The sequence below is a fragment of the Gymnoscopelus braueri genome, assembly GCF_963280865.1.
Source record: "Gymnoscopelus braueri genome assembly, chromosome: 5".
In the NCBI taxonomy this organism is placed as follows: domain Eukaryota; kingdom Metazoa; phylum Chordata; class Actinopteri; order Myctophiformes; family Myctophidae; genus Gymnoscopelus; species Gymnoscopelus braueri.
Window position 1 is genome coordinate 53,896,099 of NC_137606.1, and position 72,089 is coordinate 53,968,187.

Here is a 72,089-nt window from a genome sequence, read left to right on the forward strand (position 1 = left end):
CATGGTGTGACAAAATGTAATGTCAATAACAGGGGGCTCTTGATATCCTGAACAAATACAACTTAGAATTATTGATACATTAAATAAAAAAATGATTGCTACATCAGTGTTTCAGTTGCATTTGGCTGGTAGTGATTTCAGGAATCATTCCCAAACATTAGCGCACTAAGCTAGCACTCTAGCATTAGCGCTATGAGTGCTAACTGATGCTAACTGACGCCTCTTAAGCAGTGGTTCTCAAATTGGGGTCCAGGCAGGGACCCTTTCCAAATTGACCCAGGCAGGTCTGTAACTCTGAGAGTTATGGGGGGTCCTTGGAATAACAAAAACTTGAGAACCCCGGTTAAGTCTAGTATTACTGCTCCATGGTAGCCAGCAAGAATACACTTCAGTGTGATTCTGTAAATAATAAGGGCATGCAAAGACATTTCTGTTCTTTTTTGAATTTTTAGATGAAAGTAATTCATTGACATATCAACAAAGGTGAAAAAAGGAAGAAAAAAAAAATGTCACCACGTTTTTTTAACTGTGTCGTGTACCGTACCGATATGTACAAAAACTGTGTTAATGCGCTGAATATGAAAGTGACCATTCCTATTGAAATGTGCTAATTCAACAATATAATAACGATTAACGTGAATTATGATTATTATTGTGCCAAAGGGGTTAGGGCTTCGTTGGGAGGGTGTAACTAGGTAGCTTGTGGGTAGATAATAGGTTTTCGTATAAGGGAAAAAAAGGAAAATGTTATATGTTGAACCGTTTTTATAGTTTTTTTGGATATTTTATATATAAATATTCCAGATTTAAGATTTTCCAGATGTAAAAGCAATACTGTCCATAAGCATCCACGGTGAATCTGAGTGGAGTTTGTCGGATCATCTGTGTTTTAGGTTTTGTTCAGAATGCAGGAATCAGATGTAATACCAATGTGGACAGTCAGTCCTTAAGATCAGATTTAATAACAGGGTGGACAGTCAGTCCTAAAGATCACATGTAATAACAGGGTCCTAAAGATCACATTCAATAACAGTGTGGACAGTCGGTCCTAAATATCAGATTTGAGAGAATATGGGATTTGCCTGCATTCTGAACAAAGCCCTAGCCTCTTGTTCATCACCATACTTCCATCATTATTGCTAGTGAGGCAGCTTGTTTTACTTTAAGCAGTGCAACGGTGAGCAGAATGAGTGCCAATTTGACCCCCATTTTCTCTAAAGGCAATTTTGTCTAGAGCGGGAGTAGAGTAATAGTTCCTGTTAACATACAGGACCTTATTCTTCAACCTTTTTGATTATATCGTCTCGGATTGTCCCCTTAGATCACTTTCCTACTTTTAGTCTCTGAAATCATCGCCCCATTTAACAAGAGAACAACCCCCTTAACATTTAGCAGCAATGAGACTGACTCAAAGATTGGATAGTTACTTAGCTTTGTTATCTGCTGTGGGTGTTATCTATTGTTGAGGTACTATAGCAGTGGTTCCCAACCTGAATGTATTACTCATGAGGCATGAGGACTTTCCTGTTTGGAGGTAGTACAACATTTTAAACGTGTTGCACATAATAATAACTTGCATTTTTGGGTCATTGTATTGTCAACAATAGTAAAACAAATAAAACAAACACAAATAAAGAAAAGAAAAGAAATGAAAAGTCTACAAGATTTATAAAAAAGGTTAACGTTTTTCGAAAATAGCGGATCTACAAGCTCACAACCATTCGCAATCTGATTTCAGCTATTTGTTGTAGAAGAAGTACACGTTTATATATAATAAAATAAAAGGTTGGGAACCACTGCTAGCACCGCTTCCGTACAAGGATGGTTCTTTAGATGTTCTATGCTGCTTCTTCAACTTAGTTTAAGTTTCGTCTTCAAGGGCTCAATCCTGTGAAATCGTCACATTTAGATATTCCAATATCTAGCCTTTAACAAAGACATATTGGGTTTTAAGAGTTCAGCCATCTTCTTTTGGGGAGATTTTTATAAATGTAAGATGAGTTTAAAAAGTGAAACAGGTTGCATCATGTTCTCTTTTACATCAGGCATGGAAATTGCAATGCTGCTAACCGGTGGATAAGCCAAATCTACACATAAGTGTAAACTTGTCCAATGCTATTACAAAGTTATCAATAGTACTATTGTGGTGTTATATTAGCCAGTCTTGTAGTATTACGATTCCAGTTAGGATGTGGTTCATTTACATGCATTTAAACGCATTTTTTATCTAAACGCAATCTTTCAGCATTAGGGCATAGAAGTGGTGGCCATTTTGTGGTGCCACTGATAGAAACCCCATTCAGTTTTTTCCCATAGATATTTCCGAAAATATTTATATAAATTATTAGCCTGGAACCAAGCCATCCAGGCTCCTGGTGAATCATGACCATAAAACATTTACTTTGTGTCAAAACATATTTGAATATTTAATTATATTATAAACTACATGTAATAAAAAGGTTTTTAAATTGTTTTTCAAATATTTTTTGACTTAATCAATTGTTTTATGGTCATGATTCACCAGGAGCCTGGAGGCCTTGGTTCCAGGCTTAATATCATTTATTTAAAAAAAAATCCGGAATTCTCTATGGGGGAAAATGAACGGGGTTTCTATATGTGGCACCACAAAATAGCCTCCAATTCTATGCCCTGTACCCTTACAGTCCACTATTATTTCATAGCAAAGGCAACAGAATGAAAGGCCAACTAAGAAGACATGTCATGCTGTCAAATCAAGCTGCACAAATGCCATTGTTACCCTCCAGTACACCTCAAAGATGACATGATGCAATTTGTCATATTAATCACAGGGTGATTTATTATGCATTTTGAATCCAAGAATTATCATAAATGTTTAGGGCAATAACCATTCAATTGGCTATAAAAAATTCCTATTGTCCACACGATTTCAACCCCCTAGTTGATGCTATCAATGGTCAATGCTCAATGGTGTTGTGTGCCAAAGAAATAAGCCCCAACTGCTCCCCGAGCGCCGTACTAATGGCTGCTCATTGCTCCTAGCAGTAATACAAATTTCACATGCGCGCAAATGTGACAAAAAACACCCCAAGGAGTGGGGACCAAATTATAATTATAAAGCTTCAAACTTGTGATTTCAGAGATTCACAACACTTTGCGACTGTAAGTGTTTAGATTTATTTCCAGCGCAATACATTGTACATTACAAAGTATAAATCGTGGTTTAAAGTCATACTGTGTGACATTCATTTTAGTAGTATTGTAGGCAACACCTCTGGTAGCTCCGATTGTCTGTGGTCTGGTGGAACTCAGATTCCCAGAATTCAGTTTGAAACAAAAGTTTGAACTAGAGTGCTGCTCCAAAACGAATGCTGCCTTGTCCTAGCAGCGATATTTTCGTTTAGAAAGACAACAACGTTGTTAGAAATAGTAAGTAACGATATAGAATATTAACGGTACATTGTTAACATGGTGCCTGCCTCATTTTGGCTTGAATGTTAGGCACAGACACTCGTTACAAAAATATTGTTTAGAGAAGTTTTCAAAAAACACATTTACGTGGAATGGTTATTGTAAAAAAATAAATATATATATATATAAAAGTTACATAGTATGACTTTAAAGCTATTAGCAAGGACCTAAGAGTTAGATTATTGCACGAGCCAGGGTCTTAGGGTGCAGCTACAGTACAGGGTGCAGCTTTAAAAAATATATCGTGTATTTTGGATTGATAATCAACGATCTGACTATCGAGTCAATCGTTTAGGCCTGAGAGAGTAACGTTTCCCCCTGTCCAGTCCAAAGTTAGTTTGCTCCTGTACATGCAGACAAATGGATCTCGTTTACTGTGTAAACAACACACAGGCTATGTGATGTCATACTCTGTCAGGACAGACTGAAAAGACACTCCAGGCCTTTCCACCTCTAGCCAGGGACACCTACTGTACTGTACACACTCTGCTTTGTTGTTAATCTAACCCCTCTTAGAAACGGTGCATGTTGAGCACATCTGTGTGCGCAACTTGGCATATTATTGTATTCATCTTACGTTGCTGTCGGGCAGAAACAACTCATCTTCATGTTTTAACGTTTTGTGTTTTTGACAAATGAACGCCCTACTTGATCATACTACAGTGTCACACAAAAGCCTCAAAAGTAGCAGATCTACAAGCTCGTTTTGGGCTTGTCGATCTGCTACTTTTGCTATTTTTGAATTTGAATCCTGAAAAGTAACAGTTTTGGACATAATGAGGTTTCCACCCGACAGAGGCGATATACTGTATCTTTAGTTGCTTTTCAGCACGTCAAGGGCCACATGTTTAGACCAATTATGTGTTGTGAGGTTGCATATTCCAAAAGTGCAGTATATTATCTGAGAGAGGTTTCCCCAACAACGCGGAAAAGTGGTTCAAACTGTCGAAAATGACGCGTCCTTTTTAAGAACGAATCGATACGCTGAATGAACAGAGCTTACTAACAGCCTGCAGTGTCTAGTGCGCTTGATTGTTTTGGGGAAATTGTTAGGATTTATAGGCTTAAACCAGAAGAAAACTGCAAACTGCACGGCATGTACGGAGCATAACAGGATATATGAGCTTGCACATTTTTGTATTTAGAATAAAGTTCTACTGAATGTTGACGGTACACATGGCCCACATGGAGAGAAAGCATTGGATAAAAGCGTCTGCTAAATGACTGTAATGTAATGTAATGTAGCATAGAAGGCATAAGGACGCCATGTCATATAAATCATACCGCATTATTTCTGTATGTTTTCCACAAACTGCTGATCTGAATGCTGCTTTCTGTTTTGGTGAGAAAACATCAGTTATGTTCCATTAGCAAGTATGGACAGTGGAGAACAGTGTTAGGCAGTAACTAGTTACCAATATACTGTATTACTGTATTTTACTGTTATTAATCCAAGTAACTTTGAGTTACTAAGTAACAATCAACGTGGTTTATTTTTGACCAAGACAGACTATCAAGCCTATAAATAATGCTCCATAGTAGGATGTAGTCACATACTTAAAAAGAACAGATCTACAAGCTGCCAACACGTTGCAATGTGACACAGTGTTAGCTTATAGATCTGTTCATTTCAAGCATGTGCGTTCTCGCAAAATGACGTCACCTGTACCTGCAAAAGTAATATACTAATCTAACGAGTTACTCTTCATATGAGTAATGTAATATTTCATATAGTAACTTATTACCGTTCCCGAGTAACTTGCCCAATACTGGTGGAGAAGTATTGATTACAAACAATCAACAGAGGCTATACTGAACAAACTAAATAATCATGGATGTTCTGTTATTGATCAGAGGTTGTATATAAGTTGGCTGACTTATTTACTTAGACAAGATAGTTTCAGAGTTTATCAGCGCTTATGTGCAAGTGGAAGCATTTCAATAGGTCATTCTCTGTTGATAGGGCTGCAGTAGTAGTATTTTATATAGAGAGCACAGGCTAAAGGCAACATTTCCTTAGTAAATATGACCTATATTAGGGGTTTGTGAAATGTGTGTCATAAATCCATTCCACGGTCGATGTTGATAAGAGAATAAAGCCACCACTGTGACATCACTGTGACATATCACTCTGGACCAGTGTTGATTTCGTCGACTAAAACTCGGACGAAAAATCTTCGTCGACTACCTTTTTTCACTGGCAAAATAATTAAATATATTGACAAATAAAAACTAGACTAAAATGTTAGGGAGTGACTAGGGAGGAGAGATCCAGTAAAACAAGTCATTTTATGATTGGTTGCGCTCAGCTGTTGCGCCCTGAAAAAATAGCAGATCTACAAGCTCACAACGCGTCGCGCTGCGACACGTTGTGAGCTTGTAGATCTGCTATTTTCAGCATGCAACCAAGTGTAAAATCAGCCATTACGACGTCATCCAGGCACCGCCAAAATCCATTATAGTCGACTAAATCAACTGTAAATTTAGTCGACTATAATTTTATGATATTTAGTCGACTAGACTAACAGTAAAACATTTCAGATGACTATAATATGACTAAAACTAAATGGAATTTAATTCAAAAGACTAAAATCAACACTGCTCTGGACCCACCGTAGAGAGACATGACGCCAGGCAGAACAACAGCGACATGTTTTGCTTTCTTTACCAAGTCATACATATGGATTTATATTGTATTCAGGGTGTGATTCGCTGGGGAGGAAAGGGGAGGATCCATGCCTCTGCTTTTGACATCCCCTCCTCTTGTCATTATTTTTTAGGGCCGGTGGGGACATGTTTTATCCCTGCTTCTGGTCAGATTGAAATATATACATGCGTTTGCTGTCTGATACTGTACGTTTGATAATATCACAGTTTTACAATGTAATTAAACATTAACCCTGGCATCCCTGGCAAATATGTCCAAATTTGTAAAAATAAATACAAATAAAATTCATTTTTTTAATATTCAAAAATAGCTAAAGGCATGGGCTTCAGTTAATAAGAAAATGTCCCCCCCTTCTGTATTTTTTAATAAACTGAACCCTAACTTATTGCATAGATTGCGTGTATTTCATAGATGTATGTATGGGTGTCTGACGACTACATAAACAGAAACAAAAACGTCTCCATTTGCCCCTAAATCGAAACGTAATGACACTCTATTTCCAGTGGATTGTTATGTAGATGTCAAGGAGGATTTGAATGTCGCCTATAATAGAAGTAATGTTTACATTCTTTCTGCCAACTTGAGATGATCAAGATTTATGTTGTTTTAATGGTTGAAGTCTGTTGTACTGACTAATTAACAAGCTTGTAAGCAAACATGCAATTATGTCGTGCTCTGTGTTTTGTTTTTTTCCATAAACGTCGAGGAGGTCGTGATGGGCCTTGAATGCAAATTTCACTCATTTTAGACAAAGGCGGTTCATCTGCATATAAATGAATGAACACACACGCACGCACACGCACACGCACACACACACACACACACACACACACACACACACACACACACACACACACACACACACACACACACACACACACACACACACGCTGTTCTGTTCAGATCTCAACACACCCCATTTAACAGCTGAATTCACTGGAGCAATGACTTTGGATTCACCAAATTGAAAAGAGAAAAACAAACTTGATTCAATAAGAACAATGCTACAAGCTGCAAAACTAATATTAAACCCAGAATAATTGTCAACCGCCACTTTATTTGCATTCTGACATTTTGTGGGGAAAATGCTCTAAACTAAGAAATATTACACGAGTCGCCCAAAATGTCCTGAGAATTTGCAGATATTCCAACGTTTACTGTACATCATTAGGTTTCAAGCCTCTTTTTGTTTGTTTGCTAGGCTGACTGTTGTTGAGGGAGGTCACAATGCAACCCTGCATTTTGACAGGGCTGTTCCTCTATACAGTTACATCCTCAGGGCCCTATTTTGCACGTCTTAATAACCAGGTCTTAATTTAAGATCTGGAGACGTGGCCAATACTGTTTCGCTATTTTGAGGACGGTAAAATGTGCCTTGCGCCAAGGCGCCATGCGGTAAACGGCCCTGAATTAGTCACACCGTGGCAACGTGACCAGTTCAGGCATTTTGCCATCCTTAATAGCGAAACAGCATTGGCCACGCCTCCAGGTGTTAAGTTAAGACATAAGACCTGGACAAAATAGGGCCCTCAGTGTTCATTTATCCATGTGTTACTTATTTCCATGAGTCAAGTCTAACTCTGAGAGTGTACACACGGATCAATGGCTTGATGGCTTCAATTTATTGTGCTGTCATTATACGCAACCTCTTTCACTCAGTGCCAACTTTATAGAGTGTCTCCTAATGGTTTCAAGTGCTAACGATATATTTATGAGTAGGGTTGGATGAACATACAAGATCTTTAGTAGTTACACGCATTTAAGCAGCCTCACAACTATTTGAATCTAATAGAAATAAACCATTTTATACTTTGTAGGTAACAAAAGGGGGGATGAAATAATTTTCCTGAGAAAAAACTCCATAACTTGTGTTTTGTTTACCTCTTTAAGCCATAAGCTGTTACCCATCTGAATAAGGTACTTTTTTTACCCTAAATATATTCTTGTAAGGCAGCCATCGCAGACTACTGATGGCTGCTTTTGCTGGTGTTATAAAAGAGCGACATCTAGTGGCTTAATGCTGTAAATGATTTATGATCCTGTAGTGTTCATCTGCCTTGGTGGTTGTTCCATAATTCTACATTATATCTGTTTTTTGTTTCGTTTTTCTCTGATGTGCAGAACTGTAGAATGTAATGATTTTGTATAGATGTGATAATGGAAGTTGGTTTACGTTGATATTCAATTATATATTTAATATTTCCATTCGGTTTTGTACAATGTGAGAATATATATAATGGTTAAAACTCTTTGGAAACAATGTTTGTATTGGTTTTCTAGCTGGGGTTCGGGGGGTAGGGGTGGGGGTGTGTAAGCGTATAGGCTAGAGCTTCCTTGTTGGGTCTGTGTCCGTGCTCATAAAGTTAGCTTAGACCAGCTCCAGGCAGACCTTAAATTGTGTACTATGTAACTCCTCTAGCTTTCTGATCGTAAACGAGGATTCAAACTTGGCCCTCCTCCCTCTCTCTCTATGTGAGACACGGGAGTTTGAAACAGAACCCTTTATGGACACACCTTTGCGCTGTTATTGGCTGGAAGCTCTCAAAAGGTACAGATACCTCCCCTTCTACCAAAACAACAGTGAAACAAACAAAATACAGCGAAAAGGCAATGAGTTTCTGCAGGTAAACACCACCACACTTCCAGTGGCTGATAACTGCTGGTAGATGGAAATGATGGGTAAAAATGTACAATATTGTTTTGTTATGAAAACACAGGGCAAAGTTACATAGTATGACTAGCGAGGTTCTACACACACGGGGTGTGACGACAAAGCCTGTAAATCTTTCACATCAATGATGATGCCTCATGCATACAAGCTGATGCTTATATTTGAGGTGAAAAATCAACCCTATATAGATCAAACATTACGTCACTTTAACGGCATGTAATATTGGCGTTCTGGGTGGATGTACTCATGACACAATCAGCTGTTTAAATCACATACTTAATCCCAATAAACAGTCCCGGTGTGGAAGGACCTTTAACCACTTAAACCCCTGTAGTATAGAACCAGACTTGAGTTACAACAAAGTACATATATTAAAGACCAGTTGGTATTAAGTTGGTGATTATTTTAGCTTGCCAAGATGGGCACAGAAACCGAATACATATATTTAACATGTGTTATTGATTACAGTTCTTTGGGAGGTCGTCAACACACAGATAAGCCCTCAAAAGGGATGGCTTGTTCTTTGTGTGTGATGTAAACACAATTCCCTCTGATCTCTGAACTCCCCACACAGCGGTGCTGTGCTTTTAGAAAGGAGATGGTGTTATTGAATGAAAAGAAAGTGTTGCATTTTGTTTCATTGCCATTGATAAAGCATTGTGTAAGTGTACGACAGAGTACATTGATTGGAGTCATTACTGAAATAATTATTATAAAAAAAAGAAACTGGGATTGACTTTGTTGTTGCATCTCTCTAACTGCCAGAGTTATACACAATCTACCCCCTTCCCTGCCAGAGACAATACATTGCAAAAATAGGTAAAATGTGAATTTTGTCTCCGTTTATTTTTTAACATTGAAGTGAATGGAGCAGAAAATCTTTGCATCGCGTTATCTCCTGCTTCCTTTGTGATAAACGAAAAATTAAAATGACCAAAAGCCAAGAACACAAAAATGCTCATTTTGTGGTATTGACCAAGAGTATATATTTTTAATAGACTGCTGAAACACTGTTCCCCAATATGTTATACTGTAGACATTCACCAAAAATAGACTATCTGCATGCTCACAATGCGTCGCATCGTAACAACGCGATGTGAGCTTGTAGATCTGATATTTTGTGTAGGTCGAAAAAGAACGCACCAAGTACAGTGCAACTCAGGACTGTTTTATTAAGTATAGAGGGCCAAGTAGTTAAAACTGAAGTGATATTGATAAATTCCAAATATTATCAAAGTATTCTGCGGTCACCCCTGGACTTGTGTCACGGCACCCTATGGTGCCACGGCACCCACTTTGAGAAACCCTGCCGTAGACTACATGATGCAAAGCCTGCGGTTAAAGCCATGTATTAAAACAGGGCTTACGGTTAATGTTTTCTAATAATCGACATCTGCACTGCAGTAACTAGTAGAGTAAAAAGTACAAAATGTGCCTTTGAGATGTATTGGAGTAGAAGTATGACGTATTGAAAAAAAAAGGACATACTTAAGTTACGTAAAAGTACCTCAAAATTGTACTTAATTTAAGCACAGTACTTGAGTAAATGTACTCAGTTTCTCGTTCACAGAGTGAAGACACTTACGACTGCAGAGGAGTCGGACAATAGATGGAAGAATGAAGAAAAAGGTGAGTGGAGCCTGGCAAGAAAACGTTAAAACCGCTGAAGCGGAAATGACTGGCAGGAAGAAGACACTTTTATATCAAAAGGAGCCTCGAGGGGCATGAACACACACGGGCGCAAACACACACTCACGCACACGCACACGCACACGCACACGCACACGCACACGCACACGCACACGCACACACTCTACATTACAAGCTAACAACGACGTGTTGTGAGCTTGTAGATAATAATAACCCTAACCTTAACCCTATATATCCATGAATTCAAGTCTCCATGGGGTGACTAATCGATCGAAAAACTGTATTTTAATTTAACTCTGAGAGTGTACACATTGACCCTTAGGGGTTGGATCTGACAGACCTGTAAAGGTTCCATTTGGACCCCTTGTAGTCCCCAAACCCCACATTGAGAACCAATGATCTATATGACATCGCCCACCCACTCTACAGTCACACCACGCCATACCTGTACCATACATACTGTATAAATAGGAACCTGTGTGAATCACATGTTGTCAGATGGGACTTATATAAAGTGTGTGTAGGTGAGGAGTGTCATGGCAACCCATTGACGGTGTGTGTGTGTGTGTGTGTGTGTGTGTGTGTGTGTGTGTGTGTGTGTGTGTGTGTGTGTGTGTGTGTGTGTGTGTGTGTGTGTGTGTGTGTGTGTGTGTGTGTGTGTGTGTGTGTGTGTAATTGTGTAATTGTGTAATTGTTTAATTGTGAAATTAAGTTCAGTGACCATGAAGCCACTCTGAAGGACTCTTATAATATTGTTGTTGTCGGGGAGAAACCTCATATATCCATGTTTCAACTTTGTATGTTTTTTCATAACTTAACCCACGCCTCCGGGGGACACCCGGCTCTCCAGGCGGTCCCGTGGACCCACTCTTAATGCCCTACTTCTTCATACAAGAGTGTTGCACTCACTGTTGTCAGTCTACAAGTTTGTAAAATAAATATAAAAGAGAGAACGGATTTGACCATACAAGGTCTCTCCACCCAACACCAACGACATGCAGGATGGAGGATGTGTGTGAGAGAGAGAGAGAGAGAGAGAGAGAGAGAGAGAGAGAGAGAGAGAGAGAGAGAGAGAGAGAGAGAGAGAGAGAGAGAGAGAGAGAGAGAGCATATAGTATGCATGTGTGTATGTGTGTATGTGTGTATGTGTGTATGTGCGCATGCCACAGGACAAAAAGGGACTGTGAGAGAGAGATGAGTGATGTTGTGAATGTTGCTGCAGATAGACAGATGCATGTAGATAGACAGACAGACAGACAGACAGACAGACAGACAGACAGACAGACAGACAGACAGACAGACAGACAGACAGACAGACAGACAGACAGACAGATCCACAGTTATGAAACACACAGATAAGAATAAAGTTGCAGAGAGCAGGTTATTTAGGTATACTACAGCTTGGCCCAAATTTGCATGTATGAGCACAATGGAAATAAGCTTTCAATTTGTTTTGTGTTTTATCTGACATATATGTGCCAATATATTTGCATGTATATGCTTTTTTGTCAATACAAACCTAAATATTAACAGGTTATCTATCTATACATTATTTCTGTCTGTCTGTCTGTCTGTCTGTCTGTCTGTCTGTCTGTCTGTCTGTCTGTATGTCTGTCTGTGGGGTGTCTTTTGCTGAGTGGGAATTCGGTCGGACCAGCGGTTGAACAGAGCTGAAAAAAACGATTGGTTGTTTATTAGTAGGTACTGCACTGGCTGCTGTGAAAACAAGTATAACAAGTACAACACGTACAACACATACAACACGTACAACAAGTACAACAAGTACAACAAGTACAACAAGTACAACGGGTATTGCATAAACGGGTGGGGCATGCATTCCCAACCTGCATTGCTCCTGAGTAGGCTGGTGCGGCCCAGTAAATATAAATGCATTCAAAGCGTTTGATGACGATATCTAATCAGCGGTGAAACACCCGCAGGTGTGACTTTGTTAGAGTGGGTTTTATTTCCATCACAGCCTGAGGCTATGCCGTCTGCAGTCCATTTCCATCAGCACTTGGTTCATTAGGAACATAAGTGGATCCATGGAGCTAAATGGCCGCGGTTCGGTGGCTGTACGTAAGTAAGGAGACGGATGATGAAAGGTTGCACTGTTACAGTACTTAATTAAACATTAGAACGGGTCAAATCCACTCCAGGTGAATGAGCTGTGTAATAATGTGCTGGGCATGGGCCAGCAATGATGTTCAGGAATTACTGTATTAGTCAGAAATGTAAACAGCACCTGGTACAGTAACACATTAAGGCTAAAAGGATAACACAAAAAGGTGGTACAAAAAAAAAAAATCGCCAACTTCTCAAATAAAGGACTTACAGTATGCTTGTAACAGAGTATGTCTACATTGTGATATTTTACTTAAAGGGCAAGACCACTTTGTTAGAGGTTTGGGTTGTGTAGTTACCTTGTCATAATGTAACTCCAAAAGTGGACAAGAAGTAAAAAAAAATGCTCCAGTGATTAGAAATTAATACAAAACTCAGACATGCAAAAGTGTCACTTTTCAGCTACAGTCACCTTTTTGAACTCAAATAGGGCAATTGTGTGACACCTGACCCGAAAGAAAACAACATGTTGTCACCTTTTTCACCTCGGGGCTGTTTGCATGCCTGAAAACTACACAACCCAAACCTCTAACAAAGTGGTGTTGCCCTTTAAGTAAAACATCTTTGTACTTCTTCCCAATGGCTGTCTTCCTCCCCAGTCCTATCCAGTCCTATCCAGTCCTATCCAGTCCTATCCAGTCCTATCCAGTCCTATCCAGGCAGCAGGTGCAGGTGCATCCGTGTCTATATTGGCTTTTTCTACATTCATTCATTGCCACTGACAGGCAGATTCTGACAAACGACCGAGTAAATGGAACTGCCACCATGAGAGGGAAGTGAATTTTTAATATGGTGGAGGAGTCATGCATAGAATACAGAGAACACACACAATCCAGAGAACACGCACGCACGCACGCACGCACGCACGCACGCACGCACGCACGCACGCACGCACGCACGCACGCACGCACGCACGCACGCACGCACACACACACACACACACACACACACACACACACACACACACACACACACACACACACAATTGTATTACTACAAATTCAACATTTTAACTGAGTTGTACTTCCCAGTACTGGTGTGCCCGTGTCGCACACCAAACATAGCCGATCGGCAAGCTCTCAACATGCTGCGCAGCCTGCGACAATATGGTGAGCTTGTAGATCTGCTATTTTTGGTGCACTAGCCTACTGTAGGCTACAAGCTAATCTACTGTACAAGCTCACAACGCGACGCGTTGTTGTGAGCTTGTAGATCTGCTATGTTCAAGCCTAGGTATAAAATAGGGCTGAAGTGGTTAATGTATGTTTTGTAATGTAATAATTTATATCTGCAAAGTAACTAGTAGGCCTAACTAAAGTTTTCAGATAATTGCAGTGGAGTAAAAGTACAATATTTGCCTCTGATATGTAGTGGAGTAGAAGTAAAAGTATTGAAGATTGGAAGTAAAAATACCTCAAACTGTTGTACAGTACTTGAGTAAATGTACTTAAGTTACTTTACACCACTGCCTAATTAACACCCTCAACCTTTGCTAATTATAAAGGTTGTTACACATCAGGAGCAGCGCGCATAAACAATGTGAAAAATCTACATTTTCTTTTGGTGATGCCTCCTTTTATACAGGTTGACGATTGCATTTGTGCTGAAAAATCGACCTTGTTTAAAAAAAAGAATAACCACGTCGCTTCATCGCCTTGTTATAATGACACACAGTGTGCATGTGCTCATAACACAAACAGCAGTTTAAATGTATGTGAATTAATTGCAAACTAGAAAATGTGCTCCTCGGAGCACAAGTCTCCGCCAGCAGACCCGTGCTATTTTAATCAAATGAAATCACTTAGGCTACCCTATCTTTAACCATAGTTCTCTAGGAATGTTCTAATTCTTACTTAAAATAGAACATGTATCTACTGTATCTAATGAGATACAGTAGGGTAAAAGATATATCTTTTAGTTAAACAAAAAGTTCTTTGTTAAAAGGTGAATGTTAAAGAAATATTTATTGTCAATACGCCGCTGTTCCGGTGAATGCTGTCAAAAGTACAACAAGCTTGTTTGGCTCAAAATAACGAGACAGTCGGTGGAGTAGGTGCATGGTTTCATAGTGGATCAGTTTGACGATGTGACTTTTACTGGAAGGTACTGTTCCAATCAAGACTGATTGATCCTGTCTTACCTCACTTCACAAAACATAAATGGCTTTTTTGAAGTGACCCACCTATTTATAGGATTTTATTTCGTCATGCGTCCCTCTAGCCAATCAAAAGCATTGGTGTCAACATATTGTCACGTGTCACGTGGAGCTTGACCAATGTTAGCTTGGCTAGGGGGGGGGGGGGGGACACACAGCGGGACGAAGCGAAAACATACTCTCTGCCTCCGGCGGAGACAAAAATGTATGCCCCTGGTGTGAATGGACCTTAACTCTTTAAGACCTGAGAACGCATCTGTGTGTAATTTTTTAGATTTCGTTGGGCTATTCAAAAATAGCAGATATACAAGCTCATAGCGCGGCACCGAGTGCCGCGCTATGAGATTGTAGATCTGCTATTTTTGAAAAATCGTGAAAAATGTTGTGCAAATCTTTGAATATATATATATTTAAAGCGAGCATTTCTAGCTAAAATGTTATTGCTTCTGGGGATTCTACAAATGTCTTCTAAATCAGTTTAAAACTGTTTTCTGAAACACTTATGTTGCTATAATATTAATGTCAGTGTCAAGGAGCCCCACAACGATATGTATTTGGCTGCGGACCCCCATCTCAAAAAAAAAAATTCCAGGGACCCCCAGAAGCAAAGATTTGAGTAAAAAACTATTGCTTTATAGATATATATTCAAAGATTTGCAAAAAAAAAAACACGATTTAAAAAAAAATAGCAGATCTACAAGCTCATAGCGCGGCACTCGGTGCCGCGCTATGAGCTTGTATATCTGCTATTTTTGAATAGCCAAAAGTATAAAATATGGATAAAGTGGTTACACAGATGCGTCCCCCGGTCTTAAAGGGTTAACCCGTTGAAACCGCGGGAAAGCATCTGTGTCATTTTTTATTTTAGCCATAATATGTATAGACCCCTTGAGACGACGTCACACTGGTTGAACATAGCAGATATACAAGCTCATAGCGCATCACTTTGTGCCACGCTGCGAGCTCGTACATCTGCTATTTTTGAACATTTTTGAAGAATCTTAAAAACTTTTCTTTTTTTTTAAACAAACCTTATCTTCTGGGGGGGGGGGGGTCCCTGGCACAAAACATTTTCAAGTACTTTCATGCAAGTACACACACACACACACACACACACACACGCGTGCGTGCGTGCGTGCGTGCGTGCGTGCGTGCGTGCGTGCGTGCGTGCGTGCGTGCGTGCGTGCGTGCGTGCGTGCGTGCGTGCGTGCGTGCGTGCGTGCGTGCGTGCGTGCGTGCGTGCGTGCGTGCGTGTGTGTGCGTGTGTGTGTGTGTGTGTGTGTGTGGTATAAGGACAGAGATAGAGAGTGAAGTGGAGAACAGGTGTGAGGGTGCAGCCGTTGCAGGAATGCGATGCGAGTGAGTTCTTTAATTTCCTGCCAGTAGAAGAAGTGGGAAACATTATGAAGACGGAAACGGGGGGATTCAATGAGTCACTGCTAGAGGAAGCATCGCTGGGCCCAAGCTGTTAACATTCATACCGTCATCCCTCATGTCTGAAACACACACGCACGCATATGTACGTGTATACGTAAATATGCGCACACACACATATTCTGTAGAACTAGGCTACTACACATATGCATACTGTATGCACACACATGCACACGCACACGCACGCACGCACGCACACACGCACGCACGCACGCACGCACGCACGCACGCACGCACGCACGCACGCACGCACGCACGCACGCACGCACGCACACACACACACACACACACACACACACACACACACACGCACACGCACACGCAGTAATGAAGCCACATGACTAATTCCTCTTCAGTCCCACATCTTCAGATGAGTGCTTATTATGGTCTGTCAAGCAGATGAGTCAGACTCTGCCACGGTAACTATGGTGATTATAGAGCTGCCGCTACTTCCCTAAAGTGTCCAGTGGCTAAAATAAGCCTTTTAAGTGCAGACCTCTCACCCTGGATACAATGTAACTCACACACACTCGCACACACACGCGCGCGCACACCATCTTATAGACCCGTCTTAAGGCAGGTCTCCACCGCGACGATTTAGTCGGGACTAAATCGTCGCGGCGGGAGGCGTTGGAAAGTGTCTGCTGCCGACAACTTGTTGTCGGTTAGCGTCGTTCCGTCGGGTCCGGACCTCTATCGACCCCACGATGACAAACCGAGCATGTTCAGTCTTTGGGCCGACTGGTAGAGCCGTGGGGGAAGTGAAGAGGGGGTAGAGAGGGGGGTAAAGGTTTGGTCCGAGCTGGCTTCGGTGTTGCCAGATTCTGTGAGTGAAACAATTGCGACCAGGTCTATGAAAACAAGCCCAAAAGAAGCGACCAGTTTCACCACTTGAGCCCTATTATATCAGCAATTTTCAAAAAGAATATTGAAAGCAAGCCCAAATAAGCAACTACACTTCAGAAACAAGCCCAAACAAAAGCAACCAGCAACTATGAATATTTACAAGTGACTTTACAGGAAAATAAGCCCAAAGTCGCCTATAATAAGGAGACCTGGCAACACTGGCAGGCCAGCCTGCCAGCTCTAATGCATTAGCACAACAATGTGCACATCGGCCGACTGCTTCTGCTGAACTAAATGCCAACTTTTGCCAACAGACTTTTGCCAGTCTTTTGCATCTGAAGTAGTCTGAAGTAGTCTGATCTGAAGTAGTCTGAAGTAGTCTGTTTGGTGGAGAGTCACCTTTAGACGCCCTGCTCAGAAAACTCACAGAATGGTTAAGTCTCGCCCTGAGTGCATGGCAGGTGGGCAGATAGTGGCTCTACTCTGTAGAGGGTACTGGACGGTGTCAGGGGAGCGGAACCTGTCAGCAGTGATCACCTTCATCGACTTCCAAAAAAGCTTTTGCCGCACCATACACCGGGGGAAACTCATGAACATTCCCCCCGGGCCTAAAGACCAGCGGTGGAAGATGTACACAGATATTTTACTTAAGTAAAAGTAGCAACAACGCGATATAAAAATACTCTGTTACAAGTAAAAGGCCCGTGTTCAAAATGTTACACGAGTAAACGTACACAAGTATTGGCATCAAAATGTACTTAAAGATGAGGTGCCGTGATTTTCAGTGATCCCCCCCCCCCCCTAAAACATAATCATCAGGTATTATGGTTATACTAGGAGGAAGATTTTTTTCTAAAAAGTGTACAGAAATTGTAAAAATTATGTTTTTAAGTGGACACGCCTCCAGTTCATTAAGTATACCTGGTTCTCACCTTAGCACCTCCTCCACCACCTTAGCACCACCCACCTGTCCTAGTCCCTCCTCCTCGTCATGCCCACACCTGTTGTGTTATGATAATGAGGGGGAGGGTATGTTTTTACTATGTCACTAAAGGGCTGTTTCTTTATTGGCACGTTTGACCCTCAAGGTTTCAGCCTCCAGGTATAGAAACTCAAAATAGTCAGAGAAGACATAAAACACCATAAAAACACCACCAGGGGGCTTAATGAAGTTCTATCAACCTCATAGACCAGGGGTCTTCAGCAGGGGGTCCGGGACCCCTAGGGGGTCCTCAGAGTTACTAAAGGGGGTACGCCAAATCTTTGTGTGATATGTTTTTTCTTTTTTTATATTAACCACTTGAACCCTAGCATCCCTTTTCTGAGGAGAACTTTAACCAAAAATAGCCGATCTACAAGGCGTTGTGAGCTTCGGCTATTTTTGGCAAAGAGGTATAGGTGTAGAGGGAAAAAAGAACAGTAAACTTAAACAAAAAAAATATTAATCCAAAACACAATTTTACACAATATAGAGGGGGTCCCTGCTTCATCTCTCTCTCAGCTAGGGGGTCCTTGGGCTGAAAACGTTGAAGACCCCTGTCATAGACACATGAAAAACAGAAAAAGTGCAAAACCATGGCACCACCTCTTTAAAGTACCAAAAGTAAAAGTACTAAAATGTTTGCAAAATAGCAGATCTGAGATGCCTCTGAGATGTAGTGGAGTAGAAGTAAAACTATTGCAAATTGGAAATACTCCAGTAAAGTAAATAGTAACTCAAAATTGTACTTAACTACATGTACTTAGTTCCTTTCCACCACTGCTAAAGACTTCCTGAGAAGATGGTTCAGATGACAGAGGCATGCTGTAGTCCGGCTCGAGCCGAGGTTCCAAACCACAATGATGAGACTAACAAGAGTTTATAATTTATATTTCATTTGTTAATTTGAGAAGGACAGCATATCGTCTGTCGGGTGGAAACCTCATACGTCCAAAACTGTTACTTTTCAGGATTGTAGCAAAAGTTGACAGCAAAAGTTGTAGATCTACAAAAAAGTTAGAATATGGAGATACAAGGTTTTTGTATCTCCATATTTTTCAAGTGAACCTGCAACCATGTGACAACTACCCTCGGATCAGGAGCATTACACCAAATTAATCACACCTGTGGGTGCGACGACACCCTATAAGTGCGTCACGCATCCACACACTCTCCCTCTTTCTTCCTCCTGGTCGGTAAGAGCTTAGACCAGCTTGTGATTTGATTTTACCTCACGGTGCTGGCTGCCTACTCTGGGCTGCCTTCTATGTGGCCCCCGATTGGCGTGCCGTGAGGTTATCGCATCATCTGTGTTGTTTGTTGCAGGTGACGATTGTGTTTGTTGCGTGCAATACACGTTCCAGTTTGGTAACGGTTGTGCGCTCGTTGCGCGTGAGGGATACTCACATTCCTATTTTGTAAGTGTGTTACGTTTTTCCCCCTGCAAGCATAGCCTACTGGCAGCACTCCACAGCACTGGAGCAGGCTTGTGTTAGCCTAGCTCTGCTGTTTACACCGTCGGCTGCGGCCGTTTTTCTGCGGTGGTATACTTGTTGGGCCTCCCGCATCTTGGACAGTGCGCTGTCGCCACCTATGCCTCAGGAGTGTTGTTGCAATCAGGCTGTGCATTGTTTGGAAGGTTGTTTTGATTTCATTGTTATAAAGCAGCAATTATGTCCGCCCTTAAATTGGGCTTGCATTATTTCATGTTACATTGCTGCATGTGTGTTTCTCCAGACTATTCGGTGAGAGACATATTGGTTTTCCCTGCCATATGGAGTATCAGGGAAGTGATGAGCGGGACAATGGCCCAGAGGATGGTGTGCCACCTGGCCAGGATCCGGTTGCTCCCGTTTTGGATGCTCCAGCCGTAGCAACGAAGGCCTGTAAGAAGCGGAAGCGGACCGAACAAGGCCGCACCTGTGACCCAAGAGTAGACCTCATGCAGAGGCACTTGGAGGATATGCGTAAGACCATTGAATGTATGGCTGCACAACAGCACCGCCCTATGGATCCGCCACGCCAGGCTCCTCCATCTACGCTTCCAGATCCTGATGCTGTTTCTATTACTGCCTCAGGTAACCTGGATATGACCGACAGCTTTGGCTGCGGCTCCTCTGGGCAGATAGATGACGATGAGGTTGAGGCTGGTTCCAACTTCCAGCAGGATCGGGGTCCTGTGCTGGGTGATATCTCCCTTGAGGCTATGCTTTCACGGGCAGCAGGGGCTGCTGGCATGTCTCCCCCACCTTCTCCACCAAGGGCCTCTGCTCTGGACCGGGACCCTAGGAGCCGGGGACAGGCCCCTCTCCCAGTGTATCCTGACTTGGTCAAGCACCTGCAAAGGTCTTGCAGGCACGGCCCAGGGAGGCTGATGCAACCGATTCTACACTCAGCACCATGCATGGTGCTGCAGAGCATGGGCTAGATGGCATAGCCAGAGTGGGCCCAACTTTTGCTCTGTTGGCTGGGGCTCCAGCCACAGGCAATAGGGCTCCCTGTCACCCAAATAAAAAATGCCGGTCCACTGATCGGTTGGTGGTGAAGGCTTATCAGTCTACAGCCATGGCCTCTAGACTGGCGAACACAAATACACTCTTGCTTGTATATTTGGAGGCTCTGATACGGGACCTGGGGTCCAAGGACCCAGGTTGTTCTCCTACCAGAAATGGAAAAGGTTGTTGACACCGTGATCCAGGGTGCTAGCACTCAAGCCACGGTTCTTGGGGGAAAAAAAACTGACCATGGCCCGGCGTCAGATTTGGCTGAGCCAGGCTGGACTGGCAGATGAAGACCAAGCTGCTGTTATGGAGGCCTCAATAACACCTGGGGAGGTGTTCGGGCCTGCAGCAGATGCTGCGCTGGATGAGGCCCAGAAGGTCAGGCAGCGCACCCAGGCCATGCGCCAGCCTGGGCAGTTCAGGCCAGTGGCTCTGGAGCCTCTGGAGAGGTGTGGGAGCTTCCAGCGGCCTCATGTTGCAGAGCACAGCTCCTCCCGGGGTTCTGGGACTGTGAGGCGGGGGTATCCCCCGCAGCAGGGGCAGGTCCCTCAACGTTCCCCACCTCGTCCTCAGGAGCGCACCAGGGGTGGATCTGCCAAGCCCCGCCAGCGCCCCTGACGGTGCGCCCCCCTCGCTTTTGAGGGGTTTTGGAGAAGAAAGTATCTCGTTCTGTCATTCTGGCCAAAAAGGTTTCTGCCTTGCTAGATTTAGGGGCTGCTTCCCCAGCTGTGCCATTGAATCAGTTGCACACATTACCGCTCCAATTTTGATTTTGATGCCAAACGTTCTGTCTGCCCAGGGACGGGCTGAAGACATGTACCCTGTCCCGCAGATGCCTCGGGGTCCTCTCTGCCACGGGGGAGGACACTCGCTTGCCTCTGACCTCAGCTGAGACTGTGTTTCCTGCACTTCCTCTACTACTGGCTCCTCTCAGGAGCGTGAAGTTGCTGTGCACCCAGGGGGTCATGGATAATAATAATAATGAAGGGCCGCCTGTGGCATCTTACAATCAGGCAGCTCACACTGGCCCCGGGTACAGGACAGGATGTGTCACCTGGAGCCCCAGATACTGACACTTCATGTGTGGCCCTTGAGAGGCAGCGTTTGCATTCACTTGGCCTAGAAAGGGAGGTGGTAAAGACCTTGCAAGCCTCACGGGCCCCCTCCACTCGGCTGCAATACATTTGCAAGTGGAGGGTGTCTAGAGACTGGTGTCGTGCTAAGGGGGAGGACCCCTTGGCCTGTCACATGTCTGTCATTCTGTCCTTCCTCCAGCATCTCTTTGCCCTGGGCCGGGCGGAGTCTACTATGAGGGGCTATCTTGCTGCAATCTCTACCGTTCATGAGAAGTGTGATGGTGTGTCCCCAGGAGCGTATCCCCAAGCGACACAATTTCTGAGAGGCGGAGTGAGACGGAGTCGTCCATCCCAGAAGCCTCTACTGCCCTCCTGGGACCTCCAGGTGGTTCTCAGGGCTCTTTGTGAGCACCCCTTTGAGCCGTTGACTTCGGCTTCTCAGTTTGAAGACTTCCTTTTGGCCCTTGCCTCTGCCAAACGAGTGAGCGAGTTGAGTGCTCTCTCTGTGGATCCAGCATGTCTCAGGTTTGGGGAAGAGGGCAGAGTGGTCCACCTCATGCCAAACCCAGCCTTCCAGCCTAAGGTCTTGCCTAGAAATTATGTTTCCAGACCTTTGGTGCTAGAGGCGTTCTGTCCTCCTCCACACCTCTCTGCAGAGACTGAAAAGCTTCATAACTTGTGTCCCATGTGAGGGCTCTCAAGTCCTATGTGGACCGCACTAAGTCCTTACGTTCTTCAGACAGGCTTTTTGTTTCCCATGGTGGAACCACATTGGGCAGACCTATTTCAAAGCAACGTTTGGCCCATTGTATAGTTGATCTGATCTCCCTGGCTTATGTGCATGCAGGGGCAGACCCCCCTGCTGTGGTGGCGCACTCTGTGAGGGGCATGGCCACTGTTTCGAGGTGCATCCTTGGAGGATGTGTGTAATGCGGCTGGCTGGGCATCCGCCTGTACTTTTGCCAGATTTTATCGTCTGAATCTGGCCTCATCTGCTCTCGCCACATCTGTACTAGGGGTCGCAGCAGATGCATAAGTTTATTTTTTATTACAAATACAGTCACACTTGGGCCACCTTGGCTTGTGCTCCAGGATATATTGTTACCTTGATTGGAACATTTAAGTTTATTGTTATTAACCTGGAGAATTTGTGTTCACATGTTTTTCAGTTACAATAAAATGAACTCAATTGGTTTGTGTTCTGCTGTATTACTGTGATGAAGTTTACTCCTCCTGTATGGCTTTTTGACCTGTAGGTTTGGCCACTTCACGCTCCTCGTGACTAATTTGGTATACTGTACTATGTCCCATGTTATCACATGGTTACAGGTTCACTTGAAATGAAAGAAAACGTATGTTCACGTATGTAAACACGGTTTTATGAATGAAAGTGAACCTGTAACCCTTCATTGTCACTCTGCGGTGAAGGCTGGCCCTGTCCTGGCTTCCCAGTCGGTAGAAAGAGGGAGAGTGTGTGGGTGCGTGACGCACTTACAGGGTGTCGATCGTCACACCCACAGGTGTGATTCATTTGGTATAATGCCCCTGATCCGAGGCTAGTTGTCACATGGCTACAGGTTCACTTTCATTCATAAAACCGTGTTTACATACGTAAACATACGTTCTGCCTGACAGCAACGATATATTAATGAACAGTGCACTCCAATACAGTGCAATAAAGTACAGGTGTAGGAAGCAATTGCAAATATATAGTTTGTGTTAGCGAGAAGGCTTACATCCTCAGTCCTTGACATACAACGTTAAAACTAAATACTACTGAACATATTACGATACAGTTAGAACAAGGATACAAAGCAGGGATACAAAATGAGTACAGTGGAAGACTAGGCACACTGGTACTAGTTTCCCAAACAGTGGGTCGAGACCCATCTTTGGGTCACCGACCAATTTCTATGGGTCGCGAGAGATATCCCCTATTTTTCAAAAGATTTAAAAAAGTTTTAACAGCAAAAATCACACCTTTTCATCAATAAAAAAATATTTCTATTAGATAGTATTCATTAAGTAAAATGAAAATATCTTATAATTTCCATAAATGAATAAAAAACAACCTTTAAGAAATAGTGAAAATAGCAGATCTAAAAATGCTCACAGCGCCACGTGAAGCGAAGCGTTGTGAGCTTGTAGATCTGCTATTTTCACTAGTTCGGGTCCCGGGCAAATGTCTATCTCTTATTGCCCTGGTCCCTCATGAGAGAAAGACTGGCAAAACTACTGGCAGTAGAAATGGAGTGCAGGAAGATCGGCCTCAAGCTCGATGCCAAGAAAACCAAAGTAATGGCATTTAACACAGAGTACATGTATAACAAAGCCATTGCTATACTACCTGCTCGAGATCGTCAAGGACTTCCAACATCTCGTATCCCATAGCAGAGTTAGGTCAGGAACAGCCCGTTTCTGAAGCGCTGTAGTAAATAGAAAATACATTTTCAGCTGGGACTCCAATTTCATTTTATAGTGCTCCGCTTCCAATTGTGCCTGCTCTTTTTCTTTTTCATCACTTCCAATTTCACTTGTTTATCTTGTATCCTCTATTGAGTTCTCTATCCTGATTGGATGAAATGGATATCCCAAACTGAAAATGTATATCCCAACCTGAAAATGTATTTCCCACAAAGAGCTGCAGTCTGCAGAGATGGGGAGACCTGTGTTACTGAACAAACACTCTAGCAATAATTTCTGTAAAGAATATAGAGCTACACTTACTTCGACAGAGAACTATCTTTTTACAGCACCGTTAATGCTCATTGTCTTGTTGCTTTGTGAACATGTGATGCTTTATGTAAGATGCCTTCTTGAAATGTGCTACACAAATAAACTTGCCTTGCCGTGCCTTGACTAGCACACATTAGGTTAGTTGTAAACCAGTCCAGCGAACGTCGCGCTTGCATTACACAGTAGCAGTGGTGGAAAAAGTACTCACATTTCTTACTTAAGTAAAAGTATCAATACTGCAATGTAGAAATAGGCCTACTCTGTTACAAGCAAAAGTCCAGAATTACAAATGTACTTGAGTAAAAGTACAAAAGTATTGGTATCAAAATGCATTTAATGTACCAAAAGTATTAAGTAATCATTATGCAGAATGTCCTATTTCACAAGTGTTCAAAATGTGTGTGTGTGTGTGTGTGTGTGTGTGCGCGCACGCGCGTGTGCGCGTGCAATGTGGGTTTTATTTGTATTAAAATGAAACAGTTAATGTAAGTTTTGTGAAAATGTATAAAAATCTGCAAAGTAACTAGTAACTCAAGTTTTCAAATAACAGTGGAGTAAAAGTATAATATTTGCCTCTGAGATGTAGTGGAGTTAGCCATGGTTCATGATATGAGACATGTTTTAGGGCTATTGGAGAAGTACTGAACATTTTAAATACTTCAGTAAGTAAAACAATACCTAAAAATTGTACTCAAGTACAGTACTTGAGTAAATGTAAGTAGTTACTTTCCACCACTGCTTATTGTGAGGCTAATGTGAGCTTGGAGCTTGTTTAGGGGCGCGCGACACCGCGGTACGTCGAAGTACAACTCGGTCCAAGTCAGGAGGAGAAGGAATCGCGCATGCGCCGAAGGAGCAGGCGACGACAGATCATTATGACCACAGAGCAGCGTTGCCATGTCTGCTTATTATAAGCGACGTTGGGCTTATTTTTCTGTAAAGTTGCTTGTAAATATTGGTTTGATTGATGTACTTTATTTAAGACATGAGAACAACAGTACATGGAAGTAGAGATTCACAATACGTAAAGGTCTACTAAACTGGAAGGCTCACAAAGCACTAAGCTTTTTTTTAAATGAGATCCCCACGCACACAAATCATGGTGGTTGCTGTTTGTTGGGCTTATTGTTTCTAGAGCGTAGTTGATTATTTGGGCTTGTTTCATAATGTTGTTTAAACCAGTAGTTCTCAAACATTTTCATGTCAAGGACCCCCAAATCAATATGTATTTGTCTGAGGACCCCCATCTGAAAATATGTTTGCCAGGAGGAACCCCCATATACAGGATTTGTGTTGTTAAAATGTTTCAAGAAATATTCCACATTTCACTGTTTTCATTTTTTGAAATATATAGGTTTAAGTGCCCTATAAAAGTTGCTTCTTTTGAGCTCGTTTTCCTAGACCTGGTTGCTTATTTCTCTCAGACAATCTGGCAACGCTGACGGCAGGACATGTGACCACAGAGGGGAAAGTTTCAGTTTGAAGCAGAAGCAGGTTCCGTTGTGTAAGAAAGAACACACACATAACTGTCTCAGTCTGTCTGTCTCTGTTCCTTTGTCTGTTTCTTTGATCCCTGTGTGTGTAGATAGAAGTTTTTTGTATTAATTTCTTAGCACCATGAGGGTGTGTGTAGCAGCCAGCAGTGTGTTGCTGTGTGTGTTATTGTTGTGTCCTGGTCGCTCTCTGGGCGACACACCTGCCAACTGCACCTACGAGGAGCTGCTGGGGTCCTGGCTGTTCCAGACGTCCCAGGGGGGTCGAGACAAGGACATCAACTGCTCTGATGAAGGTAATGGTAATGATACCAATGAATGATAACGATGTGATAATGAATTAGCTGTAGAATACAACTCTCGTAGACGTATTTATGATTCTGACGTTTTCAATCTACGTGAGTTGTAGGGTTCACCCCCCCATGGACACAGGGACTTTCAGCACTATACCCCGTAGATCTCCAAACATGTTCAAATTGAAAAAAAAATGGTGTTTACCTCAACTCCCCATATGTTAACTCTTTCTACGGGGTAGTAGTGCAATGTAATAATCCATATATTTCAATAAAGACGTGTTTTAATGCCGTCTGTGGCCGAACGCCATTTTTTCACCCTCGTTTACTCCCTGTTTACGTTGAGTGTAATTCCGGGTTTCACCGGATGCGCCCCGTCACTACCCGTCACTACCGCCTATTGGGAACTTCCGACAGAATCGGCCACAGACGGCATTAAAACACTTCTTTATTGAAATATATGGATTATTACATTAAACTACTACCGCGTAGAGACAGTTAACATTTGGGGCTTTGGGGTAAGCACCTTTTATTTCAATTTGTACATGTTTGGAGTGTCTACGGGGTATAGTGCTGAAAGTCCCTGTGTCCATGGGGGGTGAACCCTACAACTCTCGTAGATTGAAAACGTCAGAATCATAAATACGTCTACGAGAGTTGTATTCTACAGCTACTAATGAATGATATATAACGATGTGATAATGATCTGTATTTATATAATAGCACCTTTCATAGTTAGAATGCAACACAAAGTGCTCTACACACAAAAGAAAGATCATCACATTGTACAAGGTAAACAGCATAATCCATTTACAATATAGGTATTTTAACACTATAACAATATAGGTATTTTAACTAGACACTCTTATCCAGAGAGCATGTGTGAGATCAGAGTAAAGCAGAGTAAACATGAACTCTAGTCAGTAAACAACAAGGTCACACAAGTATAGTGCTGAGAGAACAATAGTAGTGACTCAGCAAATGATCGAGATTGACTTTTGCTTTTAAGCAAAAGTCACACTCAATAAAATGCATGGTCTTAATCCAAGGCTACTGTCTAAACCAGTGGTTTTCAACCTTTTTCATGCCAAGGACCCCCAAATTGACACTTATTAGCCCACGGACCCCCATTTCAAAAGATATGCCAGGGACCCCCATAAGAGAAGATTTTTTTACGGCTCTAGCAGTGATTCTCAACCATTTTAATTTCAAGGACCCCCAGTTTGGCTACAGACCCCCATTTAATGGGATTTCTATCACTTGGACCGCAATTTATATTGTGAAATCTATGTCAATTTAACTCTGAGAGTGTACAAATGGAACCAAATGGACCCGTTAGGGTCCATTTAGCCTCGGAAACCCAGGCTTTTTTTTAGGGTCCATTTGGTTCCATTTGTACACTCTCAGAGTTACAGACCCATAAGGGTCCATTTGGTGCCTAATCTATCATTTAGCTGGGGACCCCCTGGAACTCCCTCAAGGACCCCTGGGGGTCCCCGGACCCCACTTTGAGAACCAATGGTCCAAACAATATTGCTATAATCTACTGTGAATAACATTCTGTACATTTGTGGTTGAGAAAAACACAACTACCAGGCAAGAACGAGAATAAGTGACCAGGATTATATATAATAGTGAACTAGTATCAATCGAAATATAATGTGGCAAGAAGGGATGTGAGAGTTAACAAGGCTCAGTATTAACAATGGTCTTTAGTCTGCTATATGCTGTTTCCACACAAAAAAACTATCAATGTTTAGCAAACCATTAAGCTGATCTGTTCTCAGTGTATTCCCTTTAGTTCATAACGTTACTAATCCAACTAATCTGACAAGACTTTGTAAGAGAAGATTTGTCAACAACTCAAATAACATTAATTTAAACAGATGTACAAGCTCACAGTGCGTTGACATGTTGTCAGCTTGTAGATCTGCTATTTTCAAATAGTCAGAACATTAAATGGGGTTAAATAGTTTTAAGACAAATACATGAGGTCTCCATTTTACCGGGGACCCTTAGCACCCCTTCGAGGACCCCTAGACGTCCCCGGAACCAGTGGTTTAAAGAACATTAACATAGGAACAGATGCAAAACATATACCGGTAAAAGTCCCTTTTTCTTATGGTTGCTGTCGGGTGGAAACCTAGTATGTCCACAACAGTTGCTTTTTTTTTGTATAAAAAAAATAATAAAATAGTGAAAATAGCAGATCTACAAGCTCCCAACGTGTCTCATTGCAAGCTTGCAGATCTGCTATTCTCACTGCTTTTGTTTTGCGTGACACTCTTGCTTGTATGATGTGGAAATGGATTTTCTCACCACGTGAATCTGAGGTGAGACATGATTTATCAGCAGTCAGATGTCATCAGACATGTGATGTAAGATCATGTGAAGGTCACATGATGTGATATTAGTCTTTGAGGCTATGTGACCCTCTTCTTTGCGTTGATGACATTCACAATTCTAAGGCCTATTGAGGCCTGAAGTTCCGATTCTGCAAAATGTCTTCTAAATCCTAACAGTTTTCTGAAAAACGTATGTTTCTATATCAGTGGTTTTCAAACTTTTTCATGTCAAGGACCCCAAAAATGATATGTATTTGGCCGCGGACCCCCATCTCAAAATATTTCGTTCCAGGGACCCCCCAGAAGCAAAGATTTGAGTTCATGTTTTCTTTAAAATAATATATATATTCAAAGATTTGCACACATTTTCACGGTTTTTCAAAAATAGCAGATATACAAGCTCGTAGCGGCGCTACGAGCTTGTATATCTGCTATTTTTGAATAGCCAAAGTGTAAAATAATGCTTTTTAGCTCAAATCAAGAAGTGACATAGATGCGTTCCAGGTCTTAAAGGGTTAAATATATTAATCCGACATGGTAAATGTAATTACTGTGAAATGAGGACAACTTAGAACTGGGCTGATATGGTTGTATGAGACTAGATATGGTTGAATAGCGTAATATAACATTGTGAGATATGTCTTTTCCTGGTTTTAATCTCTTCAGCCCCATTACCAGAAATTGTTTTAAAGTTTTTGAGACTAGTGGGACTAGCCGATCTAGTTGAAGCTCAACGCATTGTGACATGTTTTGATCTTGTAGATATGCTACATTTGAAAGTGCTTGATGAATGATGAATTAAAAAGAAAATGATTATTATCGCAATACGATCACAATATCGATATGCCTGTAAGGCGATAAGTATATGACTGTGATGAATGCATGTATGTGACTATATGAGAGTGAGAAAATAGCCAGCACACAATAAATGTCCTTTTCACATGTCACGTTTATTTGTCTCTCCACACAGACGGAACAACCAGTGGAGCGGTAGGCAGCGGTTCCGGGAGGAGACACAAAGGAGACTCTTTGTGTCTCCTACCGGAACCACTGCCGGTCATCAAATTATGCGTAAAAAGTATTTTTGGGGGTGAACTATTCCTTTAAGACCTGTTAGGTTGAAACACGTCCACTGCTCTGTGCGTGGAGACTTTGTGAAAAGAACATTTACTATGTGCTGGCTATTATTTCACTCTGATATTGTTGAGCCGTGCACCTTGAGACCTTTGCTTAATCTGGAGTGTTGCTTGGGCATTCTGCATTGCAGTGCTCTCTCACATTTTAAGCATTTTTGTAGGCCTTGTTATCTGTGTTTTTGCACTGCAGCTTTCAAGTCCTCGACCCCAAGACACATTTCTCCTGTGTGAGACAAATAAAGTGAACCTCGTCGACCTTGATAAGTTATTTGGTCACAAAATATCAATATTAGATGTTGTCCATATAGCCCAGCCCTGGCTATTTATGAACTCATTCGTTTTATGCACTGTTGTTTGCAGTGTTGACTTAGACAGCACATTTTGATTTAGTTTTAGTCATAGTCTTTTGAATAAAATGTCATTGAGTTTTAGTCATATTTTAGTCATCTGAAATGTTTTAGTTTTTGACTAGTTTTAGTCGACTGAATATCATAAGATTTTAGTCGACTTAATCTACAGTTGATTTAGTCGACTAAAATGTATGTTGGCGGTGCCTTGATGGCGTCGTAATGGCAGATTTTACAGTTTGGTTGCATGCTGAAAATAGCCGATCTACAAGCTCACAACGCGTCGCAGCGCGACGCGTTGTGAGCTTGTAGATCTGCTATTGTCAGAGCACAACACCCGAGCACAACCAAACATAAAATGATCTCTTCTCCACTAGTCATTTTAGTCTAGTTTTTATATATTATATGTAGTCTTAGTTTTAGTCATCGTAGCTTCGTTTTATTTCCTTTTTATTTCGTTCTCGTCAGTGTAAAAAGGTAGTCGACGAACAATTTTTCGTCATAGTTTTTAGTCGACGAAATCAACGCTGTTTTTTTTTGTCCCTGCTGTTGCTGCAGCCACCGGTGTGAAGATGGTGACGGTGACGCTGGAGAAGCTGTCTGTGGCCACGGACGACCTGGGAAACACGGGCTTCTTCACACTCATCTACAACCAGGGGTTCGAGGTGGTCATCAACAACTACAAATGGTTCGGCTTCTTCAAGGTAAACCGCTATATAGGAGCGCTGCAAGGTTCAAGGCACATTAACCCATTAGCATCTTTCTGCCGGTCATCAAATTATTGGCTTAGGAATGAATTCAATGCTTCATGGGATGTGTAATTGATAGAAACTAAGTACTTTTTTGGGTGAACTACTCCTTTAACCACAAGGCCACTGAGTTGGCTGCATAAATGCTGTAAAAAGATGTAAGTAATAATGACTGATATGTCGGCCCTAAACGATACAGAAGTCGGGCTCTACTATAGCTATCATTGTGGATGGGGCCTTGAGTTTGGATGAGGGGTCATAGAATGAAGTTGTATGGATTGAACAGATGGAAGCCATTTCTGGCCTCCATCTGTTCACGCTGTGCGATTCCATTCTTGCGGTTGCTTGTTACATTCAGGGCTTTGTTCCTCCTGTTTGCCTTCTTTCGTTTCTTCCACCTCGACTCACATGACTCTTGCTCTGCAAGAGGAAGCGCCAAGTTCAGTCGAGTCCAAACAAAACAGCTGGATGAGTCAGTCTCAACTTCCACAGTTGAGACTGACTGAGTCATCAGTCAGCGCTGGAAGAGTCTTCCACGGCCGACTGGTTCCGTCTCTCAACTTCCACATTCTGTTCTTAGACGTCTCAAGTGACATTCATATTCTGTACAAAATTGTGTTTTCTTACTCATGAGCACGCAGTAGGCACAAACAATGTGTATCCTATTACTCCAGTGTTCATGCCCCCCCCACCCCACCCACACACATTTGGCACACACACACACACACACACACACACACACACACACACACACACACACACACACACACACACACACACACACACACACACACACACATACTCAAAGGACCACAAAGGAAATAAGCCTCGTTTTATTCTTGATAGATATTAAACAAATATTATACAGAAATATATGTTCATGCATTTTGCAAAGCTGTCAAGCAAGTTCATTAGATTCACATGATCTCATAGCGGTTTTAAACAGTACTTGGTTGGAGGAGGTCTAATGTCCCAACATGGAGTGCATCAGAATCAGCAACTGCAGGACATGTTCTACAAAGGAGGCATTGGATTCAGTCAGCCTTTCTCTGTGTGTCCAAACACTCTATAGAGATGTTTACTATCAGAATATACAGCTATGCTATTAAACACATATTTTTGTAACCAAAGAAATATCTTTTACACCACCTTTTAATAGACCTTTGCTTGGTATTCCATTGAAGAATCACATTAAATTAATCACATCAACTAAAGCCCAGGTCTTTCGTTTTGCTGCACAATTTGCTGCAGGGCTCAATTAACGTGAGGATTACAAGTCTAAACAAGTCTAAATCTATAGTAGTAGTACAAATAGTTATTTAGATAGTATATTGTTTTTGGACTAATGCTATAAGTTCTTATTTTACCTGGTAACCTTAGTTTCTCAAGGCACTACACAGTTTTCTCTGCATTCTATTATGTATGTGATTACCTTGCTTACTGTAAGTTGCTCTGGATAAGAGCGTCTGCTAAATGCCATAACCCATTCATACCGGAAAAGCATCTTTGTCATTTTTGATTTTAGCGTTGGCTATAAAAAAAATAAGCAGATACACAAGCTCACAGAAGGCATTTGTGGAAGGCCGCATCTGTGTCATTTTAGATTTATTTTCCTATTCAAACATAGCAGATACGCAAGCTCATAGCGCAGCACCGAGCGCTACGAGCTTGTAGATCTGCTATGTTTTTTAAATCGTGACATTCTTTGCAAATCTTTGAATATATATTTTTTTTACTCAAATATTCGCTTCTGGGGGGTCCCTGGAACAAAATATTTTGAGATGGGGCTCCGCGGTCAAATGCATGTAATTTTGGGTGGTCCTTGACATGAAAACATTTGAGCACCACTGATGTAGCAACATAATGTTTTTAAAAAAAAATGCTAGGATTTAGAAAACATTTTGATAGATTTTTTTCACTATATTTAGATTTTTCGAGTAAAAAATGTTTGCTTGGAAAAAAATATATATATTCAAAGATGTCATGCTTTTAAAAAAATAGCCAAATAAATCTAAAATGACAGATGCTTTCGCCGGCTTTAATGGGTTTATTGGGTTAACCCTTTAAGACCTGGAACGCATTTGTGTCACTTTTTTATTTGAGCTAAAAAGCATTATTTTACACTTTGGCTATTCAAAAATAGCAGATCTACAAGCTCATAGCGAGCTTGTAGATCTGCTATTTTTGAAAAATCCTGAAAATGTGTGCACATCTTTGAATATATTGTTTTAAAGCGAACATTTTTAACTCAAATCTTTGCTTCTGGGGCTCCCTGGAACAATTTTTTTTAGATGGGGGTCTGCAGCAAAATACATATCATTTTGGGGGTCCTTGACATGAAAAAGTTTGAGAACCACTGATTTCTTTTTTTTTTTCAGAATACTGTTGGGATTTAAAAGACATTTGTAGGCTTCAGGTCTTAATGGGTTAATAGTAATTGTGCCTCCTCATGTGTGTTGTGCTGCAGTATTCGGAGGACGGTTCGGAGGTGACCAGCTACTGTGACCAGACCATGCCAGGGTGGGTCCATGACGTACTGGGCAACAACTGGGCCTGCTTCGTAGCCAAGAAAGTGCAGCCGACACCTGCTCGAACCGAGCCCAAGACCCTGCTGCACCGCAAGGAGGCGCGCAGGTGAGTACCTGGCCTCACACTGATTACTGGGTTTCAAACTCAACTCAGACTTTATTTATAAAGTACATTTTACAATGACCTGGGGGTCAACCAAAGTGCTGTACAAGGTCAGATAAAAAAAAAAGCATACAGAACAGGAAGACGGATTAAATGGGCAAAAGATTAAGAAAATGAATAAAGACAATACACATGCATTACACAATAAACGGTTAGACCAGGGAATCTCTCCTGCGCATGTATTACTCTGGCCTGCAATTATGGGTGCAACAGTTAATCAAACTGTTCGATTTAATCGAAGAAATATTTTATTTTGATGAAATAATAAGATTTTCAAAAATAGCGGTCTACAATCTTTTTTCCCTAAATAGAGCACCGAAGTCTGACGTAATTTACACATCCTACCTGGGTCGTGGTTCCCCCCCCCCCCATTCTGAATCCCCATAGACATATTTAATATCGCGTCAAATAAGAACTGTGTTCCAAAAATAAACAAATGACCACGGCGTGTTGACTCTTATGGATATGAAGCATCAACTGACGGTGAGAAAACGATAATGTTACTTCCGACGAATTAGTTAAATTTTCGCCAGAAACAGACTGTTTCAAATATAAGTGACTGACTATCATAAACGATACAGAACCTCCTCCCTGACAATATCGCCAAGACAGTTTGTTTATTTTTGGACCACAATTCTTATACGAGACGATTCTATGATGACCCAATGTTATTCTCCATAGAGAAATGACTTTACGAACCAGGGGATGAACGAATGACGTCAGGACTTCTGTACTCTATACGGATCGATTATTTGATGCATTGAAAAGTAATGGATAGAATAACAAAATAATGCATCGCTGCAGCCCACATAACTGCTAATGCATAATGCTAGGAGATATTTAAGAGTACAATGGTTGTATCTCGTATAGACCAGTGGTGGAAAAAGTACTCAAATTCTTAAGTAAGTAAAAGTACCAATACTGCAATATAGAAATACTCTGTTACAAGTAAAAGTCCAGAATAAAAAAATGTACTTGAGTACAAATGTACTTGAGTACAAATGTATTGGCATCAAAATGTACCAAAAGTAAAAATACTAAAATGTTTGAAAATAGCCGATTTCCAAGCTCACAACGCGTCGCGAGCTTGTAGATCGGCTATTTTCAAATAGCCTATGTATAAAATAGGGCTAAAGTGGTTAATTTATGTTTCATAACATCATAATTTATATCTGCAAAGTAACTAGTAACTAAAGTTTTCAAATAATTGTAGTGGAGTAAAAGTACAATATTTGCCTCTGAGATGTAGTGGAGTAGAAGTAAAAGTATTGGAAATACTCAAGTAAAGTACAAATACCTCAAAGTTGTACTTAAGTACAGTACTAGGTACCCAGGTATCAGGTCTGTTTTGGTGGTTATGTACAAAAACAGTGATGTCATTTGTCCCTTTTTCCTCCAGGTTGCTCCAGAGGCCTTACAAACACAACCTGGACTTCATGGACGCCATCAACTCCGTCCAGAGCTCGTGGAAGGCGGTAGCCTACCCGGAGCATGAGCAGTACAGTCTGGAGGAGCTGCACTACAGAGCCGGAGGACCAGCCTCCCACATCCCCAGGTTGAACACCTTCCTGTGCCAAAAAAAAACCACAATTAACCCGTTCAATCCGGGAACTTAATCTGTGTCATTTCATATTTCTTTGGCTGTTCAAAAATAGCAGATCTACAAGCTCATAGCGCGGCACCGAGTGCCGCGCTATGAGCTTGTGGATCTGCAATTTTTTTTTAAATCGTGATTTTTATTTTTTGCAAATCTTTCAATATATATTTTTTTAAAGCGAACATTTGTAACTCGGTCAAACAAAGTGTGCTTCTGGGACCCCCCCGAAGCTACAAGCTCATAGCGCGGCACCGAGTTCCACGCTATGAGCTTGTGTATCTGCTATTTTTTGAATAGCCAAAGAAATGTTAAAATGACACAGATGCGTTCCCGGATTGAATCGTCAACCGCAATTATTTGTATCAGCTAAAATGTCATGATAGTGTCAATAGGCCTGTCACAATTGTTACATAATCGCCTAATCGCAATTTATTTTTTGCATAATCGTCATAATCATTTCCATGTTGAAAAAAAAAAATAATAATAGTGGAAATAGCAGATCTATAAGCTCAAAATGCGTGTTTGAGCTTGTAGATCAGCTATTTCCACTATTCATGTTTTGTTTTTGTATAAAGTTATGAAATTATGTACGTCATTTGTCATATCTAACCTGCGCACCTTTTGTTTACGAAGCCTAAAAGCCAAACAGAAATGTAATTCAATCGTTAATCGCAATTATCTGAGCGACAATTAACACATTCCATGCCAGTCGCGTAGATCTACGCAAACCTAAATAAAGCAGCAGCGCAGAGTCCTGCACAGGTCCAATTTTGAGAACCCGCTCCCGCCCCGCCCGTCAATACTCAGATCCGTAGACCAACCCGTCACCCGTGATTATTTCAAAATACGAACCAGACCCGCCCCGCCCGTCAAATAAACGACCGTTGTCCGCCCGTTTACCCGTGATGCAGAGTAAAATGTAAATCCTATTAAAAAGTGTGTTGAAAAAGATAGCAGCCTTCAACAACAGCGCTACATTCAGTGCTCAGGTTCGTACAGAAATCAAGTGAAGACGGAGGAGCGAGCTTAAGCCACGCGCGCGAACGCGCATCTACGCAGCACACATGTGTCGTTCTTTACGTCGACAGATAGTTTTAATTTGAAGGTTTAACAGGATGTTCAATGTGTTTTTGTGAGTTAAGATAACTGACCAGCGTGCTCCATGCAGTTGTGCTGTGTTAAGTTACACAAGTGACGTTGTTTGGGCGGAAACAGTGCTTTCTGATTTTCACAATAAAATGATAACCGCCCGCGATTAGTTCAGTACCGCCCGTCCCCGTACCCGTGATCTTATCAAAGTAAAACTTTCACCCGTCAAATGCGGGTACCCGTCGGGAATCCGCGGGTACCCGGCCCATTGCAGGACTCTGCCGCAGCGTGCCGATCGCGTAGATCTACGCGAAGTGGTCTTTTGGGGTTTAATAGACGATTGCGTTGTTTTCTGTACCATCCTTGATTTTTTTCTCTTCCCTTTTGACGCATTCCTTGAAGAAAATATCCATTACCCGTTTCCGGTTCCGGGTTTATCTTGAATTAACAGTTTTTTTTGGTTTTGGCCAGACATCATGGTTTTCACACGGTATAAAAAACGAATGGTAAGCTCCGCAGGGGGGGGGGTGAAAGCGTCATATCCACCAAACGGATATGACGTCTGGAGGCTATTAGGACTGTTGAAAAAACTGTCCAAATAGTCCTGTTTGTTTATAAACACCATCCGATCGCGGATTATAATGGATTTAAAATGTTTGTGACCGGTTGAAAAAGGGTTATAAAACACAAATTGCTGGCACTGGGTGAGTACATTATGTGGCATTACTCTGGCAGGGAATGTGTTAATCGTCAAGTAAAATGTCATAATCGTGACAGCCCTATAAGTGACAACTTCTACTTTCAGTAACTTAACTGTGTTTGTCCCCATGATGGCGTCAAGACGCGTTGGCCCCGCCCCTGTGACGGCTACTCTCAAGAAGATGGCGGCGGCGCTCCCTGAACGCTGGGACTGGAAAGACGTGGCCGGTGTCAACTACCTCAGCCCTGTTCGAAACCAAGGTGACCGTTTAGTTATTAGAATGATATAATGATTGACGTCATTTGTGTAGCAGTGGTTCTCAAACTTTGTCGTGTCAAGGACCCCCAAACTGATATTTGGCCACGGACCACCTTCTGAAAATGTTTTGTGCGAGGGACTCCCAGAAGTAAGACTGTACGATATTTTTCAAATGTTTAAAAATAATATCAGATCTACAACCTCGAGCTTGTAGATCTACTTTTTCTAGGGACCCCCTGGAACCCTCCCCAAGGAGCCCTGAGTGTCCCGGGACCCCACTTTGAGAATCACTGTTGTATAGGACTGTTCTTAACACATTCGGTGCCAGAATTTTATAATAACAGATTACGTTCGGTGCCAGAAATCTCACCGTTGAGCTGCGCGGCGCTGTTTAAGCTGTAGACTCCACAACGTGCATTCCATGTGAAACAAAGCAGGCGTGCATTTTGCACGATGGTCCTGGCTAACGCCTGGAACGATAACATCTCTCACACGGGTCACAATGGCGGAGCGATTGCGCATACAAAATGAGTCGTTTTCCCCCAACTTAAAAAGTTTCGGAGTTCTAGGGGTTTTAGAGAAGGAGATAGAACGGAAGCGGATGGGTAGCCATGTTTTTTGGCACGGTGATCTATAAGGCCCCTCCTTCTCAGAATCACAGTGGGTGATTCCAGAGCTGCTTCAGCCCCTCCCGTGTGGAAAGAAACGAGAAAAAAAAAAGACTGAAAACACAGTTCAGACCGTGTTCGGCACCAAAGCACTACTCTGTGAAAACACGGTTCAGAACGTGTTTGGCACCCGATGTGTTAACAGTGTTACAAAGTGCTTGTACTGTTCAAAACAGTGATCACACTAGACAATAATGCTATAACAATGAATTATGTCAGGGACAGAGCAGCATGGCAATGGCACAATGACATACATTGAGCAAGTGCAACGGATTAAAGTAATAATCTGAGGTACTTAGGGGGATGAAAAGGCCTTTTTTTTTTAAATGGGTTGTTAAAAGAGATTTAAAACTGGTTACTGAGCTAGTTAAGGCCAGTTAAGTTTAAACACCGGAGTGCCTCGGGGCTCTGTATAACTAAGTGACTTTTCATTTTCGCTCTACATTAAATATCTTTGCAGAAACAAATAGCCGATCTACAAGCTCCCAGCGTGTCGCAACGGGTTGAGCTTGTAGGTCTGCTATTTTCTGTGAGAGTTTTCCTCATGAATACGGATGCCAGGGTCTAAGTGGTTTAACCACATGAACCCTTGCGTTAGGCTAACATTCGGCGTGATTTACAACCTCGCTTGTAAATCGGCTATTTTCGGCAAAGTGATTTGGTGTTGATGGAGAGGTACAGAGTAAAAACCATTGGCATAAAAATAACACAAAACACAACTAGCAAAAACACAAGTTCATTGAAACTCAAACAACACAAAGGCATAGAGCCTAAGCACCAGCACAGCTAAGAAAATGCTTTGTTAAAGATGAAGGATTTTTGAGGGGTTTTTTTTGTAAGGAAAGCATACTTTTTGGATCATCTGTAAGCGTGCAGAAAATTGACAAGTAACAAAATCAAATGGAGATGATGTACATGCGTGCGCACGCAGAGTTCATGTTTATGTGTTTTTGTATGGAGTGCGAGTATTTGAGTAGTGCCCCCCCCCCCCCCCCACACACACACCAAGCCTGTGAGTGTATGTGTGTTGGAGTGTATCGCTGTTCTGTCGCCTCATGATCACGTGGAGAGGCTTTTACATGTCACTAAAACCTGTGGGCTTGAGACGGATCATGAGCCTGGCTCCAGCTTGTCCATTTACACTAGCAGCGACAAAGCAACAGGCTATTAATAATATATATATATATATTTTTTACCCCTCTTTCTCCGCAATTTAGTTTGTATGCCAATTGATTCCTCCCCACAAACATTTCTGTGGATTGTTCCAGCACATCACATGTTAAGTAGAGCTGGAACTATGTTTTCTTTTCTTAGTGATGATTCTGTTGATTACTTCTTTGTCATGCCATGGTGTTGTGCAAAATTTGAGAAAGAAAAGCCCATTTACAAGCTCACAATGCGTCACTACCCAGTAGATCTCAAACCTTTTCATCTCAAGGACGCACAAATTGATCAATTTGTCCACGGACCCCCATCTGGAAAGACTTTGTGTGAGAGACCCCATAAGAAAAGATTTGTGGTGTTAAAATTGTTTTAACAATTTCCAAGATGTTTCAAATGTCTTCGAAAATAGCCGATCTACAAGCTCAGGTGTCACGTTGAGACAAGTGCGCTTGTACATGTAGATCAGCTATTTTTGAATAGCCGAAGTATAAAGGGGGTTAAAGTGTTCATTTTGCTGGGGACACCCTGGAACCCCCCCCCCCCCAAGGACCCCTGGGGGTCCTTGGGGGGAGTTCCAGGGGGAACCACTGCTGTAAACCTCCCTGCTGTGTGTGCGCACAATCTACAAAAGTGTGTAATAATACATCATTAATATTATTTATTATTTTATTTATATGCAAACATATTTACAGTTGCAGAGTTAAATGAACTGTTGTTTAAATCTCCCTGCTGTGCGTTCCATAGGGTCGTGTGGAAGTTGCTATTCCTTCGCCACCATGGGGATGATGGAGGCTCGAATCCGAGTTCTGACCAACAACACCGAGACCCCCGTCCTCAGCCCCCAGCAGGTGGTCTCCTGTTCAGAGTATTCTCAAGGTAATGCATGCACACGTCTTGGCCTGGTGGACTCCCCCCGACTGCACTTTAACACATTCCACACCAGAGTTTAATATCATAATGTACTCACCAGTGCCAGCGATTTATTGTTGTTTTATTGTTTTTTTCACGTCGCCACAGACCTTGCTAAATACCCTAAGATCGCGTGTTAAACTGTTTGTAGACACACAGGGTAGCTGTGTGAGTGGCCCAGAGAAGACCGTTTCAATCGGCGACATTCCATTTTGCAGTTGTCGCGGTTTCTGTTAAACAGCGTTCAGCGAGGAGAAAAAAACTCAAGAGATAATGGCGGATTAGGGGAAGCTTTAGAGCGGCGGCGGATGGGAACGAAAATCTCCGCATACGGATATTTCCATATCCGGGTGTGGTACAATGAAATGTGTCACTGTGAGGGAGGCCTACAATGAAATGTGTCACTGCGAGAGAGGCCTACAATGAAATGTGTCACTGAGAGGGAGGCCTACAATGAAATGTGTCACTGTGAGGGAGGCCTACAATGAAATGTGTCACTGCGAGAGAGGCCTACAATGAAATGTGTCACTGCGAGAGAGGCCTACAATGAAATGTGTCACTGCGAGAGAGGCCTACAATGAAATGTGTCACTGTGAGGGAGGCCTACAATGAAATGTGTCACTGTGAGAGAGGCCTACAATGAAATGTGTCACTGTGAGGGAGGCCTACAATGAAATGTGTCACTGTGAGAGAGGCCTACAATGAAATGTGTCACTGTGAGGGAGGCCTACAATGAAATGTGTCACTGTGAGAGAGGCCTACAATGAAATGTGTCACTGTGAGAGAGGCCTACAATGAAATGTGTCACTGCGAGGGAGGCCTACAATGAAATGTGTCACTGTGAGGGAGGCCTACAATGAAATGTGTCACTGTGAGAGAGGCCTACAATGAAATGTGTCACTGTGAGGGAAGCCTACAATGAAATGTGTCACTGTGAGGGAAGCCTACAATGAAATGTGTCACTGTGAGGGAAGCCTACAATGAAATGTGTCATTGCGAGACCACTTCGCGTAGAACTACGCGACTGACACGCTGCGCAATTATTTAGGTTCGCGTAGAACTACGCGATTGGCACTGCAATGTGTTAACTAGGGCTGCAACTGTCGATTGTTAATATTGTTTTAATAATTCAGAAACGTATTATTATTATTTATACATCAACAAATTGATTCTGATCGATTCTTTTTATATTAGACTAAGTCAAATTAGTCTGATTAAACACTTAAACCCTATTTTTTACTTGTACTGTATATGTGTACAATGGTGCCATGCAATAATACGCAATCTACAAGCTCACAACGCATCGCCAGAAAAAGAATAAGAAAAAAATACATATTTTGTATTAAAAGTATTACATTTTATAGATCTAAAATCGTGTTGCACCCCTAATATTTTTTTTTGACCTGATAACATGACGTCGTATGACAGTGTCACACGACAAATTCATGGAGAGTTGGTAGTGTTTGTGGCATTCCTGAACCAATCATTTGATGACCGGGCGGAAAGATGCTAATGTCTCCTGTAGACGACTATTAAGTCTATTATTGGCTCAGGAATGCGGGAAAAAAACTAAGGAATCTCCATGAATTCAAGGCTTCATGGGCTGTGTAATTGATAGAACATAAGTAATTTTTTGGGTGAACTACTTCCTTTTAATGGAGATGTATGACAGTTTGACGTCATCTGGTTCAGTAGCAGCAGTCTGGGTCTTTCAACAACACACAACAGCCACCTCTGTGATCCAACAAGTGAGCTCTGTTGTGTTGACGCTGGCTGGCTGGCGTTTGATGCGAGTCAAAGCAACTCACTTCAAAGGCTAGTAGGCACGCTCCCCCCAAAAAATATTTTGCGGTCAAACTGGGTGAAGATTTCTGACCACTCATGGAAAACGCAGATGAAGGGCCAACAGGCCCGAAACATGTCCATCATTTAATGCTGCTGCGTATTAAAGTCTTTCCATTTTGATTGTGAGTGTGGATATTTCCTTTTGTTGTGTGATAACTGGCAACCAGTGGTGAAAGAAGTACTCTGATTTTCTTTTTCTCAATAGTAATACCACAATGTACCTGTTTCAACACATTTAGACCTGAGGCCGTTTTCTTTTTTTTAAAACGCCTTCTAAATCCTAACCTAAGTTTTCAGAAAATCTTCTATTTTTTTATTCAAACAAATTAAACAAAAGTGGTGTTACTATGTACATAGCAAGTAGCAACATCTAAAATGACACAGATGCTTTCCCGGTTTTAAAGGTATAACAACGTATTCACCTGTTTCCTAGGCTGTGTGTTTTCCACTTCCTGTCGATTTGATCCAATGAAATCCAATGAAACTGGTCAGATGACCAATGATATCCAATGAAATCGACAGGAAGTGGAAAACACACAGCCTAGGAAACGGGTGAATAGGCTTTCCGGGTCTTAACTCATTGAGTGCTATTCACGTGTTTCACGTGTTTTACCGCTATGGTGCAACGTGCCAATCACGTGTTTCACGTGTTTTTGAAAAAATAGTAAAAAGAAAATATATATGAACCCAAGATATCATTATCTGAAGATTTGCAGCTCCATCCACTCCTTGTTTAACTTATAACTGAAAAAGGACTTTTTTAAGCACTTTTTTTTTACTTTAAAAAAATCTCTGGCACTGGGACAACATTCAGTGAGTTAATGGGTTAAAAAGTTTCATCAGGAAAAGTCATTGTTATCAAACTATACGGTACTTACAGTACCAAACCTGAAGGTACGCGTTCCGCAGAATGTCGAAAATAGCAGATCTACAAGCTTACAACACGAGTCCGGTCTCGTCACCTTTTTCACCCCTAGTCGGTTTGCAAGCCTGCAACAAAGTTATGAATCAAATAATAATAAAGCTCAGTTCAATCATTATAATAAACTTAATAATAAAGTGTATTTGTAAAGCACCTTTCATGACATGAAATGCAGCTCAAAGTGCTTTACAGAGCAAGAATACAATTACAGAAAAAGTACAAATAATTTAACAATAAAGCAAAAAAGAGCATCTTGAATTTGGGCAGGGAGTAGGGCTGTCACCATTACACATTTAAGTTGACCATTAACACATTCCATGCCAGACGTTAATCTCATAATGTACTCACCAGTGCCAACGTGTTATTGTTGTTTTGTTTTTTTTTTCACGTCGCCATAGACCTTGTTAAAATCCTTAAGATTGAGCTGTGCACTGTCTGTATACATCGGCGACATCTCACTGATTCTACCAGTGAAAACCACGTGTCAAACGGAGCTCCATGGTTGTAGTTAGAGCGGTTTACGTTAAACAGTGATATGCGAGGAGAAAAAACTACAAGGAGAAAATTCAGTTTCAGTTTCGTCATTAGAACGAGGGCCGACGCGATCGGCAAAACCGGATCCCAAATAATTCTGTTTCCGGTTTTCAAACCGGAACCGGACATGGATCAAACAATTCCGAAAGTGCACCTGGGGTGAAATCAATCTACGCGATTGGCATTCAATGTGTTAATTGTCACACAAATAATTGTGATTAACGATTTAATTGTGGCAGTTTTTTTTGTTATATAATTTTTATTTCTGTTTGGTTTTTAGGCTTCATAATCACAAATTACACAGGGCAGATCTGACACATAACTTGAATATACAAAGAAATTATTGACATATTTAATCATTTTATACATGTAAAAATAGCTGATCTACAAGCTTACAACGCGTCACGAAGTGATGAGTTGTAAGCTTGTTCTGCTATTCCCACTTTTTTTTATATTTCAAAATGTGTGAAAAAAACATGAAAACGATTATGCAGCGAGGCGGCCATGTTGCTGGAGCTGGTCAAGAACGGACCCATGGCTGTGGCCTTTGAGGTACCAGGGCTGATGAGCAAGGGATAATCAATGGGGAGTGGGTCATTATTGAGAAATAAACCCTGACAGGATTTATTTCTCAATAATGACCCGCTCCCCATGTGTTATTGCGCTTATTACACGGCTACTTAATAGAGAAATTGATAAATTGACCCAAAAGTAACAAAACAAAGGATTTCATTGCTTATGGTAGTGGAAGTGAAATTCCATTAACACATTGAGTGCCAGAGTTTTTTTTTTAAAGGGTACAGCCAGTGCTGGCTGTTTTTAACCATTATTGTACCTTTTTCAAGTAGTCACAAAATATTTACGGTGATCCCCTCATTACACACACAGGGGTATCGTAGAATCGGGGAAAAACATTCGGTAATCCGTTCCATAGTTGCAGCCAGTTGAAAATAGTCAAAAATACATAGTAAAAAAAAAAGTACACCTGGGGTGAAATCTATCTACGCGATTGGCATTCAATGTGTTAATTGTCACACAAATAATTGTGATTAACGATTTAATTGTGGCAGTTTTTTTTGTTATATAATTTTTATTTCTGTTTGGTTTTTAGGCTTCATAATCACAAATTACACAGGGCAGATCTGACACATAACTTGAATATACAAAGAAATTATTGACATATTTAATCATTTTATACATGTAAAAATAGCTGATCTACAAGCTTACAACGCGTCACGAAGTGATGAGTTGTAAGCTTGTTCTGCTATTCCCACTTTTTTTTATATTTCAAAATGTGTGAAAAAAACATGAAAACGATTATGCAAAAAAAAATCATTTTTGAGACTAAATGACATTGAATGAGGGCTCCAGCTAGAGTCCTCATTGCACTCATTGTACTCTTGTAGCCATTGGTGTAAAGTAACTAAGTACATTTACTCAAGTGTTGTACTTTTTACTTTACTTGAGTATTTCCAATTTTCAGTACTTCACTTCACTTCTACTCCACTACATCTCAGAGGCAAATATTGTACTTTTACTCCACTACAATTATTTGAAAACTTTAATTACTAGTTAGTTTGTAGATTTTCATTATTACAAAACATGCATTAACCACTCGCTGTGCCACGCATTAGATCTGCTATTTTCAAAGGATTTCTATACATTTGAAAACTTGTGAAATGGGACATTCTGCATAATATGTGCTTTCTAGTTTTGGTACATTTTGATACCAATACTTTTGTATTTTTACTCAAGTATTTTGAATTCCAGACTTTTACTTGTAACAGAGTATTTCTACATTGATACTTTCACTTAAGTAAAACATTTGAGTACTTTTTTCCGCCTCTGCTTGTATCCGACACCAATATAGACCCCGGCCATTCTTTTTGAACTTTGAACGAGCTCTGTGGGGTTCTGGGGGAATTTCTGAGAACATGGATGATGTAAAACTTGTGTCCTTATGAGTCTCTCTGCCGTGGCTCTGAGTCATGACCGTCACAACTCTGCTAGAGAACACAGGAGCCACTGTCCTTACGTAATCATCTCCATTAGCACTGAACCTAAAGTGCTCTGAGGCCACTTTGATTGCCGTTTTAAATGATATCCACCGATATTTAAAAAAAAAAAGAAGCTAGACGTGGGTATTTGACACTAAAATGACACATGGCTGGCCCGTGGGCGTGTGTCAGACACCGACTAATTACACGCCGATCTCTGAATCTGTTCACGCTCTTATATCCGTGGATGAAAGTTATTATCTGTCTGATTTCAGTCGAGCATGTCTTTCTCTAGGCTAAAGTAAATGTGTCTCAACCCGACACTGGCGACGTCTTGTGAGCTTGTAGATCGGCTATTTTCATAGGACTTGTGGTAACCGAGACAAGTTTGTATGTGTCCGCTAACCCCCCCCAAACGAAACAACACAAAAACATATGACACTCAGTTTACAGACGAATTTACACTCAAAGGACCACTAAGGAAATAAGCTAGCTATCAAGCTTGTTTTTTGTATCCGTTTAACATATACATATCGTTGCTGTCCGGCAGAAACCAGCTAACTCCATTTTGACGCTTTTGCATTTTTTTTCCATAAATCAGTGCTCTTGAACACCCTTTAAGTCTGTGTGTTGGTAAAACAAATATTGAACCAATGAAGAGCATTAAAAGGCGCTTCTGACAAACCCAGCTAACTCCATTGGATCCTCAAACTTTCTGCTAAACCAGCTAACTCCACCAAAGGGGGGTGGCGTTAGCTGGTTTTGCTGACTCCAGGCTCCACCCCCTTTTGACCTCCAACCTCATTGAGAGCTTGGAGGTCCATTCAGCTGCTCTTATCAATGATGAACAAAACCTCCTAACTCCACTTTTTGTTTCTTTTTTTTCATTTCCTGAGTTAGCTGGTTGCTGCCGGACAGCAGAGATATAATACATCATGTCATGTATATGCATATTTTGTCAATATAAAACGTCAATCAATCAACCAAATTAGAGTTATTTTAAGATGAATGAGAATTTGATTTGTTCAAAGTAGCAATGGAATACATCATTCAGAACCATCTTCCATAAACCCTAATGGTCTCGAACATTTCATTAAAAAAAAAAACTGCTAAATCCTCTTATCTGTGATTTCTGCAACTGGTTGGCCGTATGTAGAATTGTACATAGTTGTGCTAATAGTTAGGGTTAGGTCTTCTACTAGGCCATCTACTAAATACACGGCAATCATTCAATCTGTTCATGCTGTTAAAGTATATCGACTGTCGGTTGGAAACCTCATTATGGCCAAAACAGTTTTTCAGGATTCAAATTCAAAAATAGCAGATCTACAAGCTCAAAACGCGTCGCATCGTGCTGCGTTTCGAGCTTGTGGATCTGCTACTTTTGGATACTTTTTGTGTGACGCCATAGCATGATCAAGTAGGGCGATAATTTAAGAAAAAAAAACACAAAAAGTTAATTTTATGGAGATAAGAGGTTTCTGCCCGACAGCAACGGTATTGCATGTCAAATCTCCTTCTATTATCTCTCTTATTTTGTCAGGTTGTGATGGGGGTTTCCCGTACCTGATTGGCAAGTACATCCAGGACTTTGGCGTGGTGGACGAGCAGTGCTTCCCGTACATCGGGAAGGACTCGCCGTGCGGCGTCCAGCGGACGTGCGGTCGCCACTACGCGGCGGAGTACGGCTACGTGGGCGGATTCTACGGAGGCTGCAGCGAGGCGGCCATGTTGCTGGAGCTGGTCAAGAACGGACCCATGGCTGTGGCCTTTGAGGTACCAGGGCTGATGAGCAAGGGATAATCAATGGGGAGTGGGTCATTATTGAGAAATAAACCCTGACAGGATTTATTTCTCAATAATGACCCGCTCCCCATGTGTTATTGCGCTTATTACACGGCTACTTAATAGAGAAATTGATAAATTGACCCAAAAGTAACAAAACAAAGGATTTCATTGCTTATGGTAGTGGAAGTGAAATTCCATTAACACATTGAGTGCCAGAGTTTTTTTTTTAAAGGGTACAGCCAGTGCTGGCTGTTTTTAACCATTATTGTACCTTTTTCAAGTAGTCACAAAATATTTACGGTGATCCCCTCATTACACACACAGGGGTATCGTAGAATCGGGGAAAAACATTCGGTAATCCGTTCCATAGTTGCAGCCAGTTGAAAATAGTCAAAAATACATAGTAAAAAAAAAAGTACACAGGAGCCGAGATACAGGCTTTTAAAGTAATAAGTTAACCAGGAAGTGGATGGGAGTCTATTATCTTCGAAAAAAAAAAAAAAAAAAAAAAACGTCGCCGTTTTTGGCACTCAATGGTTGGATTATATTGGCACTCAATGTGTTAATTTATGCCAGGTGCGTCCAGTGCAACGGTCGCCTATTTCTCGCTTCAAATGTTTTCAAAAACATTCTTGAGAGCAATGTTTAGTTGTAAATGACACTTGTGTGTTTGTTTACATGGCTGCCATGTTGGATACGTCATAAAATCAAGCGGCGCAGAGTTGATATGAGTCGGGTGCACTCACTGAGCCTTCGATTAGACAGAGTTCTGTTATTGAGTTCAGGTCATTATTCAAAAATAACAGACCGCTGAATTCAGTGATTGACAAATCAGAATCCAGCATTTAAGCTGTATAATAAGGAATGATAATATGATAGGTGTTTGTTAATCAATATCTAAATATCATCGGGCTGAAAACGTCTATGTCCAAAAACATAGTTATGTAGTCACAAGCTCTTGTTAACGCTTTTAATTGGTTAAACATGTATAAAACTCACAGACACACACACACACACACCCACACTTCGACTTCTTTCAAATAAAGCTAAATGACGCGTTTTGAGCTTGTAGATTGGCTATTTTTGCTACTGAAGCACCACACTGTTGTATGATGAAGTGGGGCATTCATTTATAAAAACACATACATAAGTTGAAACGTAGAGGTACAAGGTTTCTGCCCGACAGCAACAAATCTTTAGTCTTTTTTTTTCTTTTTTTTAAACCCTGGTGAAACAGAAAATCTATTCTTGAATGATTGTTTTTATAGGACAATCTTGAGATGGTTAATGCCATTCAAACGAGAGCACACCCTTCAATGATTAATGATGACGATATCGTTGCTGTCGGGCAGAGGCCTCTTGTATGCGTATTCTAACCTTTTTGTGTTTTTTTGAAAATGAATGCCCTATTTCAGTGGTTTTTCAACCCTTTTCATATCAGGGTCCATTATTTATTCGGCATTTGAGCCACGGAACCACCATTTGATGAGATTTAGCCTCTCAGACCCAAAACTTAAAATATTTTGTTGTCCGCAATTCCATGCTGTATTGATGTTGGTACCAATAAGAGAGATAACAGGCAAACGTTGATCAAAATAACAATTCTTTAATTAAGTAATGCAGATGTTTAACAATATTTTAACTCTCGAGGGCGTAAAATGCGGGTCCATTTGGTTTCATTTTACACTCTCAAGAGTTAAAGACCCAATAAGGGTCCATTTTGGTTACCAACTCTCCATCATTTAGCTGGGGACCACCTGGAACCCCCTCCCCCCCCCAAGGACCACTGGTGGTCCCCGGAGCATAGGATGAGAACCACTGCCCTATTTGATCGTACCACAGCGTCACACAAAATACATCAAAAGTAGCAGATCTGAGCTCGCAGAGCTACTACTTTTGATGTATTTTGAATTGGAATCCTGAAAAAAACAAACAGTGCTTGGACATTAGGGGTGGGACGATATATCGATATCGCGATAACTAATCGATATACTGCCGAAAAATATATATATATATTTTTTTGTTTGTGATACGTTGTTTTTCCTACTCTGTATTTGTGTAATGATGATTTTGAACTGTTTGGTGCTATTTTATGTGTTTATGAATTGAATACAAGGACTATCGTGATATATCGTTGGTGAAATTTCATGCAATATATCGTGATATCGCAATATATCGATATTTTCAGATATCGTGATATATCGTTGGTGAAATTTATTGCAATATATATTGAATATCGTGATATCGCAATATATCGAATATCGTCGAATATCGTGATATATATTGTTATCGTGGGCCTAATATCGTGATATATATCGTATCGTGAGGTACCCATATCGTCCCACCCCTATTGGACATATGAGGTTTCCACCCCGACAGACGATGTTCTTTGTGTGCAGGTGTACCCGGACTTCATGCACTACAAGGAGGGCATCTACCACCACACGGGCCTGAGCGACCCCTTCAACCCGTTCGAGCTGACCAACCACGCCGTGCTGCTGGTGGGCTACGGCCACTGCCACATGACGGGCCAGAAGTACTGGGTCGTCAAGAACAGCTGGGGCACGGGCTGGGGCGAGGGCGGCTTCTTCCGCATCCGCCGCGGCAGCGACGAGTGCAGCGTGGAGAGCATCGCCGTGGCCGTCACGCCCATCGCGCGGCTGTAGTAGTGCCCGGGGGCCAATGAGACGGACGGAAAGGGCCGGAAGGGAGGGCGGCGGCTTAAGGGAGTAGTTCCACCCCCACGAAATGACATCAATTAGTCATCCAATGAAGCCTCGAGGTCTCATTGTTTTTTGTCGCATTTCTGACTAAAGAATCCAAAAAAAGAAGAGGGTATTTGATCAATTGAAGAAAAGAGGGGTCCACGCTTAACCCATTTTGGGCAGGAACCCCTATTTGTAACCATCCCTTTCAGGACGGGAACCCCTTTTGGGGTTCCTGTTGCTATGTACAGTATATAGCAACATGGTTTTGTTGTAATTTTTTTATACATATTTGAAGTTTTTCAGAAAACTGAAAAAAAGGTTTTGCATTTGTTAATCATGGATTCTTCATGTGCCAAAAACAATGGATTCAAGGCTTCGCGGTGTCAGTCGTTTTGGGAGGGGGGGGGGGGGGTGAAGTACTTCTTTAAAATACCACAGAGTAGATTTCTTCTGTTCTGCTTCCATGGTTTAGTCAGAGTTTCCGTTGCCTTCCAGGGGAGCTTGTTAAGTTAATGGCCTGTTTACCCGTCTTGGAAGGCACCCAGACAAATTTGTCAAGATTTCACAAATTGGTCCTGTGAAAATCACAAAGACTGCAGGGCTTTTTAATTACCTGGCAGTTTTTTCTTCTTCTTTTAAATCTCTTTCTGGGAGGTCATTCTTCACGAGAATGATCCCGAATTGACGGTTGATTATGCATTGCCTTTAACCACTTAAACCCTTCGTCGACTGGGGTCCCCCAGGGGGTCTGTACTAAGTCCCCTACCTTGTTGCCTCTACACCAAATCTCTCCGAAAAGGTTTGGCAAATGCCAAACACTTAGAATAGGACAGGGTTCAATTAGTTAAAAGAGAAAATATCTGTGTTTTATTTCCAGTAATCCATGATCAACTGAAACTAGGAACTGTTGATTCAGTCTCCGACACATCGCCAATCAATGAACAATCCAGGTTTAGTGTTTCGTTTTTATTTCTGTAGAAATGTTAATACGTGTTCATCCAAATGACAGATGTATTATGAATCGTTTTAAATGTCTGTGTGTAAAATGAAAGCTGCCTGGCCTAAGAACTCCTCAAGGAACCGTGTGAAAAGCCGAGCGCAGTGGTTCTCAAAGTGACCCCCCCCCAGGGATCCTTGAAAATTGGTAAATTTAGAATCAGTTTAACCACTTTATACACATCCGACTATTTGAAAATAGCAGGTCTACAAGCTTCAGTTTGTAGTTATATTTTCCAAATAATCTGGGGAAAGATTTCAACAATTTGCAATGTTTTAAAAACATTTTAACAGCACAAATCTTGTTTGGCGGTCCCTTTTGGGGTCCTTGCCATGAAAGAGTATGAGAACCACTACTGGCTGGTGGCTCTAGTAGCAACATTTTGGCAACAACCAGTTACTTTACCTCAGCTACAAACGGTTTACAAGTTGGAGACAAAGTTCAGAGATGAAAAGCGCTATATTGTGTTGTCAAGTTATTAAGGAAAAAAAAAACTTGTGTCAAGTCCATATAACCACAATCAACCCTGAAGGGTGAGGTACGTCATAAAAAAACAAACTCATAAAAAAAAGCTGAAATGGCAGGTGCAATACATTTTAAGCTATTTTCTGCTATTTTAGCTATTTTCGAAAAACTTTTAAAGTATGAGTTTCAAGCTGCTCTCTCGTATCACCCGACAAAGGCAGTAATTATTTTACAAGTACAGATGGGACGTGTTATGTTGACAAATCTATAACTAATTGTTCAATGAGTTGGCAAAAGAACAGAGTGCCTGGCTGAACTCAATATAGCTGTTCCTCTTGTTTAAATTGCAGTAACTTGATTTTAAATGGAAATTGATTTTTTTTCTTCTATTTCTTCAATGACAAAAATAGAAGCTGTACTTCTTGAAAAGGGAATCGTGAGTCAGTGTCAGCCTGTTTTTTTTTTCAAAAAGGGAATCGATAAAAAATGCGTGCCGTTATTTGATTCTGCCAAGTAGAAAGTGACTACTTGTGGGGTGGAATATCTGTCTCAGGAAAACACAAGGGAAATGGCTTTGAGTCGTAGCTGCTGTTGTCACATTGGTTTTAGACCTTTCACAACTGCCATAATTCATTCTGGGACTCTGGGACGTGGGAGTCTTGTGGGAGGCTTATAAAAAGGAAAGTGTTATTTTTGATGAGAGTGAAAGGAATTGTATTTTAAGCGATGATTCTAGTGCCTTGATTTTTTTCTGCTTTCATTTTATTTCAATGTTGGGCCTAGTTTATAAAATGGCATTTCTTTCATGATTTGCACTTGTGTGTTTTGCACGTCTGTTTTTAAATTTGAGAAAATAAAAGGACTCAGTGGCAGTACTACATGTAGTATTTTGAATGATATTCTTGTGTTATGGAGGGGGGTGGGGGGGGGGTTACAAGTGGTTCCTGGTCCGATCCCCGGCCGGTGTCTTGCGTGTCCTGGAGCAAGACACCGATGAACAGGTTGGTGTCTTGCATGGTTTCCTCTGCTGTCAGGGTGTGTAAAATGTGTGTGTGAATGTAATGCACATTGTAAAGCTTTGGCTAAAGGCGCTATATACCATCTATTGTATTGGGATATGCACATGGAAGTCTTTCCTAAAATCATTTCTTAGAAACCATATGTTTGGTACTAAATGAAGGTTCAATTTAACCTCTTTCAACCTATTGTACCTATGCTGTGCAGTGTGCATGCCATTATTAGGCAAACATTTTCAAAACAAATGTAATTTTAAATGTTAGAAAATAGAATAGTCAATCTACACATTCATCTAGTAGATAGGCTATATCCGCTACTCTTCGTCCAACACATGATATATACTGTAGGGCTTAAGTAGCTAAGCTTATGTTCATTCATCATGACATCTGTGTGTAATATCTGTCGATTCATTGCCTGGCTTTCCCTGTATGAATATATGTTCATACAACAGCGTGCTGTTAATGTTCATGGTATTTGGAAAGTGCTGCTTATCTCCTGCATCAAGGGCTTGAACCCAGACATGTGACTGCTCTGGAAAACATTAATGTGTTTGTTGTCGGGCAGAAACCTCATATCTCCTTATTTCAACTTTTCAAGCTTTCAAGTTTTTTTTGTAAATTGATGTCCTACTTTTTCATGCTGCAGTGTGACACAAAAGTAGCCAAAAATAGCAGATATACAAGCTCACAACGTGTCACATTGCGACGCATTGTGAGCTTGCAGATCTGCTTTTTTTTTTTTTACCATTTCCAGTGAGGGTTAATGGTTAAGTTTGTCTGTCTGTGTGTTTTATAAATAGCCAACCAATCAAGAGTATCAACAAGAGCTTGTGACTAATCTATCCATAGGAACACATATTCCTTTTTTTTTTTACCATTTCCGGAAACATTACAGTTTTGGACATACAAGGTTTGAACCCAACAGCGACGATACTGTTGAGTCATATGTTAGTGTTGTCACATTTCTCAGGACTGCCATAATTCCTCGTGGGACTCTGGGAATTGGAGTCTCCTGGGAGATTATGAAACGAAAGTGTTTTGGATCGTTCTGTGAAGGGAATGTAACGGATTCTCCTGCCTTGATTTCTACGCTTCTGTTTAGCAACCTCTTTCAGTGTAGCCCCATTTCTCCATGTATTGTGAGGTTCCAACCGTTTGCAGTGGTGGAAGAGGTACTCAAGATTTGTTTTACTTTAACCCATTAAGACCTGGAACGCATCTGTGTAACTTTAGATTTCTTTAGGCTATTCAAAAATAGCAGATCTATAGGCTCATAGCGCGGCACCGAGTGCCGCGCTATGAGCTTGTAGATCTGCTATTTTTGAAAAATCTTGAACTTTTTTGGGGGGATTTTTTTCAAAAAACTTTAGGATTCAGAAAACATTTTTAAGAATCGCCTCAGGTCTTTACTCATTCACTGCCTAGAACGACTAAAACGACTTTTGTCCCATAAGCCCTGACTGCCTAGAACGACTAAAACGACTTTTACATAAAAAAAAAAAAAAGACCCAAAGACCAAGGAGATATGATTTTTCGAAGATATAGACTCCCATCCACTTCCTTGTTAACTTAAAACTTAAAAATTCTGTATCTCGGCTCCTGAGAACTATTTTTTTTTCAATTAAAAGTCTCTAGCAGTGGGCAAACGTGGCCAGAAATAATTCAGGCAGTGAATTAATGGGTTAAAGCTGCACTATGTAACTTTCCTCTTCTACCTCGGATTTGAACTCGGTACTATTGAGCCCCTGAGTAAATTGCTTGCTCAGGGGATGAATTGAATCTTGACCAGCAGGTCAAACTTTGTGTCAGATCCTGTGTCTGACACCACTAGGCCTCAGAGGCAACTATTGTACTTTGTACTCCACTACAATGACTTGAAAACTTTAGTTACAAGTTACTCTGCAGATTTAGATTACTATTCAAAACACACATCTGTAGATCTGTGAAAAATGTTGACACATTTGAGTAGGCTACTTGGTATTGTAAATGTATGTTGATGCCAAATAGCCTACTTTTGTACTTTTTCTCTACACACACACACACACACACACACACACACACACACACACACACACATAATTGTGGTACTGCTACTTGTACTTAAAGGAGCACTTTATCTATTTTCAACCTATCTTCATATAATTAATTGGTCCTTTCTAATGTTGGCTCTATTTCCGTCTACTCACTCTGTCTCATTGGTGGGCTATGGACAGTTCAGAAACCTGCCTACCAATGACATCAGCGATGGGGGGTGTACAAATGGAACCAGATGGACCAGTAATACTCAGAGTTATGGGGATCCTTCCAATTAAATTGTTTGAGAACCACTGTTATAGGCTAATGAGCATTGAATTATGAAGCAAATTGATATTATGAGCATATTAACTTAGCCTATATGAAGATATGTTGAAAATGGATGAAGTGGTCAACATTTAGACCTGGAAAGTGTCATTTCCGATGTTGGACATATTTTATACTTTGGCTATTCAAAAATAGCCGATCTACAAGCTCACAGCCCGCCACTTGATGTTGCGCTATGAGCTTGTAGATCTGCTATTTTTGAAAAGTCCTGAAAATGTGTGCAAATCTTTGAATATATGCATTTTTTTCAGCAAGTCAACATTTTTAACTCAAATATTTGCTTCTGGGGGTCCCTGGAACAAAATATTTTGAGATGCGGGACTGGTCCATGGCCAAATTCATATGAGCACCACCACTAAGATAGGCCTACTCTACTTCTCCCAGCACTGCTCACTTAAAGCCCCATTTGTAACCTCTCCCTCAGGCTGCCGGCAGAGTGCGACACCGGAGAACGGTGGCCAATATTGTTGATTCTTACCTTTTTCACACACATGACACATCGTATCCAAAAAGTAACGGTCCTCTACCCTGCTCTCAGATGTTTTACATTTTAGCGGGCAAGGTAATCTAACCGACGGGTTGAAACATGCGTTTAAATCGCTTTTTAGTCAGCCTGTGGTATGTTTTCACTATGCAGCCTTAACGGGAGCAGTAGGCTACTGCGCATGCGGACGGGGGTTGACTGGCCACAGGCTGACTAGAAAAAGCGATTTAAACGCTTATTTCAGCCCGTCGGTTAGATTGTATTGCCCGCTAAAATGTAAAACATCTGAGAGCAGGGAGGACGACTTTTAGTTTTTGGATACGATGTGTGGAAGAAGGTAAGAATCAACAATATTGGCCACCGTTTGCCCGTGTCGCACTCTGCCGGCACACTACGCTGTGGAACCTCAGGCTCAGGGAGAGGTTCCGATTGGAGCTACTCCCCTCTCTGCTCTGCGCTCTGCGCGCAAAGTAGTGGTGTAAAGTAACTAAGTACATTTACTCAAGTACTGTACTTGAATACATATTTTTAGGCATTTAAACTTAACTTGAGTATTTACAATACTTTTACTTCTACTCCACTACATCTCAGAGGCAAATATACTTTTACTCCACTACATTTATTAGAAAACTTTAGTTAGTTACTTTGTAGAGTTTGATGATTAGCCTATTACAAAACATACATGAACCACTTCAGCCCTTTATGCATTTCGGCCATTTGAAAATAGCAAATCTACAAGCTCGTGAGTCCTGTTGCAATGCAACACATTGTGAGTTTGTAGATCTGCTATTTTCAAAAGATTCAACCCACTTTATACATTTTTGAAATCTTGTGAAATGGGACATTCTGCATGATGAGTAGCCTACTCTTAATTTTGGGTAATTTTTTTGATTACCAATACTAATAATTTTTTGATACCAATACTTTTGCACTTTTACCCAAGTAGGCTAAATTCAGACTTTCTGAACTTTTACTTAACTTTTACTTACGTAACAGAGTATTTTCTACATCGCAGTATTGATACTTTTACTTAAGTAAAAAAAAAAGTGAGTACTTTTTACACCACTGGTCACAAGTTCCACAAAGTGCACTCGACTTTTTTTTTCTTCTTTCTGTTGCTTTGCTCTCCACTTCCTTTCCTTCTCTCCACTGTAACAGCCTTTACTTACCCCACCCATAGAGTTATAATATCCACCCCACCACCGCTTCCCTCTGCGGGCTCAACTCAACCGCCTTTCCCCAACCTCTTGCTTTCTTTCTTTCTCTCCTAATACCCGCTCCTCTCCATCCATAAACTTCACATAAACAACGGGGGGGCATTAATGCCCTGATCTCTCCTCCTCATCGGACAGCCAGCATGCAGATCAACAGCCACTCTAAGGAGCATCTGTATAAGATCCTGGTGATCGGGGACCTCGGAGTGGGCAAGACCAGCATCATCAAGCGCTACGTGCACCACAACTTCAGCCCCAACTACAGGGCCACCATCGGGGTGGACTTCGCCCTCAAGGTGCTCCAGTGGGACCAGACCGGCACCGTGAGACTCCAGCTATGGGACATCGCAGGTATGTTAAAAAAAATGTATATATATGTTTATATTTTGTGACAAGATCGGACAGAGTTGGCTTGGAAAGAAATGCACATTGGTGGAAAAAGTAGCCAACAATTTTTTTTTTAAACTTTAAGTCAGGGGTCTTCAACGTTTTCAGGCCAAGGACCCCCTAGCTGAGAGAGAGATGAAGCAGGGACCCCCTACAACTCTATATTGTATAAAGTATTATTTTTTAACTTAGTCTGCTCTTTTTTCCCTCTACAAAAATAGCCGATCTACAAGCAAGGCGTTGAGTGCTTGTAGATCTGCTATTTTTGGCTAATGTTCCCCTATTCTAAGGTTCAAGTGGTTAATGTAAAAAAAAAACTAAATCCTATCACACAAAGATATGGCGGACGCCGCGGACCCCCTATAGTAGCTCTGAGGACCCCCTAGGGGTCCCGGACCCCCTGTTGAAGACCCCAAGTAAAAGTATCAATACTTCAATGTGGACACACTCTGCTACAAGTAAAGGTCCAGTAACCTAATCAAATTTTACTTGAGTAAAAGTACAAAAGTATAGGGATCTATATACTTAAATTACCAAAAGAATGTCCCGTTTCACAAGGTAAAATGTATAAAAATCCTTAGCCATGGACACGTTCACATGACGCGTCATAACGCAACTTGTTCCTGGTTTTGGAACTTTGTCAATGTACAACCCGTACATCTACATAAACATTCAGATTTCAAATATAAAGTGCTTACCCCACGGCCACGGCTGTAAAATGTTGAAACGCTTGGGTGTAAGTACCCGTATTTTCCGTATTATTCAATAAAAATCATTTTAATCCGATCGGTGGCCATTTTCTCATAGAATTATAAATGTATCAGAGTGCAATACACCTCCCAACCAATAGGGTCGCGTAATTAAAAGCACATGAAGGGGAAAAAAATAGCCACCGATCGGATTAAAATACTTTTTATTGAACAATATGGAAGATGCAGGTACTTAGACCCATGCGTTTTAACTTGTTACATCCATGGATGGCCGTGGGGTAAACACTTTATATTTGAAATCTGAACGTTTATGTAGAGGTACGGGTTGTAAATGGAGAAAGTTTCAAAACCAGGAACAAGTTGTGCTATGACTGTCATGATATGACAGTCATGTTTCAGGGCTAAAAAAATCATTTGAAAATAGCAGATCTACAAGCTCTACATACAGCTATGGGACATCACAAGTACAATTTTTTTTCTCTTTTTCTGTTTTTTATGCATGGGTTATTTTGTGACAAAATGGCCACAGCTTGGAAAGAAATGTAAAATGATTTGTTGATAAATGGAACATATCTGAGACTGAGATATAAGGAGTGGTGGAAAAAGTACTCAAATGTTTTACTTAAGTAAAAGTATCAATACTGCAATGCAGAAATACTCTATTTAGTAAAAGTATGGAATTCAAATTCAAAAGTATTTGTATAAAAAAAAGTTGAATTAAGTACTCATTCTGCAGAATGTCACATTTCATAAGTTTTCAGATGTCTAAAAATATTTTTTAAATAGCTGATCTACAAGCTCACGTGATGCGACGCGTTGTGAGCTTGTACATCTGCTATTTTCAAATAGCCTAAGTATAGGGCTTGAGCGTTTAATATATGTTTTGTTATAATAATCTAAATCCACAAAGTAACCAGTAACTTAAGTTTTCAAATAATTGTAGCGGAGTAAAAAGTACAATTTGCCTCCTAGTGGAGAAGTAAAAGTACTGAAAATTGGAAATGTTCCAGTCAAGTAAAAATACCTCAAAACTGTACTTACAGTACTTGAGTAAATGTACTTAGTTACTTTGCACCACTGGATATAAGCTAAGTTTCTGTTTTTATTTGTATTCATACACATTCTAACCCTTTTCGGAAGATTAATAATTCCAGGAATGTGACGTTTCACTTGTTACATTTATTAAAACTGGCTTCTGTTCATTTGTATTTATTTTTTTCTGGGAGGAAGACCATAGGCCTATAACTCGTGTTTGAGTTTGAGATTAAGCAGGCCTAAGTGTGGCTTGTGTATTAAAGCCCCTTGTAATGAATAATGCCATGGCTTGTATCATGGGCTGGACACAGTGTTCTCTACAGAGAAAGCATAGACTATAATGTCTCTCTCTCTCCAAGAGGAAACCACAGGTCACACATTTGAACCAGCTGACCTGGCTGTAAAGTGTTCATTCATAAGTTCAAACCTGACATTACCACACCTATGCATATCATACCACGTTGATGTTATAGAGAGCATTATGGTTTGCAAACATTTTAATTTCAAGGAACCCCATAACTCTGAGAGTATTTTGTTTACGCTCTCAGAGTTATAGACCTGTAAAGGGTGCATTTGGTTGCATTTGTACACTCTCAGAGTTACAGACCTGTAAAGGGTTCGATAAAGCAGACATACTTTGAAAGGAGAAAATAAACTTGACACAGCTCCAAAACTAAAGTCATGTGATCAGTGATATAAGTATATATACTCGAGTGCTGTACTAAAGTACAATTCTGAGATACACCTTTACCAAACTGCAAAATTACAGCGAGGAACACATTAATGCATTACTAATTACAATGCAATAACATGATTGTGCAATGGACCATTCTTGATTTGATTTGTACATTGTGTGTGTGTGTGTGTGTGTGTGTGTGTGTGTGTGTGTGTGTGTGTGTGTAAAGCTAGCCTGAGTTTGGAAACATAAGGCAGCAACACAGCTGCAACTAATGAAATTAATAATGGGTGTGTTAGAATGATGTGCAAGCATACAATATTGACACCTAAATATAACACACTCATTATTAATGTGATTAGTTGCAGCTGTGCTTACGTCACAGTGTACTATAAGGTCAGTGCTATGCAGCCTGCCATGTTTTGACCCTGCTGTAGTTTTTGATTGATTGTCAACCCTTCCTGGGTTGGGCGCCCCCTATCTGCAACGCATCCATACACACAGCCTCGTCGTGGATGGATTATTGACCAGGCCAGTGGGCCGAGTACAGTAGTAAAGTATGGTTCAAACCTTTGAAAACCTCAGATCCTTGGATCAGATTTGGATTTTGGGTGTTAAACATATTATCTGATTAATCAAACTTTTACACAATGTTTGCTGAGATACTTCTATGATCACTGATTGGATATCAAAGTGATCCCAATGCTGTTTTTGTTTTGTTTTGAGCTACCCAAAATCCAAATCTGATCCACTTGGATAGAGATAAAATGTTTTGAATACCGGCCCTGGGCCTCAAAGTTGATCTACAATTGACTAAATTGTACATACTTTTATAGGTTAATGCTCAAATATGTGGGCCCCTCAAAGCTATACAGTGCAAGGCCCCTGCCATAACCATCTAACAGGATAGAAGTATTATGAAGATGTTTTATTTCCATTTTGCATGCAAATACATATCCTGCAAATACTGTAGGCTAATAGATTGTCAATCCTGTATGATCAAGATGTCTACAGGTGTTTCCCTCCCTGCTTGGCATTCAGAATCAAGGGTTGGATTGGGGGTAAGTCCCTGTGACATACTATGGCCTACAGAAACAGGAGGTGACCGGAACGCACGCCCCAAAACACACTCACCCCCTATTTATTTTCCCGCAGACCGCTCGCCCCCAGCGGTTCTTGTATTCGTGTTTTACTGAGGATAATGTTAGGAACACGTTTTAGGTTTAGGCTTAGTTTTACTGGGGGTTACGTTTAGGAATAAGGTTAGGTTTAGGCATAGTATTACTGGGGTTATGTTTAGGAATAAGGTTAGGTTTAGGCATAGTTTTACTGGGGTTACGTTTAGGAATAAGGTTAGGTTTAGGCATAGTATTACTGGGGTTATGTTTAGGAATAAGGTTAGGTTTAGGCATAGTTTTACTGGGGTTACGTTTAGGAATAAGGTTAGGTTTAGGCATAGTTTTACTGGGGTTACGTTTAGGAATAAGGTTAGGTTTAGGCATAGTATTACTGGGGTTATGTTTAGGAATAAGGTTAGGTTTAGGCATAGTTTTACTGGGGTTAGGTTTAGGAATAAGGTTAGGTTTAGGCATAGTATTACTGGGGTTATGTTTAGGAATAAGGTTAGGTTTAGGCATAGTTTTACTGGGGTTAGGTTTAGGAATAAGGTTAGGTTTAGGCATAGTTTTACTGGGGTTACGTTTAGGAATACGGTTAAGTTTAGGCATAGTATTACTGGGGTTATGTGTAGGAATAAGGTTAGTTTTGAAGGTATAATTTTACTGGGGTTACTTTTAAGTTAGTTTTGAAGGCTCGCCCCTGATTTGACCCAGGGCGAGCGTGTTTTGGGGCGAAGCGTTCTTGTATTCAAACAAGATATACTGTATAGGCTCCCGACCTGTGGGGCCACGTGGCTCGGCAAGGCTACTTATTCCCACCCGACTGCCCATCCTGGGTAGTGCGTGGGTGGGCCTGGGTAGCGTGTGGTGGGCCCCTATAGGACAATAGGCCCAGGGGCCTCCCTGAGTCTTAATCCGTCCCTGATCCTCCTCCACTTACAGTACAAATACCCAAACGTCCAACTGTCCCTCCAGCACAAAAGAGCCCTCGGTCACACTTCATATCCTCGCTGTCAGGTGTAAACCTTGGTGTGTCAAAAACTGCTACAGTACTGGACAGGAAATGGCAACAAGAACCTAGTGTTCCAGTGGAGCCGATGTAGTTATTAGTCACAACTCACAAGCTCTTGTTAAAGGAGTAGTTCACCCAAAGAATGACAATTACACGCCCCATGAATTCATGGAGATTTTTTGATGACCGGCGGAGTCTACTAAGTCTCCTATTGACAGATGACCTGGTCATTAAATTATTGGCTTAGGAATGTGACAAAAACGTAAAAAATCTCCATGAATTCGAGACTTCATGGGGTGTGTAATTGATAGAAAATAATGATTTTTTTAGGTGAAATACTTAATATTTATAAAACCCACATACTGTACACACTTGACCACTTTAAACCCTCGCGTCCACATTGAGAGCTTGGAGGTCCATTCAGCTGCTCTTATCAATGATGAACAAAACCTCCTAACTCCACTCTTGTTTTAGTCATTTCAGTCATGGAGGCCAGTGACATGAAGATACGTAGCTACATCTGACGTTTGTAGCTGCTATAAAAGCTACGACAGCTACAAAGCTACCAATAAGCTGCAGCATGGCTTCAACTTCAGCTACAAAGCTACAAAGCGACAGATATGTCGCGTAGTTACGGATAGCAAATTTTAAGTGGCTTGCCTGGTTAACCCATTAAGACCGGGAACGCATCCATGTCATTTTAAGATTTATTTGGCTATTCAAAAATAGCTGATATACAAGCTCATAGCGTGGCACTGAGTGCCGCGCTGTGAGCTTGTAAATCATGATTTTTTTTTGCAAATCTTTGAATATATATATTTTTTAAAACTCAAAGCTTTGCTTCTGGGTGTCCATTGAACAACATATTTCAAGATGGGGGGCCGCGGCCAAATACATATCATTTTGGGTGGTCCTTGACATGAAAAAGTTTGAGGACCACTGATTATAGCAACATACGTTTAAAAAAAAAACTGTTAGGATTTAGAAGACATTTGTAGAATCCCCCAGAAGCAAAGATTTGAGTTAAAAATGTTCGCTTCAAAACATATTCAAAGATTTGCACAAATTTTCACGATATTTCAAAAATAGCAGATCTACAAGCTCGTAGCGCGGCACGTAGATCTGCTATTTTTGAATAGCCAAAGAAATCTAAAAATGACACACAGATGTGTTCCCGGTCTTAATGGGTTAAATGCAGTGGTGTAAAGTAACTAAGTACATTTACTCTAAGTACTGTACTCAAGTACATTTTTGAGGATATGCTGTGTATATAACCACTGGCCTGAACCTACAGGCCATAACTCTCTGATCTCACATGAGTGTGGCTGGCCTTCTGACTTGTCCCGCGTGCCCGCCCCCTCCCCCTCCCCCTCCCCCCCGTCTCTCCTCTCGTGCACCCACCCACCCACCCGGTCCAGTGAGTGCACGTGGTCATGTGTCTGGCTCTCATGTGAGTGAGATTTGAGGCCTGAACTGTGGCGTGTAGAAAGCTTTTATTGTGAGCCGAGTCGTCCTTAGGCGCTGTGCTGCTGCTCAACCCTTTACTGAGCCCTAGACCACTAGCAGAGTACAAACAATTTCCAAGGTCCACTCCACCTTATCTTATGAATATTCTACAAGTTCACAACGTTTTGTTGAGCTTGTAGATCCGCTATTTGCGGTACACAACACCACACACAACAACGTACTGTATATCAAGCACCTAACGGTCACTATTAGTTTTTTCCCACATTATTTTAGTTCAAAACATTTCCTAAATTTGATGGAAATGTGAAATATTATTTAGACATAATTATTTCTCAGACATATAACAAAGGTACCGTTTATTATATATATTTTTAACGATGGAATACATTCTCCCACAGACCACTTGTAATTATGCCATGGACCACTAATTGAGACACTTACTACATCTCCTAAGGCATGAGTTTTCAACAGGGCGGGGGGGGGGGGGGCAAATCTTTGTGTGATATGAAGATGTTTTAAACACTTGAACCCTTGAACCCTTGAACCCTTGCATCTCTATTCTGGGGGGAACAGTCGTCGAAAACATGAATCCTATTTCCCTTCTGAAGCTGTCTCTTAGATCAAGGGTTACCACCCGTGACCCCCCCGAAATAATCTTATTTGAACTGTAGACCCCCCCACCCTGACAAGCACTTCTTGGAATTGTAGGCATTACATTTTGTTCGGTTCCACAGATAAATATTGTGAAGATAGCCGAATTACAAGCTCACAAGCCTCGCACTGTGAGGCGTTGTGAGCTTGAAGATCAGCTATGTTCACAATGTTTGTCTCTTTTTTTATGTAATATTTGACAATTTGGCCAATTTGGTTTTAAAAAGGTCTTAAATCTTCACTTTATAAATGTATACACTTACTGAATGTTGGTTTGTTTAGTTGAGTGAGAAAACAATGTTGCACATTAAGCTAATCACCTGGGGACCTCCCAAAATAATTTGGGAGGTCCCCTGACAGTTTGAGAACTACTGTCTTAGAGGCGAACAAGATAGTCTCTGTTCTGCCAAGATGAAGGGACAATTTATTTTCTGTCAGCCATACAAGTGTTGCGAGCTTAACACATCCACCGCCAGAGGTTAATCTCATAATGTACTCACCAGTGCCAAGGTGTTTTTGTTGTTTTTTTGTTTTTTTCATGTCGCCATAGATCTTGTTAAAATCCTTAAGATTGAGCCGTGAACGGTCTGTTTACATCCGCGAGATCTCCCTGTATCTCCCAGTGAAGACCGCATGTCAAACGGACTTCCATGACTGTAGTTAGAGCGGATTACGTTAAACAGTGAAATGCGAGGAGAAAAAACTACAGGAAGAGAATTGAGTTTCAGTTTCGTCTGTAGAATGGGAGCGGGCGTGATCGTCGAAACCGGATCCCAAATAATTCTATTTCCTGTCATCAAACCGGAAACGGAAGTGGATCAAAAAAAATCCGAAAGTGCACCCGGACCGCGCATGCGCGAAAAGACCGCAGCCCGTAGGACTACGGGCTCGGCGCTTAACCGTTGGATTTAACGGCCCGTAGAACTACGGGCCCGGCGGTAAAGGTGTTAATAGGTCGGATATTTTATGTTAAGAGATTTGCTTAGTGTAGAGGGAAATACTTGATATTATACTATTATTAGTCAGAAATGTAAACAGCCAGACGCATATATCAATGGGTCTGGTATTTAAGATACTCAAAGAGACAGTGCCCTCATACATGTCTAACTACTTAAAAAAAGTGAGTGACACCCACAGGTTGAGTGTGGTGTTTAAAGCTATAGGGCATAGCAGTGGCGGCCATTTTCTGGTTCCACTCTAAAATAGTATGCATTTTTCCCTTTGACATTTCCAAAAATATTTATATCAATTATTTTAAGCCTAGAATCAAGCCATCCAGGGTCCTGGTGAATCATGACCATAAAACGTTTGATTCTGTGAAAAAAACTTTTATGAAAACGGCAAACATAGGGTATTTATTAAATATAGTATATCATATAATTAAATATAAAATAAAATAAAATCACAGAAAAAAAAAGTTTTATGGTCATGATTCACCAGGACCCTGGATGGCTTGATTCTAGGCTTAAATGAATTTATATAAATATTTTTGGAAATGTCAATGGGAAAAATGCATTGACTATTTTGGAGTGGAACCAGAAAATGGCCACCACTGCTATGCCCTATACTGGTTGTTAAAGGGATATTTCACTTTCAAATAAAATAAACATTAAAATAATAATATAAAAAATAAATCACGCCCCCTCACGCATTAGAATGTCCTTCTAATGTGTGAGGGGCCGTGATTTTTCCATGACTTTTTTTTTCATTTATTCTTTATATAATTATTTTTATGTTTATATTTGAATTGAAAGTGAAATATCCCTTTAACATTGTAGTTGTGCGTCATACATTAGCCACCATGCACTGTGGTGGTAGTGGTGGTGGTAGGACGGAGGCATTTTCCCACGTTTACAGACATAATAAATCACTGTGTGTTTGTGGAAGCAAACATAAGACAAACGTCACCCCTCAGCCTGTGCTCTATTTTTATCTGCAGTATTTCCAGAACTTGTGTTGAAATAAAAAATTAAAAAAAACCTCTGGAAATACTGCTCAAGCCTTTGCACAACAACGCATGCGGTTTAACCCTTTAAGACCTGAAGGCGATTCTACAAATGCCTTCTAAATCCCAACCGTTTTCTGAAAAACCTATGTTTCTATATCAGTGGTGCTCAAACCTTTTCATGTCAAGGACCCCCAAAATTATTATTTTTGGGCCGCCGACCCCCATCTCAAAATATTTTGTTCCAGGGACCCCCAGAAGCAAAGATTTGAGTTAAAAATGTTCGCTTTAAAACAATATATTAAAAGATTTGCACACATTTTCATGATTTTTCAAAAATAGCAGATCTACAAGCTCATAGCGCGGCACTCGGTGCCGCGCTATGAGCTTGTATATCTGCTATTTTTGAATAGCAGAAATAAATCTTAAAATGACCCGGTCTTAATGGGTTAAGTAGTTCATCTCTATCCGAGTTGATCAGATTGAATTTTGTCTAGTTCAAAACAAAAAAACAAAAAATCTTAACAAAACAAAAACAGGATCGGGATCACTTTGATATACATCCCATCTGTGATCATAGGATTGTCACAGTTATGTCAAGAAATGTGATTTTGATTAATCAGATAATCCAAATCTGATCCACTCGGATATAGGATTAAACGTTTTGAACTCTTGACCCCCTATCATTTTGTATTTAACCTCAAAATTCAGTTATTTTATGGTTATGTTCTCCTCACCTCCGAACGTTCTTTTTTTTACATATTAGTCTGATTTTATCTCAGTGAAAATATCCGATCTACAAGCTCACAACGTGTCACGATGCGACGCGTTGTGAGCTTGTAGATCTGCTATTTTTTAAAGGGACTACACCATGAATTTGAACTTTTTTTGTGTGTTTTTGGTCTCCCCTACCTCTCTTCTATCCCAAAAAATACCACAGTTTGAGCACTCAGGCTTTCGCAGCATATCTGGGGTTTTATGTAAATTGGTCTCAAAACAGGCCAAACTGATTTAGAAGCTATTGTTTATGCATTAAAAAGCATATAAAATAATAAATAAAATAAAAACCTTTTGAAATCTTGTTTGAAATGATCAAACCTGCCTACCGATGATGTCACTGACAGGCAGTGGTGTAAGTATATTTACTCAAGTACTGTACTTTTAGAGGTATTTTTGGGCGGTGTAGCCGCCCCTATAAGTGGGGTTGGGACACCTCATTAGTATTAGTTTCCTGCACTGTGATTGGCCCACTTTCCTGTGCTGTGATTGGCTGACTCTATTGGCTGACTCTATTCAGCACTGTGATTGGCTAGCGAGACACAAGATGACATTAATAACCTATAAATAGGATTATGCGCTTCCAAAAATCCATTTTTTTTGGAAGTGAGCTTCCATCACTATTATGACCACTGTGATGACCACACCGCCCACTTCACACTGGGTGTGATCTTTTTACTTTACTGGAGTATTTCCAATTTTCAGTACTTTTACTTCTACTCCACTACATCTCATGGGCAAACATTGTACTTTTACTCCACTACAATGATTTGAAAACTTTACAGTTACTAGTTACCCACTTCAGCCCTATGTACATTTCGGCCATTTGAAAATGGCAGATCTACAAGCTCACAATGAGTCATACTTTCTACTTTTGATACTTTTTTTTTTTAAAGATATTTTTTGGGGGCTTTTATTGATAGGACAGTAGACTGACAGGAAATGGGGTGAGAGTCAAGGTCGTCAGGATCGGGAATAGAACTCACAGCGCACTGTATAGCTGGATTACCAGCGTATTTGGTATGTCTCTGGACCGCTAGGCCAGCGGGTGCTCCTCTACTTCTGATACTTTAAGTACATCTTGATACCAACACTTTTTGTACTTTTACTCAAGTAAATGTTCTATTCCGGACTTTTACTTCTACGTCGCAGTATTGATACTTTTACTTAAGTAAAACATTTGAGTACTTTTTCCACCACTGCTGACAGACAGGTTTGTCTGAACTGTCCACAGCCCTCCTCTGAGACGCAGAGCGAGTAGACAGACACTGTGCTGCTGTGGTATAATGAAAATTCGGTTGAAAATGAGTGTAGTGCTCCTTTAAATGGTCACTTTTCCTGCCAACCTCTAGTTTTGTTTCTCTGGTTCTGTCATCGAGTGGTTCTGAAAGTGGGGTCCCTTGAAGGGAGGTTCCAAAAGGAGCGTTACGGGCCTGTGTAACTCTGAGAGTGTACAAATGGAACCAAACGGACCCGTAAGGGTCCGTTTGGTTCCATCTGTACACTAACAGAGTTATGGGGTTTTCCTTGAAATGAAAACGTTTGAGAACCACAGTTGGTATCAATACGTATAGGTGTGGGAGAGCTGGAGGCTTGATGGAGACTGTGGCTCCTTAATGACAATTTGATGCCCCATTAAGCCACTACATGCCCCCTATAAACCCTTTGCTATTGTGGCAATGTGTGGCACTCACCCCGAGGCTGAAAGTAACTAAGTACATTTACTCAAGTACTGCACTTTGAGTACAATTTCGATATTGTACCTTTTTTTTTTTACTCCACTACAATTATTTGGCAGCTTTAGATTAGCTTTACATTTACTTTGCAATTTTAGATTCTTATATAAAAAAATACATTAACCAATGAAACCCTATTTTATACTTCGTATATTCTAAAATACCCGATCTACAACCGTTGTGAACTTGGTGATCTGCTATTTTTTTAAAATGTTGAGGTTTTGAAAATGTGAAATGGAATATTCTACAACATTAGTTACTTTAAATAGTGGTACATAAAGACAATTGTAAGGCCAATACTTGTGTACTAAAGTAAAATTCTGAATACAGGACTTTTCACCCAAAAAAAGTGTCATTGCTACTTTTACTTGCGTATAAAAATCAGAGTACCAGGACCAGACCACCACCGTTGGAGACCGTGCCTCCTTTAATGAGAATGTTGTGCCTCATTGAACCATGGCCTGCCCCCTATATAAACCCATCACTGTTGTGGCTTTGTGCAGCACTCCCACACAAAAGAGAGACAGAGAGAGAGAGAGATAAGACCTTCTATTCCACATGTGAGGTTTCCACCCGACAGAGAAGATTTTTTTTGTTGATGCTCCCAGCTATAGCTCATCTCTCCATAATCATTATAGCTTTACTGTACTTCACCACGTACAGTAGATTTCATTCTGGGTCTCTGGCGTATTTGTAGAAAATAGCTTACTGACTGTATGTAAGAATAGTTACTTTTCAGGAAAGTGTTCAAATTGATCCGATGTAGTTATTATTTAGTCACAAGCTCTTGCTAACACTTTTCATTGGTTAATATGTATAAAAACCCACAGACAGACACAGTTAACCACTTTCACTAACAAACGTTTCCAAAAATAGCAACAATAGCCGATCTACAAGTTCATAATGCGTCGCAGATCGGCTACTTTTTTTTTGCAACTTTAGTGTGACGCTCTTGTATGATGAAGCAGGGCATTCATTTATGAAATTAAAGAAAACATAAAACAGTTGAAATATGGAGAATGGAGATAATATGAGCTTTCTGCCCGACGTAGTCGATATCTTCAGTCCAGGCTCTAACAGGCTCAATTGCACTACATATGACACGCTAGGTTTGGGTCAAAATGTGTCTTTATTTCTTCACTGTCGGGTGGAAACCTCGTATGTGTAAAACTGTTAGTTTTCAGGATTCAAATTCAAAAATAGCAAAAAAAAAAGCAAATCGACAAACTCATAGATCTTTAAAACTTTTGTGTGATGCTGTTGTATGATGAAGTAGGCCGTTAATTCACGAAAAAACAAAAAGTTTGAACGTGGAGATAAGAGGTTTCTGCCCGACAGCAACGATTTCCAAGTAGTCACAAGCCGCTCGGATTGCGTGATGTAAACCAGATAAACCGGATTAAAGCATGCCATGACAGAGGCTTTGTCTCTCCTCCTGAATGCAATATTTTGGGTATTTAGAAGACGCTCTTATCCAGAGCGACTTACACTTACGGTAAATGTTCTCATCATGTAGAGTGCAAGAGAGAGCAGTGTAGTGCCCCAAAACTAGGAGGTAAACGATGAACCTAGCATCTGTCTAAATAACATGCAATCTCAATCACATTGTGTACATTAGTGGTCCAGAAAAACAGATCTAAGAAGCAACAAGACTCAGTCATGTATACCAGCTTGCTGTTTTCTCTGATTTGTCTCGCAGAATCTGGCAACACTGCTAGTGGCTGCCCATTGGCTTAGACCTGTTGCTTATTTCTCTCGCAGAATCTGGCAACACTGCCATAGAGGCAAGAGGCGTGTCTAGTACCATAGCTTGGGAGGACGAGACCGCCCGTTCAGAGTATGGGAAAGTATCCCCATTGGCTTAAAGGACAGCCACTGATGAAAAAGTGTCGAGAAAGTGTTTACTAGACTCAGTCTCTTCTTAGACCAGCGTGCTTTGCAAGCTGGTAAAAACAAGTGGGAACAAGTGACCAAGATATGCCTGTATAGTAGCCTTACGGTGCGTTTTAACAGCGGGCGATTCAGGATAGTATTTTCCGGAAGTGCATTATACATCTATGAGAGCCGGCAACTACTGGCGATGAGGCGAAGTGGGCGGGGGGACGATGAGGTGGAGTCTAAAGAGGTGAGTGCTAGGGGGTGAGGTGGAGTCTGAAGAGGTGAGTGCTAGGGGGTGAGGTGGATTCTGAAGAGGTGAGTGCTAGGGGGTGAGGTGGAGTCTGAAGAGGTGAGTGCAGAGTGAAGATTCTGACTTTCAAATGTACATATTTTTTGTGCAATGTAAACGTATGTTTTCTCATGCCAATAAAGCCCTTTGAATTGAAAATTGAATTGAGTGCTAGGGGGTGAGGTGGAGTCTGAAGAGGTGAGTGCTAGGGGGTGAGGTGGAGTCTGAAGAGGTGAGTGCTAGGGGGTGAGGTGGAGTCTGAAGAGGTGAGTGCTAGGGGGTTGAGGTGGAGTCTGAAGAGGTGAGTGCTAGGGGGGTGAGGTGGAGTCTGAAGAGGTGAGTTTTCAGATCACGGCGGAAAATTGGGAGCTGGGAGTCTGCAGTTCTGACTGCAATGGGGAATTTATTCCATAGTTTAGGAGCCAGGAGGGGGAAGAGTGTAGGACGTGTGGGGACGACTGATTTAGGGCAGGGTCACATATCTGTGTCAGAAATGTTGTAGCCAATGCATGCTGAGTTAATAGACGCCAGAGATGCAGAGACTTAATGTTTTCATGTCAGGGATCCCCTAATTAATATGTATTTGGCTACGGACCCCCATCAGGATTTAGTGCCAGGAACCCGCCATACAAGATTTGTGTTTTTTTATGTATTTATTTATATGTAAATGGGAGACCATTTGTGAACCATTTTCAATACTAGAATGATTGGCTATGTTATTAAATGATTGGCTATATTATCACTTTGGGTACAGTATGAGGTGCATGTGTGGCCATATGTGGCCATGTGTGGCCATTCCCTTATAATATAAGTGCGGTAATGAGTTTGACTCAGGCCAGGTATGACTGCTGTCACACAGATGTATAGATCAGGGGTTCCCAACAAATGACTGTAGGCTATGTGATAATGATACTGTTAAGTTGTTTACATAAAGTAACGTGGCAGCTACTGAAAAAAGGTATATATATATACCAAGATCGCACGTGTGCATACACTGATGTTCTCCTTTTTGTTCTCTCTTTTCTCTCTCTCTCTCTCTCTCTCTCTCTCTCTCTCTCTCTCTCTCTCTCTCTCTCTCTCTCTCTCTCTCTCTCTCTCTCTCTCTCTCTCTTTTAATTTGTTTTACTGTTGTATTATTATTATTATTGTTATTACCTATGCGGCTGCATTGTCTGAAGGAAGCCGAACAATAAACAAGTTTTACTCTGATGTACCTGTACACAAGATGGAACAATAAAGGACAACCTTGAACCTTGAACCTTGAATCTCCTGACACATTTTATTTTATGTTTGGAACACAGTTCTTATATGACGCCAGTAAAGAAAACAAAAAAAAACTTCTAAGTCTATTGGATTTTGAATGAGCAAAGCACTCCCGTGACCAGTGTTGCCAGATTTTGTGAGAGAAACAAGCAACCAGGTCTAGGAAAACCAGCCCAAAACAAGCGACTATGGGCCACATGAGCACTTTAACACATCAGCTATTTTGAAAATAGCAGATCTACAAGCTCACGACGCGATGCGACGCGTTGTGAGCTTGTAGATCGGCTATTTTAGAATAAAATCTTGCGGGGAAATTATAATAAGCAGATCTGGCAACACTGCCCGTGACCCACAGAGCGAGGGCCCATGACGTCAGGACTCCTGTATATACTCTATTATTAACCCTAAACCCTAGATTAGGTTAAGGGTTAAGAAGACTTTGGCACGATGTGGGAGTTTAGATGTAAGGGGTTAACAGGGCATGCAGCAAGACTGCAGTAAGTACTCAGAAGTAGAATAATGGCAGACATTATGCTATGTGATCAGCAGGTACCAGCGGTGCTCTCACTGAGGACAGGGAGAGGAAATTAGACGGAACATTCCGACTGGATTTATCACACGGGACCGTGCTCTCAGGAATTCTCTCTCTCTCTCTCTCTCTACTCTCCTCTCTCTCTCTCGTCTCTCTCTCTCATCTCTCTCTCTCTCTCTCTCTCTCTCTCTCTCTCTCTCCTCTCTCTCGCTCAATCTCGACCTCACGCACGCACGCACGCACGCACACACACACACACACACACACACACACACACTCACACTCACACTTGTGTTTGTATTACTATACTTGTGAGGACATTAACATTTTAGGACACCGATTTTATGAATGCCATGTTTCCTTATTTATTTATTTTTGGGGCATTTTGAACCCTAACCTAAACCAGAAATAGCCAATCTACAAGCTCACAACATGTCACGCCGCGACACTCTAACCCCTAAACCTAACCTCTAAATGCTTAATCCTTTTTTCACCCTTTTTCAACCATAAGACATTCCGCCCTCACAAGTGTAGTAATACACAAACACACACG

The 72,089-nt window shown here is 41.1% G+C and overlaps 2 protein-coding genes across 2 annotated transcripts in view; both read left to right on the forward strand.

Moving 5' to 3' along the window:
* The first annotated feature begins 25,769 nt into the window (after positions 1-25,769).
* On the forward strand, positions 25,770-51,860 carry ctsc (cathepsin C). The gene is made up of 8 exons (XM_080428635.1): positions 25,770-26,079; positions 30,463-30,608; positions 33,121-33,287; positions 34,744-34,899; positions 36,872-36,990; positions 39,565-39,696; positions 46,571-46,803; positions 49,215-51,860. Exons 1-8 carry the CDS (start codon positions 25,908-25,910, stop codon positions 49,479-49,481), a joined length of 1,392 nt encoding a protein of 463 aa, XP_080284761.1. The 5' UTR covers positions 25,770-25,907; the 3' UTR covers positions 49,482-51,860.
* A 4,227-nt stretch (positions 51,861-56,087) lies between these two features.
* rab38a (RAB38a, member RAS oncogene family) overlaps positions 56,088-72,089 on the forward strand; it is a gene marked incomplete at its 3' end in the record, with an annotated part of 17,734 nt that continues 1,732 nt past the window's right edge. Inside the window, 1 exon segment of the mRNA XM_080429310.1 lies at positions 56,088-56,411. Within this exon segment, the coding sequence (XP_080285436.1) occupies positions 56,204-56,411 (208 nt within the window). The 5' untranslated portion in view covers positions 56,088-56,203.

Excerpts from the sequence above, each read along its gene's own strand:
- ctsc (XM_080428635.1), top strand. The coding sequence starts at position 25,908 with ATGAGGGTGTGTGTAGCAGCCAGCAGTGTGTTGCTGTGTGTGTTATTG. Across the intron at positions 30,609-33,120 it reads AATGGTTCGGCTTCTTCAAG|TATTCGGAGGACGGTTCGGA; the intron begins GTAAACCGCTAT and ends GTTGTGCTGCAG. Across the intron at positions 39,697-46,570 it reads CTGTTCAGAGTATTCTCAAG|GTTGTGATGGGGGTTTCCCG; the intron begins GTAATGCATGCA and ends TTATTTTGTCAG.